Raw genomic sequence first — 71,375 nt, 5'->3', positions numbered from 1 at the left:
GGTGGTGGCGTGTGCCGTACTCCTGGACGTGAATGCTTGTTCTGGCCCATGCCACCCTACTACTCCTACTAACTACTCCTACTATATAGTACCAGTATCGAGGATTCGAGGTGCTGGTTACGTACATCAAACACATTAATATATGGCTACAGTAAAAACACCCGCCCGACGCGCGAAGCATGTGAAGTAGTACAAATAGTGTACTACTATTGTTGATTGGCCTCATCCGATAACCTGTTGCAATGCACGTACAATTATGTATTCAGAAAATATTTTTTTGCCTCATCGCACCACTCACTCAGAGAAGTGACTCGAAAGCCATTCATAAATTTAGTAAGTTTTTCACACGCATATCATTTATTACATACAACAGGTCATCAACCCACATCGACAACGAGGATACATTATAAATACTAAAGTTTTCACCACACAACAAATAACAAGCCATGAAATGAACTTCAACTCAACCATTCCGCGGCGTTGGAAACGCTTGCTTTGAACCATAAGTGATTCTCTGGGACGGGCCATTCGTTGTCGATCTGGAGACCACCGCAGGGCCGATCATCCAGGCTGAAGCGGCCTACTATATCAGTACCAGGGTAGGGAACCACCCAAATGTCCGAGGTATAGACACAATTGCTTCTCATAAATGTGTCAACACCAGTTGGATCGCCTTTCACCATCATCGGATAGTTTTGTCCAAGGAAGAGCGAGTTTTCTCCAAGACTATCAATTCTGTGCTAGGGAGAAGGAGTTGGCTCTAGCACACTAGTATCCATCCCAAATACCATGCAACGGGTGTTGGAATAGGTCCGAAGAGTGCGACCATGGGAGACACCTGCTTCCTTAGCAGTAACATCATCAGTGGGTTGTATACACACGAGAAGAGGTGATCCATCGGAATTAGTTGCCAGGCGCCATAGAGCATATGGGGGCTGCTCGTCCTCATGCTCGTGATCATCACCATCGGCATCTCCCCCTTGGTTATAAAAATTTTCAAGTATAGGTGGTGGGATGTTCACATGACCTTGGAAACACAAGAAGAAGGTCAATTAGTAAAGGGAAACTTGCTAACCCGCATGCATGTGGACGAAACAATTATAATTACGGTGGAAGACAAACGTACCGAAAGTACTAGGATGCCATGTAAAAACAGTGCCACGAGTGGTGGCAGCAAACACAAAGCCCTCGTATTGAATTGCATCACAGTACTCATCCGTGTACAGAAACTGATTTTTGAGCAATATCCATCGAGTCGAACCACGAAGGACGGCAACAAGCTTGTCGAAGATAGCAACAACTTGATAGTTGTTGTAATTCCAAGAGCGTTTGGGAACTCGACAACTTGCTATCTTCCATAGAAGACAGTCACCATGATCGTATTTGAACGTGTGTACATTATCGGTGTGCTCAACCTCTGGGCAGTGTGCTGAGATTTTTGGAGGTGGAACCCGGTGACGAGTGTACACATTCACAAGTTCCCACTCGCAGTTGGACCCAATGTAAACAACCCAATCTCCATTTGCGCCCGCCCAAGCCTTGCCCTCAAGCGATGGCATCTTAACATCATATGTATCATTATCAAGCAGCATCAACTGGCACAGGGCGAGGCCTCTGTCGTGCCAGCTCCAGTCATCAGGGTCACGGCGAAGAAGATAGGGAAGATCAAACCGCTCCTTGACTCTTGGATTCTTTGTAATGATGTTATTAGTTGAGTCGAGAATGGGCTTGAGCGAACCTGCCATGCTAGCTGAGGTGATGACGTCGCACCGATCAATGAGTTCCTCCACCACATCATCTTTCAGATCGGGGCAAGAATAACGGGCTCATTTCCGGCCTGTTCCCTTCATGGAGAAGACGATCGAACAATGGCAGAAGAAAGGGTGATGGGCTGAAGGAAAATGGAGGAGGGAGAGGAAGAGCGTGCGACAGCAGTTCCAAATCGAGAGGGAAAGGCGAAGAGTCGGTGGATGGTTGCGAGTTTGCCATGGTTCACGAAGAGGCGCCCCGGCCTACACGTCCGTTCGGAAATACTCCTACTACTCACCGTCGTCTCACTGATATGTTGGAACGGGACCACATGTCAACGAAACATGGTGTGTAATTTCTCGTGCAAAATGCGATCTGGCCGCGTTGGCCCGAGGTGCCGCATTAGTTATCGACCTTTATTTTTTTAATGGCCTGCCGATCAGTTTTGAAGCACGACTAACTGGTACTGTACATGGAGAGGATGACAGCAGGGACCCACCAAGGTCATGGCAGTACGCAAGCAAGTGCCTCCTTATTTCAAGCCAATAAAAAAATGGCTCCTCCTAGTGGATTTCTGACATCTGGGTCCCATGCCATTGTCAACGTAGTAAATAAACGAGAGAATTGCACAACGAGCGGCTGACACCAGGGACCAGCAGCTCGCCCAGTTATTTTTGTTTTGGGTTAATTTGATAAATGTCACTCCAAATCTGGTGTATCCGAGAAAGGCCACTGCAATTTCCAAACTTTGAAAAATGCCATTTCATGCCATTTCTAGTGGCATGTTTCGAAGTCTGGAGTGGCGTTTTTCAAAGTTTGCAAACTGCAGTGGCATTTTTCAATGTTTGCAAAAATTGCAGTGTCATTTTTCAAAGTTTGGAAATGGCAGTGGCATTTTTATGAATCGCCATAACTGGAGTGGCATTTATCTAATTTGTTTTTGAGACAGAAGCAGGGTGTCAACTGGGCTGTGCGGGACAATCTGGCCTGTCTAGACAGCCTTTTCTTTTATGTTTACCACAGACCAGCCCAGTAGTTTTTTTTCTTTCTGAAAATGGCTAGCCCAGTTCTTTTGTGATTTCTCAAGTAAGTCGCTTTATCAAGCCTGCTGGGCTGCAAATATTTCAAGACGAGGAGAGCTTCATTCGGCTGGCCGAGAAAATGGCCTATCAGTAATGACAAATGGGTTGTAAATTTTTAAAACACATAAAATGGACAATTATTTTTAAATATATATTTTTTCATTTCAAGATTTTAAATTGCATTAATTTTTATGCGTGGACAATTTATTGGATTTTATATTGATATACATTTATTTTTAAGATCAGTCTGAATGTGACTTGAAATTTCAGGATTAAAAATAGTTCAGACCGCACCGACATATGCAAAATTTCATATTATTTTTTAACCGTGGCCACAATATGGGCTGTAATGCTAACATAAAGATTATGGGCTCCAAAAAACCCGTAAGAATTAGCAAATGGGCTGTAAATTATTTGAAATAATGGCAGATGGGTTGTATGCTGTTTTCCATAGATTTGAGGCTTTCCACAGATGGCATGTATACTGTTGGATGTCCATCCAACGGCGGTCGTGCTTCTTCAATCTCTGCTCTTCCTGCTCCAGCCGCTCAAACAAGCGCCGACGTGACTGCCTGCTCCCTCCTCCCCGCGGCCGGCTGTGCTGCCGCGCAGGCCTCACCGCCCCACCATACTCCCATCGCTGGCCTAGCCATCCCTCTACTCATCCACACCTGCTGTTATTCTCCGACGACGGCAGACGAACCAGTAAACCCTCGTACAGTCGTACTCCCCTCCGCGTGGGAAAAAAACAACGGCCGAGTCTTCCCTGCCTCCGTGTTGTTCCCTTCCTAGGCGTCGCCGTCGTCCACCGCCCTGGTGCTCTCGGCGTTGCGTGGTCAGCGTGGTCAACGACCGACATGCATCTGAAGTGGACTGTACGAGAGGCTGACAGCTGGGTCGACGGCTGCACGCAAGGAAATACCTCTTTATTACACGCAAAATAAGGATTTCCTCCACTTGACATCTGGGACCCAGCGAAACGGCCTCTGTATTTCGCGAAAAAACATTACCGCCGCTGACAGCTCGGACCCACCAGCTATATCTTCGCACGCAAGGAAGTGCCTCCTTATTACGCACAAAAAAATGAATACTCCCCCTGCTAGCTGGGACCTAGTATAGTGGGCCTACTAAGTTGACGGGGACGAAGGGCTTTGTCAACTTAGTCAATATGCACGATTCTAGCTCGACTGACCGTACGATGTCCATCCAACGGCCGTAGTGCTTCTTCAACCTCTGGTCTTCTTGCTCCAGTCGCCCAAAGCAGCGCCGGTCGTGCCGCCTGCTCCTGCCTCCCGTGGCCGGCTGTGCTGCCGCGGAGGCCTCACCGCCCCCATACTACTCCCACCGCTGGCCAGGCCATCTCTCCACTCCACTCACCCACACCCCCTGTTATTCTGCGGCGACGGCAGCGCAGCTGAACCAGTGAACCCTCGTACTCCTCTCCGCGTGGGCATCCACTGCCGCGTCTTCCCGGCTCCGTGTCGTCCCCTTCCTAGGACTCACCGTTGTCCACCGCCGTGGTGCTGTCGGCGCGGCGTGGTCAACAACCGAATTCCATTGGAAGAATACTGTACGTGGAGAGGCTGACAGCTGGGTCCACGGCAGCCGCAAGGAAGTGCCTCCTTATTACGCGGAAAATAATTATTCCTCCACCTCACAGCAGGGACCCATCGGACGCCCACCAGTATATCACAAAATAAACGTTTGCCCCTGACTGCTGGGACCCACCTGACGGGCCACCGTATTTCGCAAAAAAAACTTTCCCCCTGCTGTCAGCTCGAACCCACCGGAAGTGCCTCCTTATTACGCACAAAAAAATGAATACCCCCTGCTAGCTGGGACCCACCTTAGTGGCAGGCTGACTTGTGGACCTACTAAGTTGATGGGGACGGAGGGCTTTGTCAACTTAGTCAATATGCACGATTCTAGCTCCAGTGATCGTACGATGTCCATCCAACGGCCGTAGTGCTTCTTCAACCTCTGGTCTTCTTGCTCCAGCCACCCAAACCAGCGCCGGTCGTGCCTCTTGCTCCTGCCTCCCATGGCCGGCTGCGATGTGGCGGAGGCCTCACCGCCCCCTACTACTCCCACCGCTGGCCAGGCCATCCCTCTACTCACCCACACCCCCTGTTATTCTGCGGCGACGGCAGCCTCACACCGCAGCGAACCAGTGAACCCTCGTACTTCTCTATGCGTGGGCATCCACTGCCGCGTCTTCCCCGGCTCCGCGTCGTCCCCTTCCTAGGCCTCGCCGTTGTCCATCGCCCTAGTGCTCTCGGCGCGGCGTGGTCAACATGGTCAAGGAACAGCTTCCATCGGACATGGACTGTACATGGAGAGGCTGACGGCTGGGTCCACGGCCGCAGCAAGGAAGTGCCTCCTTATTACGTGCAAAATAATTATTCCTCCACCTGACAGCGGGGACCCACCAAACGTGCCACTAGTATTTTGCGAAAAAAATCGTTTCCCCTTGACTGCTGGGACCCACCGGACGGGCCACCATATTTCGTGAAAAAAACGTCCCTCCCGCTGTCAGCTCGGACCCACCGGAAGTGCCTCCTTATTACGCAGAAAAAAATGAATACTCCCCCGGCTAGCTGGGACCCACCTTGCTGGGAGGCTGACTTGTGGGCCTACTAAGTTGACCGGGACGAAGGGCTTTGTCAACTTAGTCAATATGAATGATTCTAGATCCAGTGACCGTACGATGTCCATCCAACGGCCGTAGTGCTTCTTCAACCTCTGGTCTTCTTACTCCAGCTGCCCAAAGCAGCCCTTGTCGTGCCGCATGCTCCTGCCTCCCGTGGCCGGCTGTGCTACAACAGAGGCCTCACCGCCCCCTACTATTCCCACCGCTAGCCAGGCCCTGCGGCGACGGCAGCCTCACACCGCAGCCGAACCAGTGAACCCCCATAGTCCTCTCCGCGCGGGCTTCCACTGCCGCGTCATCCCCTTCCTAGGCCTCGCCGTCGTCCACCGCCGTGGTGCTCTCCGCGCGGCGTGGTCAACGTGGTCAAGGAACGACTTCCATCAGAAGAGTACTGTACGTGGAGAGGCTGACAGCTGGGTCCATGGCCACAGTACAGCTTTTTATGATTTGCCAAGTAAGTCGCTTTGTCAGGCCTATTGGGCTGCAAATCTTTCAAGACGAGGAGAGCTTTCATTAGGCTGGCCGAGAAAATGGCCCATCAGTAATGAGAAATGGGTTGTACACTTTTTAAACCACATCAAACCGGCAATTAGTTTCAAATATCTTTTTTTCATTTCAAGATTTTAAATTACATTAATTTTTATGCGTGGAGAATTTGTTGGATTTTATATTGATATACATTTATTTTTAAAATCAGTTTGAATGTGAGTCGAAATTTCGGGATTAAAAACAGTTCGGACCGCACCGAAATATGCAAAATTTCGTATAATTTTTTAACCGTTGCCACAATATGGACTGTAATGCTAACAAAAAGAATATGGGCTCCAAAAAACCTTAAGAATTAGCAAATGGGATGTAAATTATTAGAAATAATGGTAGATGGGTTGTATGCTATTTTCCACAGATTTGAGGCTTTCCTAAAAAAAGATTGACGCACAAGCACTGACTGTTGTATGTCCATCCAACGGCCGTCGTGCTTCTTCAATCTCTGCTCTTCCTGCTCTAGCCGCTCAAACAAGCACCGGCGGGACTGTCTGCTCCCTCCTCCTCGCGGCCGGTTGTGCTGCCGCGCAGGCCTCACCGCCCAACCGTACTCCCATCACTGGCCTAGCCATCCCTCTACTCACCCACACGTGTTGTTATTCTCCAGCGATGGCAGATGAACCAGTAAACCCTCGTACAGTCGTACTCTCCTCTGCGTGGGAAACAACTGCCGAGTCTTCCCTGCCTCCGTGTCATCCCCTTCCTAGGCCTCGCCGTCGTCCACCGCCCTGGTGCTCTCGGCGCGACGTGGTCAACATGGTCAAGGAACGACTTCCATTGGACGTGGACTGTATGTGGAGAGGCTGACAGCTGGGTCCACGGCCGCAGCAAGGAAGTGCCTCCTTATTACGCGGAAAATAATGATTCCTTGACCTGACAACTGGGACCCACCAGACGGGCCACTGTATTTCGTGAAAAAAACGTTTCCCCCTGTCAGCTGGGACCCACCGGCTACATCTTCACACGCAAGGAAGTGCGTCCGGGCAAAAAACACGATTAGCCCCCTGACTGCTGGGACCCACCTGCTACATCTTTGCAGGCAAGGATGTGCCTGACAGTCGGACCCACCTGGTCGAAGCGTACGTAGCATTGTCATTCTGGTTGCGAACGTGTACGTACATACTAGTCGATGTAGAGGCGCGCACGTGTCGTAGTAGAGGCGCGCACGTGTCGTAGTAGAGGCGCGCACGTAGCATGTACACGTACGTACAACAGCCAGGGTGCAAGAAAGAAAATACGGCCACGTATGTGTACATACGGGCGGGGTCTCGAACGCCTACTCGCGCATACGTACGGCCAGGGCTCGTGTACATGGCTGGGTCGGAATGGAGAAACAACGTCGTCGCCGTGTTCATGGGGAGGCAACAGAATGCGTCGTGTTCATGGGGAGGCAACGGAATGCGTCATGTTCATGGGGAGGCAACAGAATGCGTCGTGTTCATGGGGAGGCAACGGAATGTATCGTGTTCATCGAGAGGCAATGGAACGCGTGGGAGCCAACCGGCTAGGTCGGAACGGAATGTGTGGTCATGTTCATCGGGAGGGCTTGGACGGAACAGGCGATGGAACGAGGCCTGGCGTACCGCACAATGGAGGAAACGGACCTCCTACGTTTGGAATGGGGTCCTGTTGATCGGGAGGGGTCTGGCGTACCGCAAAACGGAGGAAACGGACCTCCTACGGTTGAAATGGGGGTCCTGTTCATGGGGAGGGGTCTGGCGTACCGCAAAATGGAGGAAAACGGACTTGTATTGGAGCGCTACGGTCGAAGCGGGGGTCCTTTTCATCGGGAGGGGTGTGGTGTACCGCAAAACGGGACTCCACGGGATACTGTTCATCTCCATCGTCGACCCCCTCCAGCCTCCACGAGCTACTGTTCATCCACCGTCGACCTCCTCCAGCCTCCACATGTGACTGTTCATCCACGGGAACCTGTTCATCCAGCCTCCACCGCGTGCTACTCCACCGGCCCTCTCCACTGGCTCCTGTTCAACCACCCCTCCACGGGCTACTGTTCATCCTGCCCTCCACCGTCTACTGTTTATCCAGCCCTCCACGGGGTGGTACTGTTCATCCAGCCCTCCACGGGGTCCTATTCATCCAGCCCCAACCAGCTCGATCGATCGGGGTCCTGTTCATCCAGAGGCAACACCACAGGGTCCTGTTCATCCACCCCCACAGGGAACTGTTCATCCAACCCCCCCCCCCCCCCGCGCGCAACGCTCACTGTTCGTCCAGAGGCAGCATCGATCGGCTTCAGTTAGCAGCAGTAGAGAAGGAATCGCTCGATCGGGTTCAGTTAACAGCCATTGATCGGTCGCTCAGGTTCAGTAACGCGTAGCCTGCAATGCAATCGCTCGGGTTCACTTAGAGCCCAACGCCTCACTCGGGTTCAGTTAGAGCCAACGCCTCGCACACACGCGCGTACATGTACGAGAGAAGCGTGCATAGTTCGGCCCCCGACCTCCCACCATAACCGGGAACTCCCCGAAATTTTCCTCGCCCTTGCTTCTACCACGGTTTTTTCCGTCATGGACGGCCCAAAGAATGTCATGCAGCTGCATCTCCGGCCCGCCCAGGACGAAAAGCCCATTTTCTGTCATGATTTTTTGTCATAGAAGTAGGAGCCCACCACATCTATGATGATATCGGGTTTTGTCATAATTATCGTCATAGAAGTGTCATATGTATGACAGAAAAAAATTCCATTCGGCCCACAATGTCAAGGATGTGTCTTTTTTTGTAGTGTGGGCAGCGAATTTCTTCGTCGTCCGCATCCCATTCTAGCCGGACATAGTTCGGCCAAGGTTCTCCTGATAGGGAGAGAGACCTTAATGAATTTAGCACATCTTCGAAAGGTGAGTGCTGAAAGATATCCACGGAGGTGAACTCCATGATCGGCGCCCAGTTGGACTCGACGGGCACGGATGTGAGCGGCTCAGAGTTCGTGGCCGGAGATGAATCCAGTGGTTCGGCGACACGGCTCTCGTCAGGGGTGAATTCAGTATCTGGCTCTATCGCCACTGACAGTGCGGCCTCCATGGCGGGGTCCATCCCTCCGCTCTTGGATGGCGCGAATTGCTCCGGATTGATGGCCGGGGTAGTTGCGGATGCGATCTCCCGAACATTTTCCGTCTGCAGAGTTACGTCATGCTCGTTGTGACTGTGTGGCGTGTCCGACATGGGCTCGAATCCGTCAAAGATCAAGTCTCCGCGGATGTCGGCCGTGTAGTTCAAGTTTCCAAATCTGACCTGATGACCAGGGGCGTAGCTCTCGATCTGCTCCAGATGGCCAAGCGAATTGGCCCGCAGTGCGAAGCCGCCGAATACGAAGATCTGTCCGGGGAGGAAAGCCTCACCTTGGACCGCATCGCTAGCGATGATGGAAGGAGCCATCAAGCCTTATGGTGATGACATAGTGGAACTCTCAATGAAAGCACCAATGTCGGTGTCAAACCGGCGGATCTCTGATAGGGTGTCCCGAACTGTGCGTCTAAGGCGGATGGTAACAGGAGGCAGGGGACACGATGTTTACCCAGGTTCGGGCCCTCTTGATGGAGGTAATACCGTACGTCCTGCTTGATTGTTCTTGATGATATGAGTATTACAAGAGTTGATCTACCACGAGATCAAAGAGGCTAAACCCTAGAAGCTAGCCTATGGTATGGTTGTATGTTGTCCTACGGACTAAAACCCTCCGGTTTATATAGACACCGGAGGGGCTAGGGTTACACAAGGTCGGTTACAAAGGAGGAGATATACATATCTGTATTGCCTAGCTTACCTTCCACGCCAAGTAGAGTCCCATCCGGAAATGGGACGAAGTCTTCCTTCTTGTATCTTCATAGTCCAACAGTACGGCCAAAGGATATAGTCCGGCTATCCGGAGACCCCCTAATACAGGACTCCCTCAGGGGTTATGTGGAGAAGAGAAAAAGGAGAGTCTCACATCAACGAGGCTAATCAATGGGCTATGGAGATGCCCACCGATTGATGTTAATGCAAGGAGTAGGAATTGCCATGCAACAGATGCACTAGAGCTATAAATGTATGAAAGCTCAATGAAAGAAACTAAGTGGGTATGCATCCAACTTGCTTGCTCGCGAAGACCTAGGGCACTTGAGGAGGCCCATTATTGGAATATACAAGCCAAGTTCTATAATGAAAATTCCCACTAGTATATGAAAGTGACAAAACAAGAGACTCTCTATCATGAAGATTACGGTGCTACTTTGAAGCACAAGTGTGGTAAAGGATAGTAACATTGTCCCTTCTCTCTTTTTCTCTCATTTTTTTGGGCCTTCTCTTTTTTTATGGCCTTTCTCTTTTTTTTGGCCTTCTCTTTTTTTATGGCCTTTCTTCCCTTTTTTATAATTCCTCACTTGGGACAATGCTCTAGAAAATGATGATCATCACACTTCTATTTATTTACAACTCAAAGATTACAACTCGATACTAGAACAAAGTATGACTCTATATGAATGCCTCCGGTGGTGTACTGGGATATGCAATGAACCAAGAGTGACATGTATGAAAGAATTATGAACGGTGGCTTTGCCACAAATACTATGTCAACTACATGATCATGCTAAGCAATATGACAATGATGAATGTGTCATGATAAATGGAATGGTGGAAAGTTGCATGGCAATATATGTCGGAATGGCTATGGAAATGCCATAATAGGTAGGTATGGTGGCTGTTTTGAGGAAGATATAAGGAGGTTTATGTGTGAAAGAGCGTATCATATCACGGGGTTTGGATGCACCGACGAAGTTTGCACCAACTCTCAATGTGAGAAAGGGCAATGCACGGTACTGAAGAGGCTAGCAATGATGGAAGGGTGAGAGTGTGTATAATCCACGAACTCAACATTAGTCATAAAGAACTCACATACTTATTGCAAAAATCTACAAGTCATCAAAAACTTGGGCACTACGCGCATGCTCCTAGGGGGATAGATTGGTAGGAAAAGACCATCGCTCGTCCCCGACTGCCACTCATAAGGAAGACAATAAAATAACACCTCATGTTTCAAATTTGTTACACAACGTTTACCATACGTGCATGCTACGGGACTTGCAAACTTCAACACAAGCACTTCTCAAATTCACAACTACTCAACTAGTACGACTTTGAATATTATTACCTCCATATCTCAAAACAATCATCAAGCATCAAATTTCTCTTAGTATTCAACACACTCATAAGAAAGTTTTTACTATTCTTGAATGCCTAGCATATTAAGATTATTTAAGAAAATTACCATGCTATTTAAGACTCTCAAAATAATATAAGTGAAGCACGAGAGTTAATCTATTTCTATAAAATAAAACCACCACCGTGCTCTAAAAAGATATAAGTGAATCACTAGAGCAAATGACAAACTACTCCGAAAGATATAAGTGAAGATCAATGAGTAGTCGAATAATTATGCAACTATGTGAAGATTCTCTAACATTTAAGAATTTCAAATCTTGGTATTTTATTCAAAGAGCAAGCAAAACTAAATAAAATAAAATGACGCTCCAAGCAAAACACATATCATGTGGTAAATAAAAATATAGCTCCAAGTAAAGTTACCGATGAATGAAGACGGAAGAGGGGATGCCTTCCGGTGCATCCCCAAGCTTAGGCTCTTGGTTTTCCTTGAATATTACCATGGGGTGACTTGGGAATCCCCAATATTAGGCTCTTGCCACTCCTTATTCCATAATCCATTGAATCTTTACCCCAAACTTGAAAACTTCACAACACAAAACTTAAAGTAGAAAACTCGTGAGCTCCGTTAGTATAAGAAAATAAATCACCACTTCAAGGTACTGTAATGAACTCATTCTTAATTTATATTGGTGTTAAACCTACTGTATTCCAACTTATCTATGGTTCATACCCTCTGATACTACTCATAGATTCATCAAAATAAGCAAACAACACATAGAAAACAGAATCTGTCAAAAACAGAACAGTCTGTAGAAATCTGAATCAAACGTATACTTCTGGAACCCATAAAATTATAAAATAAATTTCTGGACCTGAGGAATTTATCTATTAATCATACGCAAAAATAATTAACTAAATAGCACTCTCCAATAAAAAATGGCAGCAATTCTCGTGGGCGCTAAAGTTTCTGTTTTTTACAGCAAGATCAACAAGACTTTCCCCAAGTCTTCCCAATGGTTCTACTTGACACAAACACTAATTAAAAGCATAAAACCACATCTAATCAGAGGCCAGATGAATTATTTATTACTAAACAGGAGAAAAAATTAAGGAACAAAAATAAAATTGGGTTGCCTCCCAACAAGCGCTAACGTTTAACGCCCCTAGCTAGGCATGATGATTTCAATGATGCTCACATAAAAGATAAGAATTGAAACATAAAGAGAGCATCGTGAAGAATATGACTAGCACATTTAAGCCTAACCCACTTCCTATGCATAGGTATTTTGTGAGCAAACAACTTATGGGAACAAGAATCAACTTGTATAGGAAGGTAAAACAAGCATAACTTCGAAACTTTAAGCACATAGAGAGGAAACTTGATATTATTGCAATTCCTACAAGCATATATTCCTCCCTCCTAATAATTTTCAGTAGCATAATGAATGAATTCAACAATATAACCAGCACCTAAAGCATTCTTTTCATGATCTACAAGCATATAATTTTTATTACTCTCGACATAAGCAAAATTCTTCTCATTTGGAATAGTGGGAGTATCATAAGAAACTCGAATACTATAAATTGTTTCCACATTAAAAAAGTAATGTTCAGAAAAGGGGTAACCATAATCATGACAAGTTTTATAAATATAATCACTACTTTTTATGGCATAAGTATCATCACAATAATCATCATAGGTAGGAGGCATGCTATCATCATTATAAATTTGCATATCAAAACTTGGGGGACTAAAAATATCGTCATTAAACATAGCTTCCCCAAGCTTGGGACAAACATTAATTGCAGCAAATATATTCTCAAAAACATCATCTTCATCAAACATAGCATCACCAAGCTTGGGCCTTTTCACATCATAAGCATAATCACTCTCATCATTAATAGTATGGATAGCACCAATAGTATAGCAATTATCATATTCTTCCAAGCAAGTGCCAAAAAGATTTTCAAGATCATAAGAAGTATCATTATCTTCCACAACTATATTTTCATGAGGCACAATAGTAATAGGAGCAACATTATTTGGGAGGGATACCTTTTTACCTCTCTTCCTTTTTCTTTTCTTCCTCTTCACCACCTCATGTGTGGGTTCAATCCTCTTTTTGGAGCTCCTTATTAATGAGATTGGTTGAATAGGAGGCTCCTCCTCATTACCTAATTCATCATAAGAAATAATAGGAGGGTATTGGGAAGTCTCTTCCCTTTCATTAGTATTCTCTTCATCCTCTATTTGTATTCTTTTCTTTATGTAGTTGGCAATATAAGGATTTTCAATACAATTCACCACACAATACATATAAATTTCCTCTAGATCAAATCCAAGAAGTTTATAACGGGCAAATTCTAGAAGATAATTAGTTATACGTTTCATTTCTTTGTAACCCATAAGCAAACTAAGTTCATTATGATGTGCAAGGGAAATCAAGTCATCACAATTTTTGGACACGATACGATCATGAAACAATTTTCATTGGGTACTTAAATGATCATGTTCATTGCAAAGCTTACAAGTATGGCCAAGATAATTTAAATTTTCAGCACATTCATCCAGCCTTTCTTGCAACAATTTACTTTCTAAGTACATATGCCTCTTGCAATATCTATCTTCCCTATTTGGTGTGTACTTACAAACCCAATGTACTCCACAAAAATTGACATGTTTATAGGAGACATTTTCATCATAACTAGTGCAATCATCATTAGTACCATGGTTATTCAAGGAGTTCATACTAACAACATTGCAATCACGCTCATCATTCAAAGATTTAATGACAAACATTTTAATGCATTCTTCTTCTAACATTTTGGCACAATTTTCCTTTCCATCATACTCACGAAGGATATTAAAAAGGTGAAGCGTATGAGACAAACTCAATTCCATTTTTTATATAGTTTTCTTTTATAAACTAAACTAGTGCTAAAACAAGAAACAAAAAGACTCGATTGCAAGATCTAAAGATATACCTTCAAGCACTCACCTCCCCGGCAACGGCGCCAGAAAAGAGCTTGATGTCTACTACACAACCTTCTTCTTGTAGACGTTGTTGGGCCTCCAAGTGCAGAGGTTTGTAGGACAGTAGCAAATTTCCCTCAAGTGGATGACCTAAAGTTTATCAATCTGTGGGAGGCATAGGATGAAGATGGTCTCTCTCAAGCAACCCTACAACCAAATAACAAAGAGTCTCTTGTGTCCCCAACACACCCAATACAATGGTAAATTGTATAGGTGCACTAGTTTGGCGAAGAGATGGTGATACAAGTGGTATATGGATGGTAGATAAAGGTATTTGTAATCTGAAAGTATAAAAACAGCAAGGTAACTAATGATAAAAGTGAGCGTAAACGGTATTGCAATGCGTCGAAACAAGGCCTAGGGTTCATACTTTCACTAGTGCAAGTTCCCTCAACAATAATAGCATAATTGGATCACATAACTATCCCTCAACATGCAAAAAACAGTCACTCCAAAGTCACTAATAGCAGAGAACAAACGAAGAGATTATGGTAGGGTACGAAACCACCTCAAAGTTATTCTTTCCAATCAATCTGTTGGGCTATTCCTATAAGTGTCACAAACAACCCTAGAGTTCGTACTAGAATAACACCTTAAGACACAAATCAACCAAAACCCTAATGTCACCTAGATACTCCAATGTCACCTCAAATATCCGTGGGTATGATTATACGATATGCATCACACAATCTCAGATTCATCTATTCAACCAACACATAGAACCTCAAAGAGTGCCCCAAAGTTTCTACCGAAGAATCACGACGAAAACTTGTGCCAACCCCTATGCATAGGTTCATGGGCGGAACCCGCAAGTTGGTCACCAAAACATACATCAAGTGAATCATGTGATATCCCATTGTCACCACAGATACGCACGGCAAGACATACATCAAGTGTTCTCAAATCTTTAAAGACTCAATCCGATAAGATAACTTCAAAGGGGGAACTCAATCCATTACAAGAGAGTAGGGGGGGAAGAAACATCATAGTGATCCAAATATGATAGCAAAGCTCGCGATACATCAAGATCGTACCACCTCAAGAACACGAGAGAGAGATCAAACACATAGCTACTGGTACATACTCTTAGCCTCGAGGGAGAACTACTCCCTCCTCGTCATGGAGAGCACCGGGATGATGAAGATGGCCACCGGAGAGGGATTCCCCCCTCCGGCAGGGTGCCGGAACGGGTCTAGATTGGTTTTTGGTGGCTACGGAGGCTTCTGGCGGCGGAACTCCCGATCTATTGTGTTCCCCGATCATTTTAGGGTATAGGGAGATATATAGGTGGAAGAAGTACGTCAGGGGAGCCACGAGGGGCCCACGAGGGTGGAGGGCGTGCCCAAGGGGGTGGGCGTGCCCCCTGCCTCGTGGCTTCCTCGTTGCTTCCCTTACGTGGACTCCAAGTCTCCCGGGTTGCTTTCCTTCCAAAAATAAGTTCCGTGAAGTTTCAGGTCAATTGGACTCCGTTTGATTTTCCTTTTCTGCGATACTCTAAAACAAGGAAAAAAACAGAAACTGGCACTAGGCTCTAGGTTAATAGGTTAGTCCCAAAAATCATATAAAATAGCATATAAAGGCATATAAAACATCCAAGGTTGATAATATAATAGCATGGAACAATCAAAAATTATAGATACGTTGGAGACGTATCACCTGCTAACCCTTCTGGTTTAGGCTTTATCCCTTTTTCTCTTGGTTCTTTCTTTTTTGCTAGGTTTGTAGTTAGTGTCGGTTGGCTTTTCTACCTTTGTGACTTCTTGGGGTTCTTCTGATACAAAATAAGATCTGTGTTTGACAAAAAAACACGGGTGTAGTCACCAGATTCTCGTATTACTATTACTACAATTCTGAACTATTGTGCATTTGTGCTTATTTTCTGTGAGCTAATGATACTTAACTATGGCAAGTAGTGTTCTTATTGAAGCTGGAATGTAGGAGGCTGTTGAATATGGACAAAGACTTGATTTTCCACAAAGAAATCTAACTTTATTCTCTAATATTTTCCCTTCCAACCTATAATTTTTTTTAGAACGAAGACGCTAGAAGCGTCCGGCTTTAAATTAATAAAGCCCACAACGGAATAGGCAGAGTTACGACAGAGAAGTCCTTACACGGGCATAACCAAAAGCCCACGGCATACGCGAAATGTAGTACCTGGCAAGGTTCAAAGCCGGATTGCGAGCATATTACAAGGCCATGGCCTAAAGATGAGCACGCAGGCTCGCAAGACAAAATGAAACACACCCACCCTCAGGTGGGCTGGATCGGCTCCCTAGCCGCCACGTAGACCTGACGGAGTCGTTCTTGAGCATGCTTGAAGATGTCAGAGTCCTTCTGCTTCGCCAACGGACTCCACTGCTACAGGAGAATAGATCATTTGCATATAATGTTAGCCGGGTGCAACGAGAAAGATCCTTCAATGGTAAACTTATTACGAGTGAGCCATAAGGACCATAGCATCACCCCGGTACTAGCCAAAATCACCCGTTTGGGCTAACCCTGAACCGCGTCGAGCAAGTCCAGAAGGTTAGAGGAGGAACGCGGGTCCCAAGTGACCCCGTCAGCCTCGCGCATTGCGCTCCAAGCAAACCGTGCGAGGGGGCAACGAAAGAAAACGTGGGTCACGTTCTCTGGTTCCCCACATAACGCATAGGGACCTGTGGCAGGGCCATTCTGTTTTGCTATGTTTATGGACGTGGGGAGCCGGTCTCGGAGCAACTGCCAGAGAAAGACTTTAACCTTTAGCGAAATGTGGGCTTGCCAGAGTCCCTTCACCTCTCGCTGAGCCTCCCCTTGGCACAGTTTGTGGTATAAGGACTTGATGGTAAATTTCCCAAAAGCGTTGAGGTGCCACGACACCCTGTCAGGCTCCTCCGAGAGCGTCACCGGGGAAATCAGGTCGAGCAAGGTATCCCACCTTGCTAATTCTTGGGTTGTCAAGTTGCGGCAAAACGCAATGGCCTGTGGGGAGGCCAGAGCCTCGGCCACGCTTTGATTAGGATGGACTGCGAGTGTGTACAACTCGGCAAACCCATCCCAAAGGGGGCCTGGGCCTACCCAGAAATCTAACCAAAAGCGCGTGGATCGGCCGTTGCCGACGCAAAATTTGGCCCCTAGGTCAAAAGCGGGTCTGATCACCCGTAGGTCTTGCCAGAAAGGAGAGCCCCCAGCTGCCCCTTCAAAATATTCCCATTAGGGAAATATTTGGCCCTTAGGATATCAGCCCACAAGCCGGTCGCCCCTTGTGATAGCTTCCAGAGCCACTTGCACATTAACGCAATGTTCTGGAGCCTGGTATTGGTGATCCCTAGACCACCCAAAGACTTGGGCCGGCACACCGCACCCCACTTGACCATATGATATTTGCGCTTGAGTCTAGTCCCTTCCCAAAAGAAACGAGCCCGCGGCGTGTCCAGGCTGGCGTGAACCCCCTCTGCCAGTAGAAACAGCCCCATCGCGAACATTGGCAGCGAGGAAAGGCTTGAGTTGGTCAGAACCAGACGTGTCGCGGAGGACATGAATTTGCCCCGCCAAGGGCTTACTTTCCAGCCTACCTTCCCTGTGAGGGGGCCCATTCATCGATAGTCACTCTATGAGGGGCCAGAGGCAAACCTAGGTACGAAAAAGGGAATTTCCCCACTTTACAGTTGAGAAGATTAGCGATACGTCACCCCTCCTCGCTGTCCATCCCCATAGACAACATTTCGCACTTATGAAAGTTGATTTTAAGGCCAGACATCAGTTCAAAGCTCAGGAGAAGTGCTTTCATCGTTGCAATACTGTGAGTGTCCGGCTGGAACAGTAGCAGAGTGTCGTCCGCATACTATAGGTGCGAAATACCCCTGGGATGAGGTGGCCAACCACTCCCTTAATGTGGCCGGACGCGGTCGCCCTCTGTAGCATTGCCGCGAGGGCATCTACCACAAAGTTAAACAGGAGCGGAGACATTGGGTCACCCTGACGCAATACCCGCTTGTTCCGGAAGAAGTTGCCCACTTCCCCGTTTACCGAGATTGCAGTCTGACCGCCCGTGACCAGCTGCATGACTCGGTGGATCCAAATGGCCGAGAAACCCCGAGACAAAAGAACCTGACGCAAGAAATTCCAGTTGACGCGGTCCTACGCTTTTTCGAAGTCTAGTTTGAGGAGGATAGCTGGTTCCCTAGTATGTTTAAGTTCATGAATGATTTCCTAAAGCACGAGCGAGCCCTTCATGATGTTGCGGCCTTTGATAAACGCCGTTTGGGTGCGGCTAATGATGCGGTGAGCTATCGGAACAAGACGGGTGGTGGTGGCTTTGGAGCAGATCTTGAAAGGGACGTTGATCAACGTGATCGGCCTAAATTGACGGATGTTGTCAGCGCCTGCTACCTTAGGGATAAGCGAAAGGATCCCAAAATTGAGCCTCGCGGTATCAACCGTCCCTCGCATGAAACCGTTACAGATCTCAAACATGGGCCCCTTAAGGATGGGCCATAAACGCTTGAACATGGCCACGGGCCACCCATCCGGGCCTGGCGCCGTGTCGGTTTTCATGCTACCAAGAGTCGCGTCAATTTCCTCAGGTAAGAATGCGAGCCCCAGCTCCTCATTCTTTCGGTCGGTGATGAGTTGTGAGGGGTCCCACAGGTCAGCGCGTATCCCTGTGCGCAGCTCCTCACTCGTCCCCATGAGCTGCAAGTAAAACTCATAAACGTGGCGCACAATATCCTCCTGAGACAGCAACAGCCCCTGCTCTGACTGTAAGCGGAGAATCACGCACCTGCGCCGTCGCCCATTGGCGTAGGTATGAAAGTATTTCGTGTTAGCGTCCCCTTTTAGTGTCCATTTTAGGCCACCTCGACGCCTCCGGTATTCTTCTTCCGCGCGCAACAGAGACTGCACCTGGTTCTCCAAGGCGTAGTGACGAGCCCATTCCTGTTCAGAGAAAGGCTGCACGTCCGCCTGTAGATCGAGGCTTGCTATCTCACCAAGGATGCCCTCCCTGAGCACCTTGTCCTCGCGGCCCACATTGGCCCCCCATCCCTTAAGGCTGGCCCGGAGACGGCTCCCTGCCGCGATCCAAAAGTCCATTGGACCCCGCTGGTTACCCACCTGGCTAACACTAGCGTGCCACTTTTCCCTCAAGATGGAATCAAACTTCGAGTTTTCAAACCAGGCAGTTTCGAAAATGAAGCGAGGGCTTCTACGAATCCTATCCTCCCCTGAAGATAGAATTAGGGGAATGTGGTCGGACCCAATTCTGGTCTCAGCCACCAGCGAGCACAGAGGGTGTACCATCTCCCAATCAGGCGAGATGAAAACCCTATCTAGCACAGATCGAATCGGGGCCAACTGCTTGTTCGTCCAAGTAGCGTGCCCCCGACCTGGCCAACTCCCTGAGAGCCATGGAAGCAATGGCATTATTAAACATGGCCACCCTTGGCCAGTTGATGTTGTCATTGTTTTTATCCGCTCCCGAGCGAATCAGATTAAAATCCCCCCCCCCCCCCGCCGACCACGAGAGGGATCGGCGCAGAGCTAACAGAGAGATCCTTCTGCTGTAGCTCACCCAGGAAAACAGCCGAGTGTGAGTGGTCGGCCGGGCCGTAGACCTGTATCACCACCAGCTCCCGCTGAGACTGGCGGTGTCGAATATGGCCAGCCATGAAAAACACGCCCGCATCCCATGCCAGCACCTCATACACGGCGTTATCGAATCCAAGCAACATACCCCCAGAGTGCCTAGACGCCGCGGCATGGTTCCACGAAAACCTCTCGAGGGGATCGATGGCCAGCAGTTCGTGATGTCTAAAGTCCACCTTGATTGTTTCCTGCAAGGCCACGACGTCGATCCCCTCTTTTCGCATAAAATCCTTGAGCTGAGTCCGGCGACCCGCGTGGCCGAACCCACCGATATTCCAAAAAATAGCCCGCATCTAAATAATCCTATTCCGCAGGCGGATGCCTCTTGAAGACACCGCTTTGGCCACACGCCTCACCTTGGCCTGGCAAGGTGAGGGAGGGGGGCAACCCCTGTTGCCAAAGCTCCCTCGTCGGGCCAGACCGCTAGTGCAAGAGGAGCCCCTGCCTCCTGTACCAACAGGTCTGCGTGCGCCGCAGCCGCAGCAGCGAGTGCGGCTTGCGCCTGCTCAGTTGCAAGCAACAGAGGCAGCAGCTCACGCATGCCTCCTAGACACGACGCATCCACCCCACTCTCCACTAAAACCTCACTAAGGTGGTCATCAGAAAGAGTATGCATAATAGAGAAGCGCGGTGAAGGATTACCTGAGAGATCGAAATTCTTCTGGGCCTGGATGAGTTGCGCTCGTTGCAGCGCCGGAAGGCCCGCCTTGGTGCCCCTGGGCCGCGAGCTGGAGCGGACCGGGACCGATGGCACCGCCTTGGACCACCGCGCCTGCACGATCGGCGCCACCTTGGAAGCCTCCTGGGACAGGACGTTGCCGATAGGAAGCGCGAGGGAGAGGCGAGCGCTGTCACCGTCTGACGGGGAGTGGGAGGCGCGCCCAGCGGGTCCATGGAGCGGACGCCCTCGGTGTTGATCTTGCGCCCTGCCAGCTTCTTAGCCTGCTGCACCGAGCCGCCTTTGCTGCCCCCCAACCCACCCGAGGCCGGCGACTTGGTCAGGGGCGGGACGGTGGAGCTTGAAGACAGCACCAGCGGTGTGCGCTCCCCCGCTGGCACGCCCGTGGCACAGGACGCCGTCGTCCCCTTGTCGAGCAGAGCCGCAGAAGGTGGGGAGGCCGGCCCCAGATCAGAGCCGTATTGGTTACCCACCTCCACGTCTGTGGCTACTGCCAAGGACGAAGCGTCCACCGGGCGGAAACGAGGTGTCGAAGAGCCGACACCCCGGATCCCAAGCTGCTCCCAGGCCGCCGTGTCGATGGTGTCATCCTCCATGCTCGCGTCTTGGTCCTTGTCGCGTCCCCGGTCCAACTGCTTGTCCTTGTCAGTGTCATCATGGTCCGGACCCTTGTCCTTGCTGGGAGAGGGAGGGGGCGGCAGCGCCGGCGCCCCGCGACGGGGGGATCGAGTTCGGGCTCGAGCTTGATGAGGAACCCATCCCCATTGAACCAGAGTTGGACAGAGCCCCGCAACAGCTCAGGCTTGCGGCACACGAAGCGCATCCGCACCGGACCGGAACAGATCAGAGAGAGCTCATCAACCACAAGCGGCCGGCCCAACATCGTCAGCCCCGCCATGAGACGGTCCACCCTGCGGTGCTTGGGGCGTGGATGCCCCACAACTTCACCCAGATCTCAGGCATGGATTCACCCTTGTGTGCATCGGCTGCGGCATCCCGAATCAGCATGGTGATATTGTTGATGGAGAGGAAGAGCTTTCCACTGCGCGTGGCCATGCGCAACATGGCTGGGTCAGGAAACACCATGGAGAAGTTGTCGGTATCAACTTGCGCGACCTGCCAGTCCCACTCTTCCTCGAACAAGTGTGGCAGCTCGACCTCCAGGATCTCCTTTGAAAGCACACCAGGGGCCACAGAGAGGATGGCCGCGTTGATCCCAAAGCCCCGTTGCGCATCTTCGGCCTCCTCAGGAAATTGTAGACAGAAAAAGCCGCCCCCTGGATGGCGTGGCCCATCGTCTGGAGCAGGAGAGACTTGCCACAGGTGGGGCAGCAAGCCGAGACGTGGCCCTCCTGGGAGCACAGGATGCAGAGCGGCTGGAACTTGCAGGAGCTCTGGAAGTGGCCCGCCCTGCCGCATTTGAAGCACTCACGATCGTCGGCCTCCTCCATCGGAATGGGCTCGGAGGCCGTGCCCTTGGAGGACCCCGCGAGCTGGGCGACCGGCGACTTGGAGCTCGCTTTCCCCACGAACTTGAACTTCTTCTTCTTCTTTGTAGTGTAGGGATCGCCGACTTGGTCGCCCTGGAACTGGGGCATCTCTTCGATTCGCTTGAGCTCGAGCCCCTTCCTCTTGTATTCTTCTTTCTTGCGCTTCTTCCGCTCTTGCTCCTTCAGCCACCACACCGGCGGCGGCCCCCAGCCACCAGCTTCGCCTTCGCGAGACGCACCCTGCGCCTTGGCCTGCGCCCGTCGATCAGCCTTGGAACCCATGGCCACCACCTCGACGAAGGACCGTGCGAGGGGCGGCGGGGGGCGAGAGGGGATGAGGACACGGGCGGAAGAACCGAGACGCCGCGCCTCCGATCTGGTGGCTGGAAACGCTAGCGCTGGATCTAGGGCACCCTTCGGTAGCCAGATCGATTTATACATCCTCTCCACTGGACCGGGGCCGAGCGGGCCGGGCTGCCTGCCCAGAGGAACTGGGCTCCCATGTTGCAGCCCCACCAGGTCATCGACCACGACTTGGGTCGGGCCAGAGGCCGGAACTGACTGCGCTGCCACGCCGGCCCCCTGGCCCAACTGGCCCCCCGGCCCATCGGATCGATCCCCCGGCTCTGGATCTCCAACCCTAGAGCCAGGCGATCCCCCCGACGCCGGCGCCGCAAGCACTGTCGCCGCCGGCGCAGCAGCCGCCCCTGGGCCCTGTGCAGCCTCCCGAAGCAGGAGGCCCTCCTCCACGGCCGGAACCGCGAGGACACCGAGCCCCTCCCGCGGGGTCCGCATCGGGGTGGCCCGCCGCGCCACCACCGCCAGAGATCCATGCCGACGAGGGCCACGCCTCACCAGAGTCCGTGATGTCCAACCTATAATTGTGCATTCTTTTTTACCATGCTTACCTTTTGTGTCGGAAATAATAGTATAATACTATGTTTTTTCTATCTCAGGACGCTTAATATATATCTATACATCATAACAGTGTACTATGAATTCGTCGGCATAAAGCACCTCAGAATCTATTGGCTTGGGATTTACAGAACTCTGCGAACCAAAGGTGGCCTGATGAAGGTAGTGAATCTTACCATCCGTGATATGTTTGGATGGATCAAAGAGCGCTACCAGGATGATGCAAATGATGGGTGAAAACGGATGACCCAAATGGAGTGGTCGCTTGTTTAGTCATTTTGTTGGTAGCTTTGTTTGCTACAATGATTTATACTGTATTTATGCCTAAATAGATATGTTTGGCAATAATGAAATGTGCATGTAGGTATGGACCTCTGGTGAAATGGTCTACTAAGGAAAAAGTCCATTTTCTACCTTGAATAAAGTGGATGGATGGTTCACATAAACACCTGATCATTCTTAGATGGGTTCGCTTAGGTGGTTTGCTGATGTGGATCAAGTCAAAGCGGTATTTGACCATGGGGCCATATTATCAGGTGGATTGAGATTTGTACGCTGCTGCCGCTGAGAAGAAATTGGAAAATAGGGTCTTGACCCCATAGGCCGCCACTTCCGTGACCCACCACCGCTTTCTCGCCATGTTGCTTGGGATGCGCTGTTGCTGCCTGTGCCGTTATATAAAGCTATACGGGCTTTAATTTTTAGAGAAAAAACGCCGGCCGAGACCAAAAGGAGTTTGAACCTAGCTCAACTTTGAATTAACAAAGCCATCATCTGACCAAAATTACATGGAAGCAACAAACACAAAGGAAGAAATCGGGAAAAAAAAGGGATACAAGATGCAAAGTAGAACAACTCTAAGGCAACAACCAGCGGGCAAGAACACACCACGCGCCGTTCTCTTCCACTGATCCCCTAGCGCAGCTACCCATCATTGAATCACTTGGAGACCATTAGAATCGTCGCTCCAGGCGACGAAAGTATCCGGCGATCCTCGGTCGATTCCAAGCTATCTTGTATGGATTTCTCCAATTGATTTGGCCAGTAGAGCGAATAACATGAGAGGAATGCGAGGGTGTCCTCGAAGCAAAGCTTTGCGAGCTGTGGCGTCGGCATCGACCTCGCGCGCCTACAGCCGTGTCCTCAGTCCATGAAAGGCGCGGCGCTGCTGCTGTCCCTTGCCGAACACGCGCTTGTGCGCGTGGTGCGGCAGGGATGCGGGTGCAGCCAGGAGTGTTCTCTGCCGTAGGAGGAGCCTCCCAGTGCCGGTGAGGTGCGTTGCTCTGCTTCCCCTCCTCTGTCCTGTTCGCACGCAAGGTTTGGCCGTCGTAGCCGTGCCCCTGCCGACCGTGCCCTGCGGCGTATGGCGTTGTGGAACTTCGGATGAGCCCCGCGTGGTCATGGCCAAAAGAATTGGGCCGGGGCGTCAACCTTCTCCATCGACGGCCATGTTGCATGTTCCTCGCTCGGCACGGCTCGCCATATTCCCCTAGCGACTGCGTGCATGCGTTTTGTTGAGAGCTAGTGTGTGCGTGCGTTGTGCTTGGTAAAGGCAGGGTGAGCATTTGGAGCAAACGTCGAGGAGCGCGTCCGCACCGTGGAGTACGTCACCAGTGAGTGCGCTCGACGCGGTTTCCTGCGCTTCCAGCTACTCCAGGAAGCTTCGGCCCTGTCACAACAGGCTGCTGCCTCCACGCATGCAGGTCCTCCCATGCTTGCCCACACTCGCTCCCAGCCAGCGCCGCCGTGGTCGTGGCCGGCAGGCCTCAACATGCTCGGATACAAACTGGGCGCTCCGAGTGCGGGTCATGGAGTCATGGAGGCCCTGACGACGAGGAGCACGTATGGTGGCCTGCAGCCGCGCGTGTTCGTCGCCTCGCCTTGCTTGGGAGCTCTATGCCTCTCAGCCCAGTACGAGGGAGACCCACTCGCAGGTCAAAACCACCGTTGACCATTTTGCCACGTCAGCACCGAGACGTGGCAAACCACTCAGGGACTGATTTTGGGTGAATGGAACAGAAATAAAGATCAAAGGATTATGTGAACCATCAACTTTATTTAGGATAGTAAAATGAACCTTTTTCTAGTCTAAATACCCATCATCTCTCCATTGGCTGGTCCTTGCATACTAGTCATAGAGTACTTTCTCCCGCATAAAAAGTGTAGAATACTTTCTCCATTCTAAATTAATAACGTTCTAGTTTCATCTAAGTCAGACACAAAAACTTTTGACGGGTCTATAGATCGGAAGTTTTTCTTGCAAAAAACATGTCCATGTCAAAATGAACCTTTTCTACGGCGCATGTTAGATGAACCTGTGTGTTGATCATAAAACTCTAACAGTCTAACGAAGTCAATAGTTTCAGAGCAAAAATAATCTTTCCCTGTTGTACATTCAAGCTAGCAGTTGAAAGTTGGTAGTTGGAAGATTTGTGACTCATCAAGTCAGTACGTGCATGCGTTTGTTTCACACTGATATCGTGCCGTCTTTCGGCTTATTTTCCCTTGTGGCATACGGTTCCCATTATCGCGTACAGTACATTACTACAACTACAGCGACAGATGCGCCCACACCCATCAGTCGTGATTGTGCTAGCTGAACACAGAACGCATCTTCAGCAAAGTCTCGATCGGCCTACACATATACTAGCGCATAGCAGTGGTGCCGAACGTGTACGATTTCGCCATCCACGCGATCGTAATCATTTTCTTGAATGTTGACAGAAGAGCTGCCAAATTCATTGATTACCAGCGATGCTCGTGATCTGCATACTGCGCCCGCTTGAAAGTTATCGTGCTGGTGTTGGGGCACCTTTTCGAGATCAGCACAAGATATACAAGACTCTGAATCGCTGGTACCATGCAGCAGAAGTACACAGCACGTCCACGAGCATATAAGTGTATACTTTGTCTTTCTCTATGGACATTGGTTGGCACATTAAACTTTGCACTTAGGGATCAGCACATTAAACTTTGCACTTAGGGATCAGCCTCACAAATATATGCTCTTCGAGCTTTGTACGGATGCAAAGGAAACGAATAAAGCAAGACCTTTCGCTACAAGATTGAGATTTTGGATGGAAGTATGGAACTACCAACCGACTTTTTAATCAGATCGGATGCGCGCGTTAGCGTGGGCTGATGCAGTTAGCTAGCGGCATGCATTGCAGCAAATCAATCAGATCCCATAAAAAAGTCAAATCAATCAGATGATCAATCCACAGTAGAGTAACAAGTCACAAACCTTATGGGCTCTTCGAGTGTTGTGCCATTTCGCCACTGGTTTTGTACTTGTTTGTACAAGTCACAAAACTTGTTGACGGCCTCTTGAATAATGTATCATCGATGGCCTAACAACTTTGGATTGTGATTATGGATCACTTTCATGCGGTAGAGATCGTAACACTTTTACTCATGGAACCAATCATGCATACTTTGCTAAAATGTCATGCCCTTTTGCTCCATGCCATGAAATGTATCCACACTAGCTAGGGTCAACCATGCCTCACAGATGAGCTCATCCTTGTTCGAGTATGCGGTTCCCCTACTCTTCTTCTTTGGGTCGGCACCCAACGGCCAGTGGTCATCCGGCTTAAACTCCGACACCTTGGTGTACGCCTGTTGGGTGTCTGGCTGTGGCTCTTGTTCCGGTTGGAAGTCATAGACTTGCTTGTCTTCATAGCCATCTTCGTCGAGGATGATGTCCATCATCGCCTTGTCGTTTGCCGCCGCTGCGCATGGTTGAGTCTTCTGAAAAATACTGACCAGACAACGGCGGACAAGAGCTCCGTGATTGACCGAGCTGCATTGGCTTCTCTACTGCCGCCTTCGCCTTTTGATGAGGACCTGCCGCCACTGCCTTCTCCTTCGCCTTGACGCGTCGACCTTGGCGTAGCGCGGGCGCGACCTTGTGAGCAACCTCCTCTGGGTCCTTCGGGAGGACAAACATCGTCTTTCGCTCCTCTGGTGGCTCCATCTGGCAATGTACAGCAGGGAACTAGATCGGGCTTTCACGCGGAAGGATTAGAAGGATTGGGAGAATCCGCGAGCTTTGGCTCAGTTTTGGATGGGTCCACGTTGTCGAAGCCGATGCGGGGACTTCCATACTCTCTCAAACCTCCCCTTAATTTGGTGCCGGTTCGTTGAATTTCGGGCGTCAAGACCATTGTTGAATGGCTAAAAGTGTCAGGACAATACGGTAAAGATTTATTTTTTTTTTTGCGGGGGAATACGGTAAAGATATTTGTAGGCGGTTACTAATGATTCGCCTTGGGAGTTGCCCTTAGCTAGCCACGTGTATATCTAAAAAAAGTTTGATATCCGCGTGCTACAGCTAGTCAGTCAGCACGGGCATTTTCCTTCGGGCAGGACGGCTGTGCCGTCCCTGTTACTGCGATCCAATCAACACATAATTTCAGAAGAATATATTAGAAGTCCAGATTGTTTTTCCACTACATATACATACAGACGGTTGGTCCTTGACTCAGTGGTTGGGCATGCGGTTATGCAGCCTAACGATCCGAGTTCAATTTCTAGAATTGACAGGTGATGCACAGGGGTTTTCTCCCATTTATTGAGGATCAAGTTTGGTGTGTAGTGGAAACCATTCATCAAAAAATATCTTGATACTCATTTAAAAAATTCTGAGGACCGTGTTTATCTTGGTACTCATACTATCCCCCATTTTTATAGGTGTCGCCCCTAGGGCGACTCGGGGGAGTCTAGAGTTTTCCCCCGCCGCCTCCCCCTACCTCCCCCACCCCCTCGCCGCCACCGGAGACGAATGCCGGGAAAGCCCGCGCGGGCGCCGGGGAAGGTGGCGGCGGGGTCTTCGGCGCTTTTTCACGGAGGCCATCGGATCCAGGGGCGGCGGCCCCTGCTGGCGTGGCGTGCGGCGTGTCTGAGGGTTCGGCCGTGAGGACGGCGAGCCACAGGCGTGCCAGATCTGGAGGTATTGCCCCTTCTCTTCCATGCATCCCTTCCCAGTCCCCAGTTCGGTTTGGATCTTGCCGGATCCAACTCCGGTGTGTTCTGGTGGGGCAGATCGGTGTCCGGGAGAAACCTTGGCCGCCTTGGCTGGCTGGCAGCGGCGACGCCGTTTTTTGGCGCCGCTTTCCTCCTTGGGGGCGCTGCTGAGGGCACCATCTCTCCACTCCCCCATGTCCGGGTGAAAGCCCAAGATCCGATGCGGATTGGGCGTCGGCGGCGCCCCGTGCACCGAAAACCTTCCTGGAGGCGACTCCAAGAACATTGGGATCGGATGGAAGGGTCTGCAGGTGAGGGGTGGGGGTGTGCTGCCTCCCTTTCGGTGGAGCGGTGTTTCGTTCTATATATTCTTGGCGGCGGCTCTTGGCGGCATGGAGCAGCGGAGGCTTGGCGTCAGATGTGTGGTGACGGACACGCGCAGGAGGTCGACGCTGTCTGGCGTCGTGGTGGCGTCGGCGGCGCGAGACCGGGCAAGGCCGATGCAACAGTACAACTCTGAAGATGGATATGTGGCGGGTGGCTGTGGCAGCCTCATACCCGCCAGGCGTCCTGGTTGAGGAGCACGCCAGACTGGTGGGTGCCCGTACCCGGCAGGCGTCCTGGATGGGACCTCAGGTCTTAGATGTTAGGTTTAGCTGCGAGGTCTGTTTGATATTAGGTCCAGAGCATCAGCGCCCCTTCATCAGTTAGATAGGAGTAGCGACAGAGGTTGCGAAGATGGTGGTTTTGATCTTACTGTTGTACGACTTTATAAGGTCTTGTATTAATAATTAATAAATTGACCGTATGCATCATCCAGATGCAGAAGCCGGGGGTATTCCTCCTTTTCTAAAAAAACATATACATACAGACACATGCCTATATAGGTGGTGCCGAGGTAAGCCTTTGACGCTGAAACATAGCCGGTATTATCACACACCATATGGCTGCAAGAGCTTTGCTGGTGGTTTTCCTCCCACTTCTCCTTCTGGTTGTCGCTTCCAGTGCCGACGACGGCGCCTATGGCCTGCAGCCCATAAGCCGGAGGAGCTTCCCCAAGGGCTTCATCTTTGGGACGGCCTCCTCGTCCTACCAGGTTTCCACTCGTTTTTCCTTCATTGATCTATGGTTTCCTTTCTTAGTTCAGCAAAATCTGTTGACAAGTATGAATGCTGTAGCATAAGCTGATGCTGCGTGATAGTCATTCACCGACCGGACTCAAATTGATTGCATGTTTTAGGCCAACAACTCATGAAAAGAAATGTTGTAATATACTAAACTGTACGCTGCATTTCATATACAAACAACTTCATCTTCTAATGGTGGGCAAGCCTGCATGGCATTTAAAAAAATCCATCAATTCAGATTTTCATCAGAATCAAAGCAATTTGGTAATCGGATCAGACTTTGCTGTTTTACAAAAAGCCTCTTGTAAATACTAGTCCGCTCTTGAGCGATTAAAGGAAATGCTGATGTGGTAGCCATATGGCCGTCTTTTCCGCCTCGAATCGGTGTTGGTGTTATTTGATCAAATAAACGAGTTTATGACCTAAATCTGATCACTTTTCAAGTAGTTGGCTTAAAGCGTGAAATCAGTTTGAATTCATGGACTAACGACATTTTTCACTCTAAATTAGTTATATCTACATTATGAATTCTTTTTGGTCTAGCATCTTATTACAAATATGGTCGATATTCACATGCTGCAGTATGAGGGTGGTGCAATGGAGGGGGGTAGGGGATCAAGCATCTGGGACAACTTCACTCACCAGCACCCAGGCATGTGCAGTATATACATCTTTTAAACGCAGTGTATCTATCTCTTTTTTTGTTAGCAAAATGTTTGTACAATCTTGTTAATAAGAACATTATCAAAGATTTTTTGAGAGGTCAAGAAATCACCTTTTTATTTAGGCAAATTTTAGTGCATGAAGCATTCATAGTGTTTAACCACACACACGCACACCTCAAAGCTAATCCAACGCTTGGGAAATCAATTCTTGTTTAACAAAGTATTAGGCAACTTAGAATAAGAAACATGGTAGTAATGATATACTATATACTTACCCGCAAAAAAAATGATATACTATATACTACTCACGTACAAAGCTTAAAATCAAACTTATACAACTTTGACTATTAGTTGTTTAGTACAGTGAGGTTAAAAACAGAAACATGAGATTTATTTGCGAAAATATTTGCATAGTACCAGATTTTTTTACAAACACAATTGTAAGAAAAATAGAGTCAAAGTTTTGTGTTGGAGAATGTAAATATTAACAAAAGGACTAACATTATGGTAATATTATCTCAAGGGATGTATGTCCGAGTATCTTACGAACTTTCAATGCCAATATTTCTATTTGTTTTTTTTATTATCCAATATTTGTAGTTATATGGACAACTAGGCCATTCTATCCACCAATGGTGTGATCGCCAACAAAGTAATTTAAATTTAGAATTGAGGTTTTTACTTTCAACAAAATGAATATAAATGAGCAGAATAGCCCTTTTTAATAAAGCTCTACTGAGAAAGTAATGTTTTGCAGAAAAAATCACCGACAGGAGCAATGGGGATGTGGCAGTGGACTCCTACCATCTTTACAAGGTAGGGATAATTTATATGTCTTGCTTTTCAACTAGATCTTTAGGATTTTTTTACAAATTATATGGTCAAAGTTGCTGATCAAGATCACACGGTGACAAGATCTTTGAATTTTAGTTCCAATCCTACAAAAAGAAACTAGGTACACCCTCCCTTAAAAAATAAAAGATTGTCCTAAGTAAAACTTTTTAAAGTTTGATAAAATCTACAGGAAAATCAGCATGGATCTACAATATGAAATATATATTATATGAAAATCTATTTCATAATGCATCTAATGAAGCAAATTTAGCGTTGTAGATGTTGGTGTATCCTTGTATAGATTTGGTCAATCTTAGTGAAGTTTGACTTAGGACAAACATAGAAATTCAATTATCTTCGAACAAAGGGAATACCGATCCTAATTTTCCAAAAAGACAGGAAGATGTGCGCCTCATGAAGGATATGGGAATGGACGCATACAGATTCTCCATCTCATGGACGAGAATTCTTCCAGGTATGATATTTTCAAACTGGATACCTCAACTCTCTTTTTTGTTCCAAGTAGAATACTCTATTTTGCATCATCTTCCCATTTCCTAGTCGATATAGAATGTTCAATTGATCTTAATTAATGTTTAATGCATGACAGATGGAACTCTGAGAGGTGGAGTCAACCGAGAAGGCATTAAGTTCTACAACAACTTGATAGATGAGCTGTTGTCCAAAGGTATGATGCTGAACCGTCAATATTTAATTAGATTTATTATGTAATCTATTAAACTGCATGGAACATCAGGTCTTTTCTTTATTTCATTAGACTATTCTTAAGATTTGACAACTTTTCTATATCTACAGGGGTGCAACCATTTGTGACCCTTTTTCACTGGGACTCTCCACAGGGATTGGAAGATAAATATGGAGGATTTCTTAGCCCTAATATCATGTAAGTCAACCACTATTTGTTTTCTAAGAACATAACTCCCTCAGTTGACGTTTTAGACATGAGAATGCAACTCTATCAGGGTAACTTATGAATAAGCAAGGAAAATGATTACAAAATATATTGTATATTTTTTATGAGAAGTCAAACGGAAGCATTTCTCCTAGTGTACCTTAATACTCTATAGGTTTTACACATTAGTGGTTGAAGATTGAAAAAGTGTGGCTACACGCTTTGTAAAACTATTTCATTTCAGGTGAAGGTAGTATCATGTGTAAACATGTATACATTAACTTTCAAAACTAGATGATGGCCCGCACATTGTTGCAGTATATTTTGCAACATTTTTTCATGAGATCCATCGAATATTTTGAGTAATAATATAAGAGCTAAAAGTGATAATACATATTATTTTTTGTCTTTGATTATTGTGTAGTTGTAAAGTATTTATTAAATATAAATAACATAATGAAATGAAAATTCTCATGTATTTTTGCATGTTCAGGTGAGTCTTTTCCCATACATGTTGCATGATGTTGTGGCATGCATGTTTGCATGTTGAAAGAAATAGGTTAGTGGGAGTGGGCATTTTTCATGCATGTTGTGTGATGAGGTGGCATGCTTACATGTTGAGAGAAATATATTAGTGGGGTCTAAGCTATTTAGATATAAAAGATAACCAACTGACACTGGTGCAGAAATGACTATAAAGACTTTGCTGAAGTATGCTTCAGAGAATTTGGAGATCGGGTGAAGCATTGGATCACATTGAACGAGCCCTGGTCCTTCAGCGTTTCAGGTTATGCAGGGGGCGTAGCTGCACCTGGCCGGTGTTCTCCCTGGGAGGAGGCAAACTGTAGCACTGGGGATTCAGGGAGGGAGCCATACATTGTCAGCCACCATCAGATACTCGCTCATGCAGAAGCCGTGAGATTGTATAAACAGAAATATAAGGTGACCGACCCAGCCCTTTATCATATCATGCAGCCGCAGTTCGTCCATGAACGTGATTGATATGGTGTACATCAACAAAATGCAGGGCGTGCAAAAGGGCAAGATTGGAATAGCTTTGGTCTCATATTGGGCTACTCCCTTGTCCGGTACAAAATCTAGTATTGTTGCGATGAAACGAGCTATAGAATTCATGCTTGGATGGTAAAGTCTTTACGCTTTCACGCTGGCATAATTTCGTCCTATGTGTTTAGAAGAGAATGCAAATTGATCTTATTCTAGGAATAAAAAAAACTGTAGGTTTTTGGACCCGCTCAGCAGAGGAGACTATCCCGAGAGCATGAAAGTACTGGTCGGAAACCGCCTGCCACAGTTCACCAGACAACAGTCTAAATTGGTGAAGGGTGCATTTGACTTCATTGGAATCAACTACTATAGTACAAACTACGTTTATAGCATTCCTCCGTCTAATTGCTTGAGGAACAGCTACTCTACTGATGCTCAAGCTAATCTTACGGGTGAGTCGATCATGCTAAATCAACGATCAATCTGTCTCTGTTCTTCATTTGCCAGCCTAATAATATCAAGGAAATTATTCCCTTTTATAAATAAATATTAATTGAATGATAGAGACATTGCCACTGATTACATATGTTAATATTGCATGCTAACATTGCCCAATTATCTCAGGTGTTCGAAATGGTGTCCCCATAGGTCCTCAGGTAACTTGCAACTTATCCACATAAACAGATAAATCTTCCTTCAGTTTTCTCCCAACTTCTTTGGGTCGATTAAATGACCTGCATGTAGGCTGCTTCGCCTTGGCTCTACGTCTACCCTCAAGGCCTCCATGATCTGCTACTTTTTCTCAAGGAAAAGTACCACAATCCAACCATCTACATCACTGAAAATGGCAAGTGCATTTTCCTCCGCTAGATAGGAACAATGAGATCAAAACTTATCTGAATTATTATTTTTCTCTTTGTGTATTTTAGGATTCGATGAAGCCAACAACAAGAGCCTACCACTAAATGAAGCCCTCAAGGATGACGCCAGGATAGACTACCACCGTAGGCACCTTGATGCCCTGCTGAGTGCGATCAGGTCGGTGGTAGCAGCTTAATTTTACAATCCGACTCTATCAACAAGTCTCGAAATCTTACATCAACTGATTTTCTGTAGGGACGGGGCAAACGTGAAGGGGTATTTCGTGTGGTCGCTGCTCGACAACTTCGAGTGGGAGAGCGGGTACACAGTGCGGTTTGGGTTACACTTTGTGGACTACAACCATGGTCTGAAACGGTACCCCAAGCGCTCTGCTGGCTGGTTCAAGAATTTTCTCAATGATGATCCCACAGATAACCTGGAAACCAGCGACAAATAATGGAGGCGTTGTACATATTGCAGATTGCAATAGATGCTTGCCTGATTGTGCAGTTTGATGGAACAAGAAAATACTCTGCAGTGTAAAGATCAATGTAACAGGAGGCTTGTGCAAGAACGTATCTAGTGATACCAAAGTTTATCAATACTTGAACCTTAAAAATTAAATTATAATACTATAAAATATTAACAACTAATATGATACAAAATGTAGTACAATAAAATGTTTAATTCAACATACTGCTCTTCAGCTTCATGTTTATATCAGAAAACTTACGATTATAGATTGAAGTAACAACAGTAAACAAAATAAAAAATTTATTTTCGTTAAGTCATCCAACTAACTTGCCAAAGACATTCATATACTACTATGTGGCACCCTAATTAACTTAACTGGATAAGTTTCATAACTAGTGCCTACATTTGAATTCACAATCTCATATTAATCATTTCCGCTAGTTCGAATAGCCGGTTTCCTCCCCTTACACTCAAGCTAAAGGTTCTGGGCAAGTCTCTGAAAGCTTATACACCATATCTATAAAAAATGGTGTATCCATTAAGTCACAGAAGTCAAGTCTATAATGTAATAGTACCAGCTTAAGTTTCGTTCCCTATAAGTTAAGTTAACACTAATTTGTGATTAAGTGTATGTGTCTATAACTAACATCCTCATTAAAATTGTCCAAGTTTCCGTTTCCTAACTTATAACACATTTTACATACGTAAACTTACCATCGATTATTATTTGCGTTATAACGTTATAACATTTGACATCCAAAGTTTCTCAGTGCAAGTATTTAACAATTCCAAGATGCGACTTCTTGGAAGAGAACAAGCCAGTACAAGCACTGTAACTTAACTCAGCACTAATGTACTAATTAATTATCTATTTCTGTAACTAACATGGTCGTTGAAATTGTGTAAGTTTGTTTTTCGGACAAACACATTTTACATTCCTAAACTAAGTACTTCCATTATTATTTGCAACTTAAGATTTGACTTTTTTTTTCTTTACTACAAAGACTCAATATGTCAAATATGCAAGTACCTGGAAGAAAACAAGCCAGTAGAAGTACAAACGACAAAAATAAGATTGAACACATAGCAAGCATAAGCAACCGTTGTACAAACATGAATCTTCAATCCAGATCAAACATACAAGAACAACTAACCTCAGCCACAAAAGGTTCGGATATACCTCTGCTATTGTTGTTACTACCATTGACGTCTCTAAAAGTCACTGAGAATGGAATCACTTTGGTCCCTTTCCAATACACCATTGCTACTCGAACACAAGAATTCTAGGGAGAGAAGATGCACTAGAAGAACAGACAACCAGGAAGAAGAAGACAGAGTGAATGATTTTTCCACAATGGTACGGTTTCACTACAAAAGTTGTTGTACAGACAATTTATCGAAATATGTGTACCCTCGAAACTGGTCCCATAGAAACATGTATGTTGCTTTCCATTTACACTCAGATTAACATATTTTGGTAGTGCTATATGCGGGAAAATAGATGATATGCATAAACGAGTTTCCAAATCTTAGCGTAGACTAGCGGTTGACAATTTGTGTGCCCCCACTCCAGTGTGTCACAAATCTTTTTTCCCTATCTTATCAATGCTAAAGTTAGGACTCGCAAGTACTTTACCAGCAGAGGGAGGGAGGGTTGTATCATTAAGCTATTAGATGAACATGTCAGAGTGGTAGATGATAAGGATGGATCATGTTTTATTATTATAGAGTACATGTTAAATTTTTTTAAAACATCGGTACAGACGCAAGCACTCATACATACGCGCATACACTCACCCCTATGAACGCACACATGCACACCCTACCCCTATGAGCACCTCCAAGAGACTGAGCCGGCATGTCATCTTGAAATTTATGAAGTCACCATAGGCGCCTCGTCGTCGACGGGAACGTCTCCTCTCACTGAAAGTGCATCGCCGGAAATCCTGAAATAAATCCAGAAATAATGCGAACACCGGGACTTGAACCCTGGTGGGCTTGGGATACAACTGTCCCTCTAACCATCCAACCACATGTTGGTTCGCCATAGAGTACATGTTAATGATTTGTAGTGATAGAGTGACTGAATTTTTTTTTTCAAATATTCTTTACACCTACATGCATCTTTTTTAAATAACTCTAGATCAATCAAAGTAAGTTCTACTACAGAGGAAGCTCAATGCTATGTTCAAGATATTCTTTACAACAACAATCATGTTCTTCCAAACAAAATGTTTAGGACAACAAATCCAATTGATTATGTACTGCATTTATATTTGAAAATCAATTTTTCCAGTGTACACTTGTATTTTCCTTCAAAATATTCTTAACACTAACTGTATATTTTTTTCTCGAAAAAGTGTACTTTAGAAAAAAAGAAAAAAAATTCCAAGAAAAATATCACAATCGAATGTTTTCTACAAAATATTCTGTACACCAAATTTTTTATAATGATCTCTAGATCAATCAAAGCAATTATCACAATAAGAAAAGCTCCATGTTAACTTGCATCAATATTTTGGAAATAAGTTGTTCAGAAAATAATCCAATTTAATATGCACTGCATTTACATTCCCAAGTCAAATTTCCAAATGTTCTCTTGTATGTTTTCTTCAAGATATACTTGACACCAAAATATTTTTAAGGCTATACAAATGTCCATACAGTTCTAAAATATTGTACTCCCATTCGGGAAAATATATACTGCATTTTGACAAGGCACAAACATTTTTTGGAATGTATGCACATTTTTTTTAACATGGGATGAACATATTTCCAGAATGTATGAACTTTTTTTACAAGCAACAAACTTCTTTTGGAGCATACAAATTTTTGTAATACATATGCATCTCGTATTAAAAGAAGTTCCTACGGTAAGAATATGTTGACGTATTTAGAAACATGTTATTGTTAAAATGAACTTTTTTTTTACAGGATACTTTAAAATGAACCTGCGTCCTGATCATAAAACTCTTAACAGAGTACAGTCTAACTAAGTCAAGAGTTTCAAATGAAAAGAGAAGCTATCCCTGTTGTACCTTCAAGCTAACAGTTTCAAATAAAAGAAGCTCATGCAGGGTATGGCCTTGGCCATCCAACACTCGGTTCTTCCGGTCGTCGTTCAGTCGGACTCCTATGAAGCCTTGGCGAGTCTCTCAAGCGATGCTTTATCTCGCTCCGCCTACGGTCATTTGGTTCTAGAAATTAAGGAGTTGATGAGTAATAGGGAGTTTGTACCTCTGAAAATTTGTCGGTCTCAGAATAGAGTTGCCGATCGTTTGGCCAAGTATAGTCGTTCCGAACGGACTACAGCAGTGTGGCTGCGTTCGGTTCCACCTTGTATTGAGGATTTGTGGCCTCTCGACTGTAACACTATGACATTTGAATAAAACTCCCTTTACTTCACAAAAAAAAAAGCTAACAGTTGAAAGTAGTTGGGAGCTTTGGATTAAATGACTCTTTGGGCATGCCAGGATAGGACATGTGCGACCTAAAGATCAGATCAGTATGTGCACGATTTTATTTCACCATGATCTCGTGACGTCCTTCGCGCTCTTTTTTCCCTTCTGGCATACAGTCCCCATTATCACGTACTACAGTTCTCATTAGTACAACTAAAACGACAGCTGCACCCACACGCATCAGTCACGATTGTGCTAGCTCAACACAGAATGCGCAACTTCAGCAATGTCTCCATCGGCCTACACATATACTGTACGATAGTCAACAGTGAAAGTGAGTTAATAGACCATGCGGTACACAAATTTCGCCATCCGCAAGATGCTCGTAATCATTTTTTTGAATGTTGACAGATGAGCTGCCAAATTCATTGATCAACAGCGATGCTCGTAATCTGCTACGGCGCCCGCTTGAAAGCTGTCCTGCTGGTATGCAGCACAAGTACGCTGCACGTCCACGTCCACATTGGAAGTAACGAAGCATAAGTGTACAATCTGTCTTTCTCTATGGACTTCGGTTGACACATTAAACTCTGCATTTAGGGATCTGCCTCACAAATATGCTCTTCGAGCTTTGTACGACTCAGTATATAGCAAGGAAAAGCATACATCAAGTTGTGGATTATTCACCTGACCTTGCACTAGAAGACTGAGATTTTGGGTGGAACTACCGGCCCAGTTTTTAATCAAATCGGATACACGCGTGAGCGTGGGCTGATGCAGTAGCTAGCCGCATGCAATCTAGCGAATCAATGAAATGACCAACAAATAGAGCAACAAGTCACAAAACATACGAGCTATTTGAGTGTCGCGTCATTTGGCCACCGGTTCTGCACTTATTCGTACGTGTCATAAACTTGTTGATGTCCTTTTGAATGATGTATTATTGATGATTATGGATCATTTTCGTGTGGTAGGGATCATAACACTTTTGCTCATAAAACCAGGCATGCATACTTTGCGAAAATGTCATGCCATTTTGTTCCGATCCATGAAACGGATCCACACTAGTGGCCAAACACGCCTCACAGTCACAAATCAACTCATCCTCCTTGTTCGAGTATGTGGATCCCCTGCTCTTCTGCTATGTGACGACGAACATCGTCATCAGCTCCTACGACGGCTCCATCGTGGCAACGGACGACGGAATTGGGGGGGGGGGGGGGGGTTAGGGTTGATCGGGTTCGGCTTTCGTGTGGGAAGACGGCAAGGATTGTGCGAATGCGCGCGTTCCGGCTTTGTTTTGGGTGGGTGCGCGTTGTCGAAGTCCGACGTGGCCGACGTGGAGACCCCCCAAACCTCCCCTTAGATTGACACCGGTTTGCGGAATTTCAAATGTCGAGATCGGTCCGGACAATTTTGGTAACGATAGTTGAATGGCCAAAAGTGCCTGAACTGTCCAATCCAAACATTTCCAGACGGTTTGATGATCGGCGTTTTAGTTGTCCTTAGCTAGCCCTGTGTATCTAAAAAAAGTTAGCTCGCCGCATGCTACAGATAGAGTCAGTCAGCGCGCACATCTTCCTTCAGGCAAGACGCCTGTGTCGTCCAATCAAGACATGCAAGCATATGTCACGTAAAAAACACATGGCATGTGTCTTCGGTCCCGGCCATTTCAGAAGAAGAAATTTGAAGTCCAGATTGATTTTTGTACAACATATGCATACAGAAACATGTTGCCTATATATAGGTGGTGCCAAGGGAAGCCTTTGACACTGAAACATAGCTGGTTGTCATCACACCATATGGCTGCAAGAGCATTGCTGGCGGTTATCTTCCCATATCTCCTTATGGTTGTCGCTTCCAGTGCCGACGACGGCGCCTATGGCCTGCAGCCCATAAGCCGGAGGAGCTTCCCCAAGGGCTTCATCTTTGGGACGGCCTCCTCGTCCTACCAGGTTTTCACTCGTTTTTCCTTCATTGATCCATGGTCTCCTGTCTTAGTTCAGTAACAATCTGTTGAACAAACCCCGCAAAAAATTAAAATCTGTTAAACAAGTATGAAAGCTGTAGCATAAGCTAATGTTGTGTGATAGTCATTCACCTGCCGAACTCAAACTGATTGCATGTTTTAGGCAAACTGATTGCATGTTTTCAGCTGATGTTGTGTGATACCATATACGATGCATTTCATTCACTAACAACTTGATGTTCTAGTGGTCACACCAAACTGCTTTCTAGATTAGGTTCCAGGCCCACACAATGTATGTCATTTTTTTTCCTCGATACGATTTTCCAACTGAATTAGAGCGATTTGCTAATTGGATCAAGCTGGCGCTGTTTTGCAAAAAAGAGCCCAATAAATATTAGTATGTTATTGAGCAATTAAAGAAAATGCTGATGTGGTAGCCATGTAGCCTTTTTTCCGCCCTAAGAGCATCTACAGCCGGACTTGGCAAATCCAACCCCTCAAACGTCTGAGGACGAGCCCGGGCGCATCGCGGACAGTGACCGGTCACGCCTCAAAAAATGCATTTCACATCCGGATACCTCAAATTAGAAACCTCAAATCCATATTATTACATGCAACTATCTACTTGATGCTTCATTCTGAATCAATAAAATCCACCCTTTATCGAAAAATATTATTACATGCAACGTGAAACCTAATCTAAGCGGAGCTTGTCCGGTTGCACTCCCCGCTCATCCGGCTTCGCCCTCGCCATGTCCGGTGGCCGGATGCGCTCCTCAGAGTGTTGGTCTAGTCGCTAGCAAGCAGGTAGAGTAGGGCATGGGACACGAGCCGGCTCATGGGACTCAAGGCGCCGCCTTCTCCCATGCAATAGAGTAGGTGGACGTCAGATCGATGACGGATCCGTCCGGGGAGGAGCCGCCGACATCCACCATGATGCGGTTGTGTCGCCCAGACTGATGCCTCATACGGGGTGCCGGAGAATGTGCCTCCGCCTCACCGGCGTACGCCACCGTGAGGGCTACCGCCGCCTCCCGCGCCTGGTGCCTTGCATGGGGCGATGGTGCGTCCCGAATATCGGCACGCCAACGGAGGGGTTGCGCGTCCGCCAGCGCATTCGGACGCCAAACGGACCGCACGGCCTACGGCAAGGCAGCTACGGCTGGCCTAGCGCCAGATCCATGCGCCATTTGGGCGGACACAATGGATTCCTGACGGATGGAGTTCGAGTGCAGTCGTGCACGGGCCTCCTCCCGGGCGCGGCGGAGCACAAGCCGGACGGCCATCTCCTCCTCGGGGCTGTGTGGTATGAGCTCGGGGTCGACGGATCTCAAGGTGAAGGACTCGGATCTGCTAGCCGCCATGCCGGAGACGACCGGAAGGAGCCGGAGACGAACTTGGGTGGCGGAGGGGAGTGAAGTGGCTAGGGTTTGGTCCGGCGAGCGGATGAGGAGAAATTTATGTGGGGTCAGGTGGGCCAACATGGGCTAGGTCCGACGTGGCGGGCATGCCCAAGCACGCACGGGCGCCCCCATATCCACCCCATATTTGGGATGGATATGGGGGGTGTCGGTCAGCCCAGGTGTTCGAGGGCCGTTTGAGGGGCCTGTCTGGATAAAAAAAATCATTACCGGGCGGCCCGCCCGGCTGTAGATGCTCTAAATAGGTTTTTGTCTTATTTGATAGACTAAACGAGTTTATGACCTAAATTTTACCTCTTTGCAAGTTGTTGGCCTAAAACGTGCAATCGGTTGAGTTCATGTACTAACGCCATATTTCACTCTTAATTAATGATATCTATCATTATGTAAGCTTTGGTTCTAGCATCGTCTAATTACAAATCTGCTGGATATTCACATGCTGCAGTATGAGGGTGCTGCAATGGAGGGGGGCAGGGGATCAAGCATCTGGGACAACTTCACTCACCAACACCCAGGCATGTATATACATCTTCTATGCACAGTGTATATCATTTTTATTAGCAAATTGTTTGTACATATCTTGTTAATATTAGAACATTATCAATTTGAGAGGTCAAGAGCTATAGAAAATCACCTTTTTTTTACTGCATGAAGCCTTCATAGTGTTTAACCACTGGATGGAAGAATTACACGCGCACACCTCAAAGCTAATCCAACGCTTGGGAAACCAATTATGATTTAACAGCGTATATATTAGGCAACTTAGAATAAGAAACATGGTAGTAATGACATACACTATATATACCACTCACACCTACAAAGCGTAAATTTAAACTTCTCCAACTTCGACTGGTAAAAAAGTTGTTTAAAATAGTGAGTTGAAAATAGAAAATGATATTTATTGCAAAAATATTTGGATAGTATCATAACTTTTACAAACACAATTGTATGAAACATAGAGTCAAAGTTAAGTGTTGATTATTGCACATATTAACAAAGGGAGTAGGATTATGGTAATACTATCTTAAGGACCGTACGTCTGAGTATCTTACCAAGTTTCAATGCCTATATTTGTATTTTTTTTGTTTTACGATTAGCCAATATGTGTAGTTATATGGAAAACTAGGCATTCATATCCACCTATGTTGTGATTACCAATAAAGTAATTTGAATTTAGAACTAAGGTTAAAGCATGATTTTCCTTTCAACAAAATTAATATACATGAGCATAATAGCCTTTTTCTCATAACAGTCTACTTAGTAAATAACTTTGGCAGATAAAATCGCCGACAAAAGCAATGGGGATGTGGCACTGGACTCCTACCATCTTTACAAGGTAGTGATAGTGTATCTATCTTGCTTTTTAACCAGATCTTTAAGTTTCTTCACAAATTATATGGTCAAAGTTGTTGATCAAGATCACATTGTAACAAGATCTTTGAATTTTAGTGCCAGTCCAACAAAAAGAAACTGGGTGCTCCCTCCGTTTAAAAAAATATATATTGCCCTAAGTAAAAATATAAAGTTTGACTAAATATATAGAAAAATCTGCAAGGATATACAATATGGAATTTATATTATATGAAAATATATTTCATAATGCATCTAACAAAGCAAATTTGGTGTTGTAGATGTTGATGTAACCTTGTATAGATTTGGTCAATCTTAATGATGTTTGACTTAGGACAAACATATAAGTTCAATTATCTTGGAAAGAAGGGAGTAGTACTGATCCTAATTTGCTAATAACACAGGAAGATGTGCGCCTTATGAAGGATATGGGAATGGATGCATACAGGTTCTCCATCTCATGGACAAGAATTCTTCCAGGTATGATATTTCAGACTGGCTACCTCCACTCCCATTTTTTGTCCCAAGTAGAATAATCTATTTTGCATCATCTTCACATTTACTAGTCGATATAGAATGTTCATATCCATCTTAATGTCTTAATGCATAATAGATGGAACTCTGAGAGGTGGAGTCAACCAAGAAGGCATCAAGTATTACAACAACTTGATCGATGAGTTGTTGTCCAAAGGTATGCTGTCAAACCGTCAGTATGTAATTTGATTTATTACCTAATCAATTAAAGTGCACGGAACATTAGGTCGTTTCTTTATTTCATCAGACTATTCTGAAGATTTGAGATCTTCTGTATATCTGCAGGGGTGCAGCCATTTGTGACACTTTTTCACTGGGACTCTCCACAGGGATTGGAAGATAAATACGGAGGATTTCTTAGCCCTAATATCATGTAAGCTAACCACTTTTATTTTCTAAGAACATAACCCCCTTGAGTGGTGTTTTAGACATGAGCCCAATGCAACTCTGTCTTTTTCGACAAAGGGAATATATTAATATCGCGGTGATACCAATTACACCCAGCCTCTGCAACAATGCAATGTCGTAAAGGCATTATGGATGCACACAACTAAAGACAATAAGAAGAAGAAAAAAAGAAAGAAAGATCCCGCAACATCGATCAATTTCTTGTAGATGCAACACGAACCACCACCTAAACAACACCCGAAGTCCCAATTCTCTAAAAGCGATGCCTCCAAGAAGAAAACATTGCAGAAACACCATCATCTCCTGATCCTAAATCTTAGGTTTTCACCCTGGAGAAGATTCACGCTCTCAAAACAATGCCTTCAACAAGGTCACTGCCAGGCACAACCAATTAAGGCCAGAGCTTGGACTTTCACCCTGAAAGCTAAGACTCTGTACTCCGCCTGTGTTGCTGCCCTGACTTGCCGATGTCATTGCCATGAGTCACGAATCACCAAGAAAAGTCATCATTTCCACGAAGACTCGATCCGCCATGACAAGGCCTCGGACCTCAGCCACCATGACATTCTCGGTCACTATCTTCACCATGGAAATCGAAATACCGATGTGTCCTATACTGTAAACAGACAACGAAGCTTCGCATCACACCCTCCTAAAGCCAGTCGGGCTGAAATTGGAGCGCACACGACCGAATCCCATCCGATCCAGAAATCTGCAGGCGTCCAGCACCCAATGAAGATCTCTAGCGGAGCATTCCGGAACTCGTCAATGGCTAGATCCATGAGGGCTGGCAACTGGCAGACGAACATCTTAGAGCAAAAAGAACCAAAGGACCGCACCACCCGCCGACTCCCAACATCAGGCCGAAGATCTCAGCGGGCACCACCACCCGCACCACGCGGAGATGAGAAGCTAAGCCGCACCGAGCCCCTTGAACCAGACGTCGTGCCGCCCTCGTGGCCACAACGGCAGTCGTGGTCGCCGGAGAAATCTGGGGCCGCCGCCCCGACGCACATCTCCGCCATAAGAACCATGCCATCCAGGGCCGCCATGGAGCTCCAGCCAGAGATCCCGCAACGCGAGAGAGGATGGGACCCCCGCCGCCATTAGTCGTGCGAGAAGGATGAGGACCCGCCACCTACATCAGCCTCACGGCCTTAGACTGGAGGTGGGCTTCAGCGGCGGGGAGGGGAGTGGGATGGAGGAGGAAGGGGCGGCGGCTACGCTCTTGGGATCTGCCCGAGTCACCCCTCCTCGGAGCGATGCGGGGGTGATCCTATTTTTTCGAGGCCCTCAAACCGATCCGGGATTTCAACTCCGTAGTAACTTTTGAATAAGTTACAAAACAATTACAAAATATATTGTATATTTTTTTATGATAAGTCAAACGGAAGCATTTGTTCCTAATGTACCTTAATACTATGTAGGTTTTACACATTAGCTGTTGAAGATTGAAAAGGTGTGGCTACGCGCTTCATAAAACGATTTCATTTACGATGACACGCTTTGTAAACTATTTCATTTATGATGAAGGTAGTATCATGTGCAAACATGTATACCTTAACTTTCAAAATAACCAACTCACAATGGTGCAGAAATGACTATAAAGACTTTGCTGAAGTCTGCTTCAAAGAATTTGGAGATCGCGTGAAGCATTGGATCACATTGAATGAGCCATGGTCCTTTTGCGTTTGGGGTTATGCAGAGGGCGTATCTGCACCAGGTCGGTGTTCTCCGTGGGAGAAGGCAAACTGCAGCGCCGGGGATTCAGGGAGGGAGCCGTACACTGTCGGCCACCATCAGATACTCGCTCATGCAGCAGCTGCGAGATTGTATAAACAGAAATATAAGGTGACTGGTACAGCTATTCATCGTATCATGCAGCTGCAATTCATCCACGAACGTGATTGATATGGTGTACATAAGAAAATGCAGGGCATGCAGAAGGGCAAGATCGGAATAACTTTGGTCGCAAACTGGGTTATTCCCTTATCCCGTTCAAAATCAAGCATTGCCGCGACGAAACGCTCTATGGAATTCATGCTTGGATGGTAAATTCTTTACGTTTCATGCTGACACAGTTTGTTGTATGAGTCTAGAATAGAATGCAGATTGATCTTATGCTAGGAATAAAACGACTGTAGGTTTTTGGACCCGCTCTGCAGAGGAGACTACCCCCGGAGCATGAAAGTATTGGTTGGAAACCGCCTGCCGCAGTTCACCAAAAAACAATCTAAATCGGTGAAGGGTGCATTTGACTTCGTTGGACTCAACTACTATACTACAAACTACGTTGGTAGCCTTCCTCCATCAAAAGGCACGAGGAACAGCTACTCTACTGACGCTCAAGCTATTCGTACCGGTGAGTCGATCATGCTAAATCAATAATCAATTTGTCTTCGTTCTTCGTCTGCCAGACTAATAATATCAAGGAAATTATCCCTTTTTAGAAATAAATATTAAGTGAATAATGGAGACTTTGCCGTAGATTATATATGTTAATACTGCATGCTAAAAATTACCCAATTATGTCAGGTGTTCGAAATGGTGTTTCCATAGGTCCTCAGGTAACTAGCAGCTTATCCCCATACAGAGACTAATCTTCCTCAAGTTTTCTCCCAACTTTCTTTTTTGGATAGAGTAAATGACCTGCATGTAGGCCGCTTCGCCTTGGCTCTACGTCTATCCTCAAGGCTTTCGTGATCTGCTACTTTATATCAAGGATAATTACCACAATCCAACCATCTACATCACTGAAAATGGTAAGTGTATTTCCTCCCCCAGATAGGAACAATGAGATAATAACTTACGGTGCTTGGATCGTTTCTTGCGTCAGGATTCGCGCATGGGGTTTGTTTTGTCTCGATTGGCCTGTGTAGGGCGTGCGGCCGGCCTGTTTTCATTTGTTTGTCTGTTTTGGGCCTTTTTTTAGAACGGAGACGCTAGAAGCGTCCGGCTTCAACTTAATAAAGCCCACAAACTTAGGCAGCGTTTACAGACGAGGACTAGGACAAACGTCACGAGCGCGGAGGCTCAGGTTCCGCTGGCGCGAAAGCACAGCAAGGTCACGAGCGCGGAGGCTCAGGTTACGCTGGCGCGAAAGCACAGCAAGGTCGCAGACAGGCCAGAGGCCAAAAGTAATCAAAGCGAGTCTATTACAGGCCAAAGACCAAAAGCATAGAGCACGCAGGCTCGCTCGCGAGACAAAAGAAACCACTTCACGTCGTAGAAGCGGCGGTCGGCTCCCTAGCCAAAACGTAGACTTGTCGAAGACGATCTTGAGCTTGCTTCACCTTCTCAACATCCTTGTGCTTCGCCAACGGACTCCACTACTGCATAAGAATGTTGCATTTGTAAAGAATATTAGCAGGGTGTGATGGGAAGATTCCCTCGATGGCAAGTTTGTTCCTTGTAAGCCACATTGCCCAGGCTAGGGCACCGAGGCAGCTCCAAAGTACACGTTTACTGCCACCCGTCATCGACGCAACTATGGCCGCTAGGTCAGCGGCCGATCGCAGGTCCCAAGTGGTGTTGGTGGCCGCTCGGACTGCGCTCCAGGCAAAACGCGCTAGGGGGCAGCGGAAAAACACATGGTTCGCATCTTCCATGGTATTACAAATGGCGCATAAACCAGAAGACGGGCCGTTGCGTTTGGCAACATTGGCCGATGTGGGAAGTCTATTGCGAAAGAGTTGCCAAAAGAACACCTTGACTTTAAGCGGAATACGGGCGTTCCACAAACCGGTCGGCATTGGGAATGCTGGTCCCTGAGCTTGGCATAGCCTGCGGTAGAGGGATTTGACCGTGAACTTTCCGGACGGGGTGAGAGCCCAAGTGACCGTGTCCGCGGAAGTGGACAGCGTCACCGAATGTGTCAAGCCAAGCAGCTCCTCTAAGCGTGCTTGTTCAAGGCCCGTAAGCTCTCCACGGAAGTGGATCGCGGGAGGGCTCGAGGCTAGGGCCGCCGCAACCGTCATCTCCGGGTTGACCGCCAGGACATACAAGTCCTAGAATTGGGCCCAAAGGGGGTGCGCTCCCAGCCATAGGTCAAGCCAGAAGCGGGCCGAGCGCCCGTTCCCTACGACGAACTTGGCGCCAAGGGCGAAGGCCGGGCGCACCGCTTGGAGGTCGTTCCAGAAGGGAGAGCCCCGCGCCCTGCCTTCGAAAAAGTTCCCGTTGGGGAAATACTTATTGCGCAGCATGTCCACCCACAGACCGGTCGCCCCCTGCGACAACTTCCAGATCCATTTGCACATGAGTGCAATGTTGAGGATCCGTGTGTTTGTGATCCCTAGCCCCCCTAGGTCCTTGGGTCTGCACACCGCGTCCCATCTGACCATATGGTACTTGCGTTTGGGTCCCGCACCTTCCCAAAAGAAACGGGACCTTGGTGTGTCCATCTTGGCGTGCACCCCTTCGGCCAAGAGGAACAGCCCCATTGCGAACTGCGGCAGCGAGGACAGGCTCGCGTTTGTGAGCACTAGCCGGGCTGCAGAAGAGAGGAACTTCCCCCTCCACGGACAGACCCGCCCACCCACCTTGATCCAGAGTGGCGCCCAGCCATCTATCGAGATGCGTTTGGCATCCAACGGGAGCCCAAGGTAAGTAAACGGGAGTTTGCCTAGTTTGCAATTGAGCTGGTCCCGGGCTCGAGTCCCATGGGCATCACTTCGCATTTGTGGAAGTTGATCTTGAGCCCCGACATAAGTTCAAAGCTAATCAACAGTGCTTTGATCGTGGCCACGCTGTCCAGGTCTGGTTGGAACAGCAGGAGCGTGTCGTCAGTGTATTGCAGGTGCGATATCCCCCCTGGGATGAGGTGCCCCAACACCCCTTTGATATGGCCTTCTTCCTTTGCTTTCCGTAGCAAGGTCGCAAGTGCATCTGCCACAAAATTGAACAAGAGCGGTGACATGGGATCACCCTGGCGGAGGCCGCGCTTGTTCCGGAAGAAGTGCCCTACCTCTCTGTTCATCGAGACCGTAGTTTGGCCCCCCGAGACCAACTGCATGATTCTGTGCACCCACACCGGCGAGAAGCCTCGGCTCAATAGGATTTGTCTGAGGAAATCCCAGTTGACGCGGTCGTAAGCCTTTTCGAAATCTAATTTAAGTAAAATCGCCGGTTCGCGCGTGCGCCTAAGTTCGTGGAGGGTCTCTTGCAACGCTAATGGTCCCTCCAAAATGTTCCTACCACGAATAAAGGCAGATTGGGAACGGCTGATTGTGCGGTGTGCGATCGGAGTAAGCCGCGTGGCACAACCCTTAGCGCATATTTTGAAAGGCACATTAATGAGCGCTATTGGTCTGTACTGGCGGATATTATCCGCACCCGACACTTTCGGTATTAGGGAGAGCACGCCGTAGTTTAACCTAGCAATGTCGACAAAACCGCGCATGAAGCCATTGCACACCGCAAAGATGGGGTCGCGCGACAGTGGCCAGAAGTGTTTAAACATCGCCACCGGCCACCCATCGGGCCCCGGTGCCGTGTCAGTTTTCATGCTTTGGAGAGCCTCGTCAATCTCCTTGGGGAGAAACGCGAGCCCCAGCTCTTCGTTCTCCGACTCCAAGACCTTTTGAGCTGGCAGCCAGGCGTCCTCGCTCAGCCTGGCGCGCTGAGGCTCGTCGGTCCCCATCAGGCTTATGTAAAAGTCGTAGATGTGTTTGCTAATCGCTGATTGCTGGAGAAGGAGCCCCTGCTCCGTCTGCAGTCTCAGGATTAGGCATTTCCTGCGACGACCATTCGCGTACGCGTGGAAGTAGCCAGTATTCGCATCGCCCTTGAGCGTCCACTTAAGTCCTCCTCGGCGCCTCCAGTACTCCTCGGATCGGAGCAACGCCTCGACTTGCCCTTCCAAGGCGTATCGATGCGCCCATTCTTGCTCCGAGAAAGGACGCGAGTCTGCTTGAGTGTCGAGGGTTGCAATCTCATCGAGAAGTCTCGCCCTCAAAACTTTCTCGTCTCGTCCCTGATTCGCGCCCCATCCCTTGAGGCTTGCACGCAGGCGTCCCCCGACCGCTGTCCAAAACTCCATAGGACCGCGCTGCTGGCCCGTGGCTTGGACACTTCTCAACCATCTTTCCCGAAAGATGTTGTCGAAATCAGGGACCTCGAACCACGCTGTTTCGAAAAAGAAGCGCGGGCTGCGACGTACCCTATCTTCCCCTGAAGATAAGATGAGTGGAACATGGTCCGAGCCGATCCTTGTTTCGACAAGGAGCGAGCATAATGGGAACACCACTTCCCATTCCGGAGACATGAAAGCGCGATCCAAGACGGATCGCACCGAGGCTAGTTGCTTGTTGGTCCAAGTGTATCGTGCCCCCGTCCTTGCCACTTCCCTAAGTGACATTGACGCAATTGCGCTATTGAACATGGTCACTCTTGACCAGTTGATGTTGTCGTTATTTTTGTCCGCGCTCGATCGGATGAGGTTAAAATCTCCACCCACTAAGAGCGGGACCTGGGATGCGGCGACTGCCAGCACCTTGGCTTCGAGTTCTCCCAGAAACTCTGCCGAATGTGAGTGATCTGCTGGTCCATACACTTGCAGGATCACGAGCTCGCGTAGCGAAGCTCTCACGCGAATATTGGCTGCAATAAAGAAGGTGCCTACCTCCCAGGACAACACCTCATATATGGCACTGCAGAAGCCAAGCAGCATGCCACCCGAATGCCCAATAGCCGGGCTATGTTGCCAAATGAAACGCTCCAAAGGGTCTATGGCTACGTGGTCTTGGTGACGAAAATTAGTTTTAATGGTTTCCTGGAGCCCTACTGTATCTATCCCTTCTTTCCTGATGTACTCTCGAAGTTGGGTGCGCCGCCCCGAGTGGCCGAAGCCACGGATGTTCCAAATGAGCATCCGCATCTAGATGACGCGGTTTTGCAGACGGACACCCCTAGAGGTGATCGCCTTGGCCACGCACCTCACCTTGCCGCAGCGAGGCGAGGGAGGAGCCGCAACCCCTGTTGTTGTCTCCCCTTCGGGCCGGAGTCTTAGCGACGTCAAGGGTTCCTCCTCGACAGCCAGACGCTCCGCGTGTTGAGCAGCCGCCGCTGTGAGTGCCGCCTGAGCCAGTTCTTTAGCGCGCACCAGCAAGATTAGCTCGCTAACCCCGCCCTACCCAATTGGTTCAACTCCACTCTCCACCAACACCTCGCCTAGGTGCTCGTCCGAGAAAGAATCCAAAATCGAAAAGCGGGGCAATGGATTACCTGAGGTTTCCAGATTCTTCTGTGCTTGGAGGAGTTGGGCGCGCTGAAGCGAAGGCATGTTTCCTTTGGCGCCCTTGGCCCGCGCGCTGACCCGCACAGGGGCCACCTGCCCGTCCACGATAGCCTTGGAACGCTTGGCCTTCGGGACAGACACCGTCTTGGCCGCTTCCAGCGTGATCGGAGCGGAGGTGGGCACGGCCAGCGCCATCACCGCCTGCCGGGGAGTCACCGGCGCGCCCTGGAGCTCCGCCACATGAACGGCCTCCGCGCTAACCTTGCGCACGGCCACCTTCTTGAGCTGTTTCACCGCCCCGAGCTTGTTGGAGCTATGCCCCCCTTGGGATGGAGAGCGCAAGGCAAGCGGCAGCGACTCCATGGACACCGCTATAGGAGTGCGCGCCTCCCCCAGCGGTTCCTCCATCTGGCCCGCACCTGGCTCCGCCACCGCCCGCACCGGGGGGGACGTGACCGAGCCCAGGTTGGAGCCATACTGGTTGGGGATGGAGAGTTCCAGCTCCATGGACCCCCCCTGTCAGCGGCGGCTCCATCGGAGGCAGCGGCGCCCGGCCCTGTTCGTCGCCCCGCCCTTGTCAGAGATGCCCAGCTTCTTCCATGCCGTCGTATCGATGGAATCATCCTCCATGCTTGCATCCGCCTCCTTGTCGCCGTCCAGGTTGTCGTCGCGCCCCTCCTCACCCCTGTCTTTGTCAGTTGGAGAAGGAGGGTTTGGAGAAGGCAGGGCAGGCGCCGCGAGATGCTCCGGGGGAAGTTCGGGCTCGATGGTGATGTTGAAGCCCTCGTCGTTGAACCAGATCTGGACCAGACCACGCAGCTTGTGGGGGTTGCGGCATGCGAAACGCATACGGACTGGCCCCGGGCGAGTGAGGGACTCCTCATCCACCAGCAGGGGACGGCCGAGCATGGTGGTGTCCGCCATGAGCAGGTCGGAGCGCCGTTGCTTGGGAGGGATTCCTCCCAGTTTGACCCACACCTCTGGCATCGTCATTCCCTTGGGGGCGTTGAGGACCGCGTCGCGGATGTCCACCATGAGGTTGTTGAGGGAGAGGAACAACTTGCCGCTCCTAGTTGCCATCCGGAGCATCACCGGATCAGGGAAGACCACCGAGAACGCCCCTCCCTCCATAGCTGAGATTTGCTAGTCCCATTCGCCCTCGAAGAGGTGTGGTAGCTCCACTTGTAGAATCTCTTGGGTGAGCACGCCGGAAGGCATGGAGAGCACAGCCGCGTTGGCCCCCAGCTGGATCTGTGGCTCCTCCCTCGAATCATCCGGGTACTGGAGGTAGAAGAAGCCCTCGCCGGAGATGGCATGTCCCATGGTTTGGAGGAGCAGAGGCTTGCCCCGGGTCGGGCACTGTGCTGACGTGTGCCCCTCCTTGGTGCACACCACGCATAGAGGCTTGAAGGTGCAGAGGTTCTGAAAATGGCCCGTGCGCCCGCATCGGAAGCATTCAGGTCCGTCGGCTTCCTCGATCGGGATTGGCTCCGCCTTCGTGCCCTTGGATGAGCCCGGCACCTCAGATCTGGGCGGGAGAGGCAGCTTGGAGGCCGCCGCCCCCGCAGGCTTGGATTTCTTCTTCGCGTGGGAGTCACCGCCCCTATCGCCGCCCGTCGCTGGTTGCATCCCCTTGCGCTTGAGCTCAAGGCCGCGCTGCTTGTACTCCGCCTTCTTCTTTTTCTTCCTTTCCTGTTCCTTGAGCCACCACGCAGGCGGTGGCCCCCAACCCCCCTCGTCGTCGGCGCGGCCTCGGTTGTGGTCCCGCGGCGGCTCCATGGGAGGCTTTTCCCCCGGCGATCTTGCTTGGAACCCATCGCCACTACTTCAGCAAAGGTGCGCCTCAGTGGGGAAGGGAGTGGAGTGGGTGAGAGGAATCGGGCGAGACGACTGAAGCGCCGCACCTCCGCAGCGGTGGCTGGGAAACCTAGCGAGGGATTTAGGGTTCCGCGGGGGATCCAGAGCCATTTATGTGCCCTCTCTGGGCTGGGCTGTTGGGCTGGGTCGCCCCCTGTGGGTCGGGCTGGGTCCTGGGGACAGGAACGCTTCCCTGCACCACGCGCGCGTCAGGGGACTGGGCCCCAGCCCGCGCCACCACCGCATTTGGGCCGTCCACCACCCGCGTGGGCTGGCCCGACTGGACCGCTGGCTGGTCCGCCCCAACCCTAGGGTTGACCACGCCCAGCGTCGTCCGCGCCGCCGCCGCCGCCACGGGGGACGCCGGCGCCGGACACGGCTGGTCTGCCGCGAGCTGCAGGAGCAGCCCCGCGTCAGGCGCAGCCAGGTTGCCGCGACCCTCGCGGCGCCACACCGAGCGAGCCGCTCTGAGCGCCGCCGCATCGACCCGCCGCGAGCCACGGCCCCCAGGCGCAAACGCACGACGGCGCCCGGCCTTGAGAGAGCCCCCGAGCTCCTCTGCCCGCGACACGAAGTCGCCAAGGGAGCAGGCCGCACGGCCCCCTGCCCCCGGCGCCACCGCGTCGCCTAACTCCGCCTCCTTGTCGCAGTCCGACTCGTCCTCCGCCAGCGCCCAAAAGCGGCTTCCCGACCACCCAGCGACGCCTAGGGGGGGCGCAGCCGCCCGCCTGGGGACTGGGGCGCGAGCCGCCGCCCAGCCAGCCTCCGGGTCCTCCGCCGGGGCCTAAGCACCGCCGCCCTGCGCCAAGACACCGCCACCATCGCCACCATCGCCAGAGACGCTCGCAACGCCTGTCCGTACAGGAGCCGTTGGGAGCGCCATCACCCACAGTCGGCCACTCAGTACCAGATCAGACGGCTACTCAGGCGGATGATTTCTCCAGAAATCATCTGCTAACTTTCTTTCTTTTGGGCCTTTTTCTGGTGTCCGGTGCTTAGCTTGGGCGGTGGGCTGTGGCAGATGTTTAGCTGCCATTTTTTGTCGTTATTTTTTTTTTGTTGGGCTGCGACATTGTTTACACGGAAGATGGAGAGGGGCCGGCAGATGCCTGTGCTCCTTTTCCACGAGCGATGAATTAAGTTATCTCCTTCACCCCTTTTGTTTGGTCTTTTTTTTTCTCTTTTGTATATTTTCATTCATTCACTGATACCCATAGATATGGGAGTATTTTTCAATTCCAGTAGTATGGATCAAATAGAGTTTTCCAGTAGCAGATATAACTAGCGGAAATTCTTCGTAGTTTAGATCTAGGTGTTTTTTTTGTTCTTTTGTGTTCTTATTCAACTAGCTCTTTAATTTTGCTCGCAAAAAAGTAGGGGGTTACATTTTTGTGTTTTTTTAGCATTCTTTTGGACATATCTTTGCACGTTGCATGGTTGCAATTGTCTTCCAACACGAATTGCAACCATATCCTGCTCGCAAAATTGCATGCCTCCCAACAAGAATGCAACTGAACTTTGTTTTTGTTAGAGGGGCTGGGAGAGGTGGGGGCAATTGCATGTGTACACTACACATGCAATTGCATGTCTTCTAACACGGATGCAACTTGACTTTGTTTTGTCGGAGGGGTGGCGGGAGGGGGAATTGTTGCATGTGTATATTAGGCATGCATTTGCAACCATCAACCCAGACTGCAATTGCATGTCTTCCAATGCGGATGCAACTAGACTTTGTTTTGTAGGAGGGCGACAGGAGAGGGGGGGGCGTTGCGTGTGTATACTAGGCATGCAACGACAAGTGTCGCCCTGGCTACAATTGCATATCTCCCAAAACGAATGCAACTGAACTTTGTTTTGTTGGAGGGGTGGGAGAGGCGGGGGAGGGCATTTGCATGTGTACACTACACATGCAATTGCAAGCATCAACACAGACTGCAATTGCATGTATTCCAACACGGGTGTAATTGGGCTTTGTTTTGCCGAAGGGAGACGGGAGAGGGGAGAGTTGCATGTGTACACTAGGCATGCAACTGCAAGTGTAACCCTCGACTGCAGTTGCATGTCTCCCAACACGAATGCAACTGGACTTGCTTTGTTAGAGGGGGTGCGAGAGGTGGGGGCCGTTGCATGCGTACACTACACATGCAATTGCAAGCATCGGCCCGGACTGCAATTGCATGTCTTCCAACACGCATGCAACTAGACTTTATTTGTCGAAGGACGACGAGAGAGGGAGACAGTTGCATGTGTATACTAGGCATGCAATTGCATGTGTCACTCCTGACCGCAACTGCATGTCTTCCAACATGCCTGTAACTGGACTTTGTTTTTTCGGAGGGCGGTGGGAGAAGTGGGTCGGGGGTTGTATATGTACACTAGGCATTCAACTGCAAGTGTCGTCCTCCGACTAGAACTAAACGTCTTGCAACATGCTTGCAATTGGACTTTGTTTTTGTCAGAGGGCGGTGGGAGACGGGGGATAGTTGCATGTGTACAATAACTTCATTTCTTATGGAGACAGGGGTGGCAACAAAATAAGATTTACGAGTTTTTTTCCTCATGGAGACCTTCATTTATTTTTTCGGAAAAACGGAAATTTTTATTATTTTATTATTTATTTTGGCTATTCAAATCAAATGAAGATCAAGTTTCCTCTCATGCATATCAACTTAATAATTTCATTTGTTTGTTTCTATTTGTTTGTTATTTTAAAGATTGATTTTTGTCTTTTAAAGTATAAAATTTTATTTGAATGAAGTGATAAAAGGAAAAATAAAAAGAGAAGAAAGATGACACGAAGAGGAGGAATTGACGATGAGCGACATTGTACCCCCAAGCCAGTGCAATTGAGTGAGCAGCTTTTTTTAGGGGTAACTGATTTTTTTATTGCGGTATTTAGAGTTAATTGATTGAGCAGCTGATCGATCTATATTATACAGCAGTCTTTGTGTGTATCGATCATATTATACAGGCCTTGGTTGAACGACATTCGTTTGTACGCTGTAGTTGAGGAGGAAGATGTTGACCGTGACCACGTGGGTGAAGCCCACCATGCCTTTTATGACCCAGAACATAAGCCCGAAAAATACAAGCCAGCGGCCCACAAGATAAAACAGGCCTAATTTAACATAGATGACGTCACCTGATTGAGACTTCGCGAAGTCTCAGTCGACTGATTTCTAGACAGACCCAATAACTTATCTGAACAATTATTTGTCTCTCTGTGTATTTTAGGAATTGACGAAGCCAACAATAAGAGCCTACCACTCAAGGAAGCCCTCAAGGACGACGCTAGGATAGACTTCCACCACAGGCACCTTGATGCCCTGTTGAGTGCGATCAGGTCAGAACTAGCAGCTTAATTTTACAGTCAAAATCTGTCGACAAGCCTCTAAATCAGACATCAACTGCTGCAGGGATGGGGCAAACGTGAAGGGGTACTTCGTGTGGTCACTGCTCGATGACTTCGAGTGGACGAGCGGGTACACGGTGCGGTTTGGGTTACACTTTGTGGACTACGACCATGGTCTGAAGCGATACCCCAAGCGCTCTGCTGGCTGGTTCAAGAAGTTCCTCAAGGATGATCTCACTGATCAACTGGAAACCAGCGACAAAGATGGAGGCATTGTACGTGTTGCAGATTGCGATAGATGCTTGACTGATTATGCAGTTTGTTGGAACAATAAAATACTTCACGATTTAAAGATCAATGTAACAAGAGGCTCGTGCGCCAACATATCTAGTGATACCAAAGTATAGATGGTATGGTGGTATGAATGTCAAATGACCTTAAATTTGAATTCAACAAAGGGAATAAATAAATATTTGTTGCATTATATTATATTTTACAAATCTTTCAATATACTGGAAAAAGGTACCACTCATTTTGTAGTAAAATTGAGTAGGATCGATTTTTCTCATGGTCTAAGAGAATTATCACAAATTTTGTAAATATGGTGTCCGAGTCAACCACCACATGTGCCTGACATTCACGAGGAGAATTATCAAAAATTGTCCTGCTTGTGTTGTTTGTGATAGTAAGGGGTGTGGAGTTTTTGTCCCCACTGTCCCCAAGTTTATCGTAACTGATGGTCTCCAAGTTGCTCCTGCTTCCACAAGGATTCTGTTTCCGTTGATTGTAAAATATGGGATACCGACCAATCACTTCTGCTTATATCCAGGAGAAGGTGCTCCAGCTTAGTTTTGCCAAGGTGCTCCAGCAAGTCTTAACTGGACTTTATTTTGATGTTGCTATCCTGCCCAACGCTACAGACATGTGTGTGCTCGCTGAAAATATGTTGGTAAACCTGGCACTTGGGGACGACCCCTAGTTCAAAGCCAAAGGTAAGGCTTGTTCATGCAAAGGCTGATTCAGTGCTATATGCTGAAGCTGGACAAGGTTTCATTGATCTTGTCTTCGGACTCCTTAGCATTCCACTTGGAACCATATATACTGAAGAATTTCAGTCGGCTACCCCAATCTGGATGCATTGACAATATCTACAAGATTGTGGCTGGAAGTGTAAAACAGCAGTGTCAAAGCTTACTTCTATCCCCATTACAAGCACCTTTCTTTGGCGCTGCAGCAGTAATGTGCTGCAAGTAGAAGAATTAGTTCGTCAGATCTTGTGATTGGATCCACTAGTTGTTATTAGTTGAATCCCAAATCCTCTATTGATAGAGCCAATATCTTAAAACAAGCTTTCGCCCCGTTTTATATATAAAGCAACACAACCAAGTTACACGGCCGAACGATACAGAACGATACAGAGTAGTGAGGAATTCTGTCAGGGGTCAGAAAGGACACTTTTGAGGTCAGAAAGAACGATACAGAACTGCTAGAATTAGACCAGGTCGGTGCCAGCTACACATGGATGAATAAACAAACGGACCCGACCCAATGTGTCTTAGATCGGGTCTTTGTGTCTCCAGAGTGGGAGCACACATTCCCATCTTGCTCACTTGCGGCAATGACTCGCCTGGGGTCGGATCATTGTCCGCTGGTTTTAGATTCCGAGGAGGCTCGCGCCAAGAGGCGGGCGAGGTTCTATTTCGAGCTTCAGTGGCTCGAACACCCTGGTTTTGGTGACGTGGTGCGGGATTGCTGGCAGCGGGGCGTGCTGCCAACCTCCTCACCGGCACGGCACGGCACGGTCCTTTAGCTGACTCAATGGATAGATGGCAGCACTGTATCCGGAAGATGTGCCAACATTTGAGCGGCTGGGGTGCAAATGTTGGGGGTGCGTCGCTTTGTTTGCTGCAATCACTTATATTGTGTTTGTGCCTAAGTACATACCAATAGTAGTTCGGTAAATATGAATGTGCATGCAGGTATGGACCTTTTGTTAGTGGTGCAATGTTCTGTTAGGGAAGATTTGTACTTATTTCTGAAAATTCTAAATTAGTTGAAGTTCTAGGTTTATTCCCGGGTTTTTTTTCAAAATTTCAAAACATCTTTTCTGCATGGTTTCCACCAAACGTTGGTTTTCATGCGATATTCTTCCAACTTCAATAACTTTGACGACCGTAGAAAAATAGATCAACATCTACAAAACCAAACTAGTTTCATCACACTAGTCATAAATATATTTACATATTATACACCCTTTGTTACCTTTTACTCCGCATATAAAATTTGTTTGAAGTCAAATTATGCAAAGTTTGACCAAAGTTTATATTAAAAAATATCAACATCTATCATACTAAAGTTATATAGTATGAAAATTAATTTCATCATGCATCTAATGATATTAATTATGTACTATGAATATTGATGTTTTTTTCATATGAAGTTAGTCAAACTTTACGAAATTTGAATTCAGACAAATTTTATGTGCGGACTAAAAAGAAACAGAGGGAGCATATATTTGGTATCGTCGATGTTTAACTTATATTTCTGTAGACCTTGTCAAGCATTAAAATATTGAATTTACGAAAAGTATAGAACTTCAATTAATTTAGAATGGAGAAAGTATATAATGATATATTTTTATCTACATATTTTTCCGGGAATTTTTAGCAGATATTGTGATGTAGCTTTTTGTTAGAAGATATGTTGTACTAGCTATTAAGCAAGCAATATTGGGTCTCATAGGCCAGTTTTGGCTCTTGGGTGCATTTGTTCTAGTGAACAGTAAATTTAAAATAAATAGTAAATAAATTTAAAAAATTATGATTCTTTTTGTAGATGTTCATGTTAGTGTCGCAAGCATGTTTGACAATTTTCATGTGAAACGAAGTAGCGGTGTTTTGTCAATGAGAAAAACAAAGTTGGGTGTAACATTTGGAGGTAACGTTTGGCGTTCAACTTGTTTTTTTTTTGTGAAGGCTAAAATGTTTTAAGCTTTTCACCTAAAATTTTGCAGTTAGCATTTGGATGTGACTATGAACATGTCTATTTATTTGATTTTTTTTACATTTAGAAAAGCATTTTTCACACGCAGGACCATGTGTTCCTAAGAGTCGAATTGGATTTCTGTTTGTTAATAGAACTAGACGATGCCCCGTGCGTTGTTGCGGAACCTTGCTAAAAAATACGTAAATAATTGCTATAAAACAACTAAAACTAATGAAAAGCAAATGCAAGTTTAAAAAACATATGAAGCGTAGAAAAATAGGAAAAAATGAGTTGCAATTAATAGAATATCGTTCCTAACCAAATGTAAGGATGAACACTAATGTGGCAATACTAAATGCATAGAGTAATGGAAAAAAAAATATGACTTGCATGCATGACTCGCTTATGTGGTCTGGTTGCATGTCTAGGAAATAATATGTAGTGTGTTATAGGTATTTAGGAATTGAAGATATTTAGATCTCTGTTTTTAAGGCATTCGGATCTTTTTTTAGGTGAAAAAAAAGATCTGAATGCCTTAAAAACAGAGATCTAAATATCTGTTTTTGAGGCATTCGGATCTCTGTTACTTGCAGACGAAACCCTAATATAAGTGGGCTATGGAGGCCCATCTCACCTATGAATGCATATTAAATTTGCCTGAATTCAAATATATACTCCCTGCATTTCTTTCTGGTCCTTGTCAAATTTAAAATATTTAACTTAGGAAAAAAATAGAACTTCAATTAATTTAGAATGGAGGAAATATATAATAATATATTTTTATCTACATATATTTCCAGGAATTTTTAGCAGATATATGATTAATCCTTTTGTTAGAAGATATGTTGTACTAGCTATTAAGCAAGCAATATTGGGTCTCTTAATGGGAGGGTTGTTTTGGCTCCCTGGTGCACTTGCCCTCTAAAGAACAGTAAATTCAAAACAAATAGTAAATACATTTTAAAAGATCTAATTTTTTTGTAGATGTTCATGTTAGTGTCGCAAGTATGCTTGACAATTTTCATGTGAAACGAAGTAGCAGTGTTTTGTCGATGAAAAAAACAAAGTTTGGTGTAACATTTGGAGGTAACGTTTGGCGTTCAACTTGTTTTCCTTTTGTGAAGGCCAAAATGTTCTAAGCTTTTCACCTAATTTTTTCCAGGTAGCATTTGGATGTGACTATGAACACATCTATTTTTTGAATTTATTTTACACTTAAAAAAACATTTTTGCACGCAGGAGCACATGCTCCTAAGAGACAAATTGGATTTCTGCTCGTTAATAGAACTAGCCGATGCCCCGCGCGTTGCTGTGGAACCTTGCTAAAAATGCATAAATAATTGCTATAAAAACAACTAAAACTAATCAAAAGCAAATGTAAGTTTAAAAAACATATGAAGCATATAAAAATAGAAAACAAGGAGTTGCAACTAAAAGAGTATCATGTCTAACAAAACGTGAAGGATGAACTCGAATGCAAAAAATAAATTATGACTAACATGCATGGATTTATGATGTGGCAATACTTAATAAATAGAGTAACGAAAAAAATATTTTATGGCTTGCATGCTTGACTTGCTTATGTGGCCTAGTTGTATGTCTAGGAAAGATAGGTAGTGGGTTATACTCCCTCCATTTCTAAATATAAGTCCATTTTAGAGATTTCAATATGGACTATATACAGATGTATGTAGACATGCTTTAGAGTGTAGATTCAATCATTTTGCTCCGTGTGTAGTTCATATTGGAATCTCTAGAAAAGATTTATATTATTTAGGAACGGAGGGAGTAGCTATTTAGGAGCTGAAGATATTTAGATCTCTGTTTTTTAGGAAAATGCTATCTCTCAACCGACGGATGTTTGTGTGTGCGTCCACCTTCTCCGTAGCCGTCGGATTTGATTTGGATCAAACGACTCAGAAGCAGTCTTTATTCTAGTATAGTTCTTGCAACCCACCCCTTGTTTCAGTTGGCCTCGCCGAAACAAATGGTCTCTGTTGCAGGCCGAGCACTCGCGACCAGTAGTCAAGCCAAGCGCCCTTGCCTGTAGATCGTTGTTGTGAGTGCATCCATGCCGGATCTCCGAGGCCAAACGCCTCCCGACGACCGGATCCGGCGAGATCCGCCACGCATGCATGCGTGGAGCACCAACAACCTCACCACCGTTCCGGCATCACTAGCGCTCATTTGAGCTCGGGATGAACAACGTCCTGCTTAGGATGGCACGGCGGGACCGGGCTGACGAGGCCTGTCCGGCGAGAAAGAGAGGTATGGTGAGATGATCGACGACGTGTTCCACGATGAGGAGTCCTTCGGCGCCGCTCTGGGCTCCTGCTTCACATGATTTTTCAGAGAGTTTAGACAGTAGCCACGCCTGACCTTAGGATCCATCACAACATAGAAGGTGTTTGCTATCCTTATTAGATGAGTTTTAGAGATCACATTTCTTTGTACTTGCAGCTTTGAGAATAAGCCGATTCAAATTAGTGGGGAGAATCTTTTATTTTGTCAATCATGAACAGAAAAAAAAGTGTGATTTTTTGCCATGACTTCCACAAATGTGATTTCAAGATGAAAATTTGCAGCTCCGAAAACATTTGTCAAAGTTTGCACCCAAAAATAATTCAGTACTTTTCGAAAAAAAATACATTCTTTCGGAATTTACTGCTCATCCCGAGCTCAAATGAGCTCGGGAGTAGAAGGGGACTTTCAGAAGAAAAAAAAATCACCCTTCTAACATTCATGGCCAATGGCTTGACCTCTGCACATGCGCCCTATTCGTAAGGTATTTTCATGTTGACAGGTAGAAACTACTACAATCTAAAACATACAAACATTTAATTCCAAAGGCATGAGCACAACATAGAATAAAATAGTACTACAGGAAAATTTGCTCAAACTTGGCTGCCAGTCACTTCAGTTGGACCCTTCGTCTTTCAGACTCTTATTCAGGTACTCCCTCCGGTCCTTTTTAGTTCGTATATAAGATTTGACTGAAGTCAAGCCTCGTAAAGTTTGACCAACTTTATAGAAAAAAGTGCCAACATTCACAATCTAAAATCAATACTACTAGATGTGTCATGACTTAAAGTTTCATATTATATAATTTTAGCATGGCAGATGTTGATATTTTTTCATATAAATACGGTCAAACTTTGTGAAGTTTGACTTTAAAGAATTCTAATATGCAGAGTAAAAAGAACCGGAGGGAGTACATGCACGTTCTTTTGAATTTTACTCGGTGGCTTGCTCGGGGCTCTTCTTCTGCTCCTTGATGTGCTTGGTGATGGCCTCAGCAACAGAAGCCAATGCTTGTGTACTGACAAGTGAGACATTCTTCGCATGCTCGGCATCAACTTCATACTCGACGGTGGATCTTATAACGGATTTGCCATCTTCTTTTCCTACGATCTCGATTCGCATCAAATGTTTCCGAAAGCCGAGATCTAGAAAGCCTCCTTCGATCGTTTCTGCCTCCTTGATGTACTTTTCATTGTCGATTACGTTGAACTTCTCCTTGTAGCTTCTTGGTTCGGAATCTCCTAGCAAAATGGATGAGATAAAGGTTGGTAAAAATTACCTGTTGGGCTTAATAATAATTTACCTGAAAGCTGGGATTACAATATGTACTGTACCGTACTGAAGCTCAGCTGTTGAGAACTTGAGATTCGAACCTTCAGGAGGGAAGGTGACGAGCAGGATTGTGCCGACGCCACCTTTGAGAGGACATGTGGAAGCAGTTGGGGGATTAGTCGCCCGACGGCGAGGCCGCCATAGACCTCCCATACGTCGGCAGCCGGGAGGTCGGTCTCGAACTCGTGCCAGAGGCTCCCCCCTTCCATTGCCGCGCTGGTAAGAGCAACTCCAAAGAGCAGATCATTTCGTCCGCCTACGTCCGTTTGAGTCAGCACGGACAAATGTAACGGTCCAACGCGTCGACCCAAACCCAAACAACATCCGCGTCGCGTCTACGCTGACGCATTTGCGGTTCAAATTTGCGCCCCAAATGCGTCGGCGCGGACGCCGAACGGACCTTCGCGCGCATTCTCGCTATTCGCCGCGTCCTCACATGGCAGCCGTCCAACTACCCGTTGCCCACGCGGTCAGCTTAATTTATGACGACGGGCCCACGCGTCAGCGACGACACTCGTCCTTTTTTAAGCCGACCGTGCGGCGGGGCCGTACTCATCCAAACTCGTCGTCCCCATCTGCCCACCTTGCTCCCTCGTCGCTGGCAAACCCTAGTCACCACAACCACATCGAGGATGGCTCGTGCTCACGCGGAGGAGGTGCGGCGCCGGCGGGCGCTGCTGACGCCGGAACAGCGCCTCGACAAGGCCTACGCAACCGACTCGCCCAACTGGGCGAGCTGGTTCGCCTTCGAGCACGAGGAGGCGAGGCGACGGGGCGTGCGCGAGGTCAAACGGAGGCTAACGCCGCTGGTTGTCCGCGAGGAGGACCAGGGGGCGGAGGACCCCTACCAGGTGCCCCTTGCGGCCGTCTACCGGGAGAGCGAGGAGGACGAGCGGCGCAGAGCGGAGGCGGCGGAGGTGGAAGAGGAGGCCCACTACGAGGCGGCAATGGCGCAGGCCCTTGTCCTCTCCGCGGCGGGCGACAGCATGGTGCCGCCGGTGGCCCCGCCGTCCCCCATCAAGCCGGAGCCCGAGCCGGAGCTCATCGCGCGCTTCTCCTGAAATGGAGTGGTGCTTGAGTGGGTGTCCGCGCCACCGGTTTGGCTGGGAGCGACGCCGGCGCAGGAGCAGGCCTACCTCGAGATGTGGCGCCAGTGCCGGCTGGCAGAGGAGCGCCGTCAAGGCGAGTACGAGGAGATGCTCGAGCGCGACCTCGAGGAGGAGGCGCGCCAGGCCGCGACTGCATAGGCAGCCGCACAGCCCCCCGCCCCGGCACTGCCTGCACCGGCACAGCCCGACATGGCGGCGCTCTGGAACACGACGTCCGCCTGGGCCGGGCCGGCGCCGACGCTCATCGACCTCACGGACCCTGAGGACGACGACGACGCCTAGGGCAGCGCGCCGCCTCGTAGTTTAGACTGTTTTTATTTTTTAATACAAATATGGACGCGTGGACTCTCACCGGCCTTCGTGACCGGCTTTAATGTTTAATTAATGTTGTCTCTCTTTTGTTAAATATGCATGTGTTCTTTTTTTGCGCCGTTAAAATAGGTCTCAGGTCAGTGTTGGGCGCAGGCGTCGACCTAAATGCGGAAGCGGGCATCCGTGTCCATCTGATCAATCCAAACGGACAAAAAGCGGACGAAATCGTCGTCTGTTTAGGTCAGCCCGTTGAAGTTGCTCTAAGGAATGTAAGATGTTAGGAATTCTGTTTCTGCAAATCTCCTCTCGTGTATGTTGAGACATTCAGGTCAGTTGGGATAATGGCATACTGTAGACCACATGTTCGGATCACAACCACGTGTGGCAGTAGGCGAACACCGGCGTGATTAAATCCATCCATTTAGGGCAATTCCAACGCATTGACGCATTTCCTTCGTTTTCGTCCATTTTAATCCGTGTGGACAGAATGAAGATCCAACGAGCGGACGCAAACTCATTTTCATCCGTTTGCTGTCTATGTGGATGCAAATTCTTCCCAAATCAGCATACGGACGTGCCACGTGTCAGCTCGGTGTTCACCCGACCCCATTTGTAAGCCACTCAACTATCACACCCGCCAGATCAACCCAACCCTAGCCATTGTCGGCGCACACGATGTCATTGAAGTGCACGGCCACGTGGCTGGCTCCTCCTTAGGGCACCGCCGCACGACGGCCTTCACCGTGACGTCGTCATGGGTTGTGTTGCCGGAACACAACCACATCTACATGACAGTCCACCAGTGTCAGCACTATTGAGAGAACACCATTTCCGTGCCCTCGCCAGATGTGAGCCTGCCGCATGGCTGGTATTTGAACCCGGATAGGATTCCAGTGCCACCCGTGCTGGCCATAGATTGCGCGCGGGAGGCAGAGATCTGTCGCTGTCGCTCCCAGCTTCCGGCCGACCTTCGCGATGACCCGTCATTCGCAGTGGACTCCACGTATTGGGACACGTGGTTCACTCACGAGCACGACCAACGTCCCATGCATGCACACTCCATCACCACTGGTGGTTGTGAAGGATGGAGAGGAGGAGGCACTGAAGAAAGACATCAAAAACTCCCAGCTCGAGAAGCTCGCCATGTGGTCTGGCCTGCCACTGGCGCTGGCCGGATCGGCCGTAGTATAGGTCGCCACACCCTCGCCCCCCACCATCGAGCACGAGTCGTGGCCACTGGTGTTGCACTCAAGTAATTTAGTATTTTTCTTAAAATGTGAACACATTTTAAATCATAGTTTTTTTAAATTCATAAGTTAATTATATGGGCTTTTGTTAAATTTAGTACGGGGATATGTTTCGATGTTATATGAACATTTTTAATGTAAGTTATTTTATTTATATGTATATTATTTATAACACATCATTATAATTTACAAAACTCAAAATGCTTAAAACTAAAATGTTGAAATTGTCGGGACTGACTATAATTCAGTTTAGCCACACAATCATTTTGTGTTATTGTAAAAAAATCGAAAACACTAACGCTCACACATGTGGGTGTTTGACAACTCGCCCACACGCATGGATACTCGTCCAACCAATTCTGCACGAATCTTGACGCATTCTATTAGTTTTTATGTGCCACATAGGACTAAGCTGGTGTGCGGGCATTCATCCGGTCGTCCACACGTTCTTTTTTATGGGGGGCTGCTGTGTGGGCGTTTAACAATTCGCCCACACACCAGTTTTCACGCACGCAGAGGGGGCTGGTGTGTGGGCGTTTATCACTTCGCCCACACGCGCGTCTCCTCGCCCATACGTAAAGCTGGCAGTTGACATATATTTCTGCAGGGTACATGGCAACTGCTCTAGCTTTGTTTGTCAGCAGATGGCAACTCTTTTTTACCTGAGTTGCCATGTTTTTTTTGCATAGTATATGGCAACTGCATTAGTGTGCATGTAAGCAGATAGCAACTCTTTCTCTTTACATGACAACTGCCCTAGCGTGCTTGTGAGCACACGGCAACTCTCTCTTTTACCCGAACATATTTTTTTGCCATGCCTTTTTGTAGTGCTACACGGCAACTGCCTAGTGTTATTGGGTGGCAACTCCTAAAGTTTTGAAATCATAGCAACTACAGTAGACCAGACCATACATGGCAACTGCAGTTGAGCAATCATGGCAACTGTAGTTGTCCTACATGGCAACCGAAGTTCAGCGACATGGCAACTACAGTTAAACGAACATGGACGAGCGTCTGGACCATGGCAACTGGGGACGCGCGGTGACTATCACGCGGGGGCGTGTGGGACCACGAGGTACGAGGTCTGACATACGGGGCGTGTGGGCATTATCTATTTCGCCCACACGCACGCGTGTGAGAGGGATCGGAAGGGGAAAAAAGAGATGTGGGCATTACTTGTTTTGCCCACACGTAGGTGCGTGGGCTGTTTCTCTTATACACCACATAAAATGTGTGGGCATGCCCTCTAACACCCACACGTATGGCACTTATCGGCATCCAAAAAAATGATATGGATTTTTGTTAAATTAGTACATGGTTGTGTTTTGATGTTATATGAACATTTTCAATGTAGCTTATTTTATTTATATGTATATTATTTATAACACGTGATTATACTTTACATAATTTTTACAAAATTTAAAAAATGCAGAAAGTTAGAAGGTTAAAAATTGTTACGTTGGCTGTAATTCAGTTTAGTTACATGATCGCGTTGTGTTATATTCATAAAGTGTAATTTACATCAAAATAAATTGCCTTGTCAGTTGTGGTGGAATGCCCGGGCACTTATTTACCCTTATGAGGTTCCTGGTTCGAATGATCGATCACGCACTGATTTTTTGAATTAAAATTGTTCAGTCGAAATATATAAAGGATATGTATCCTTAAGTGACAAGAAGTCTGCCTAGGTGATCTACTTTTTCATGAGAAAAAAATATATCAAGGGCTTTTCACAAAATAAACAGGCCGCACGCCCAGCCCAACTCTTTCTTTTGGCCACTGAAAGTGGCCTCCTCGTCATGCTTTTTTTTTTGTTTTTTTTTGCGGAAACTTCGAGCTTTATTCAACTATTCTCTGTTCCCACACGATCAGCCAAAACGTTGGTCATGAGGAAGTCGGGGGGGGAGTCCATCCAGCAGTCGGTGATCCCCAAGGTGCAAGCATGTTTAGCACACAAGTGGGCCGACATATTGGAGTTTCTCGATACATGTTGAACATCAAAAGATAGAAAAGATAAGGCTAGCTCTTCTGTTTTAGTGCTTGAACACAGAAGTGGAGCTGGAGGAGTGGCACGGACTTCCTCGACCTTCATGGACAGCCTCCTCGTCATGATGGAACGCCAAGGTAGAGCTGCAGCCGTATACATTACCGTATTTGCACCCTCAAGCCAAGTTCTTGAACCACTTATATTTATATCATAAGTTCTAGCACTAAAGTGACTTTTTGTGTCAAATTCTAGCACTAGTGGTGAACTTATATAGTTCGTGCACTGCTGAGTGAGCATGTCCTCAACACATAGGCATCTACACCCATTTTTCAAAAAATGCATTTTAAGCATGTTTTAAAATGTCAAAAAATTCAAAAAGAAAAATTCACGCATACATGTTTGTAAATGTGCATGCGGAACATAAAGTTTTATGAAAAAAATGTATTTTGTTTTGTTTTCATAAAAAAGACAAATTTCAGTGCTTCTAAATAGCGTTTTATGACACATTTTTTTGTCTTTCTTGCACAGGCCAAAAAATTTATTTTTCCGTGAAACTTTATGCACGCACATAGAACATGGAGACGTACGCGTTTAATTTTTTAATATTTTTTTAGCATTTAGAAATATGTTTTCGCACATAGAACGTGAAGACGTACGCGTGCAAGTTTTTTCATACTTTTTTAGCATTTAGAAATATGTTTTCCGAAGTGAGTTCATATGTATCCAGGTTCATCCATGCATTTCACATCCGCTGCTCTTGATTTGTTCTTGAGCTATCGGTGTCGCGTGTTCGTGATCCCGTTGCGCCGCCATGTCCACCGGGGGCCAACAATGGAAGACCGCAGCTTTCCGGCAGAGGGAGGAGGTGGGCGCAACTATCCTCGGCGTCGTCGCCGGCACCTGCGAGGCGGTGACGGGCACCATCCGCGACATCTACGCCCAGGACACGGCGAACGTCTGACTCAAGGACCTCTATAGGTCAATCCTTCGACCGTCTCCTCCCTCCATCCGGTCCTTCTAACATTCATGGCCAATGGCTTGACCTCTGCACTTGTGTTAAACTACAATATTTGTACAGATTTTGTACATGTTGACAGGTAGAAACTAGTGTATAATCTAAAACATACAAACATCAATTCCAAAGGCATGAGCACTGCATATATAGAACAAAATGGTACAGGGGAATTTGCTCCAACTTGGCTGCCACAGTCACTTCAGTTGGACACTTCGTCTTCCCGACTCTTATCCAGGCACATGCAAGTTCTTCTGAATTTTACTCGGGGGTTTGCTCGGGGCTCTTCTTCTGCTCCTTGATGTGCTTGGTGATGGCCTCAGCAATAGAGGCCACTGCTTCTGTGCTGACAAGGGAGGCATTCTTGGCATGCTCGGCATCAACCTCATACTCGACGGTCGATCTTATAACCGACGTGCCATCTTCCTTCCCAACGACCTCGAATCGCACCACATATTTCCGGAAGCCGAGATCCAGAAAGCCTCCCTCCACCGTTTCTGCCTCCTTGATGTACTTCTCATCGTCGACTACGTTGAACTTCTCCTTGTAGCTTCTTGGTTCGGAAGCTCCTAGCAAAATGAACCAGCGCAAGTAAGTAAAAATAATCTGAAGCTGCGATTACATCTGCACCGTCCTGAAGCTGAGGTTTTGAGACACGGACCTGCAGGAGGGAAAGTGACGAGCAGGACTGTTCCGGCGCCGCCGTCTCCCTCTACAAGCTCGACCTTTGAGAGGACCTGTGGGAGCAACTGGGGGACTAGTTGCCCGAGAGCGAGGCTGCCATAGACCTCCCACACGTCGGCGGCCGGGAGGTCCGTCTCGAACTCGTGCCAGAGGCTCCCCCCTTCCATTGCTCTCTCGCGCTGCTGGAGTCCAAGAATGGTGTTCTGTAGACCACATGTACGGATTGCATCCATCCGGCAGTGACCGGTTCTATCCGTACACATGGCAAGATTGCATACAGACCACTCAAAGTTTTTCTTTTCCAAAATGGAATCCCTTCTTTTCAAAATGATCTGCGCTGTTCGTGTCTATAACATTAACCAACATCATATAAAAAGTGTAGAAGTGTTTTCAAATATAAATCTCTACGAGAAGCGCTAGAATAAAAGAGGGTTTCTCATAAAAATCAAAAATATCCAGCCATCGCCACGTCATGCCCGTCTGCGTAGTCACACCGATGTTCATCTACTATGTCGTGTACGGCTATGTTGGTGGCCAGCAAATAGCCCTTTTTGTCTTTAGAAGATGGTTGACAATTTTCATTTCTTGATGGTTTTGTAAGATGGTGGACCGGCAGGAGCGTTTACGCCGTGGTCCTTCGCGAGCGCGGGGAGGAGCTCTACTCCGCGGTGGAGGCCGCCATGGCCTCTGAGATGCAGGGCCTCGCGGGGTCCCTCACCGGCAACGGCGCTCGGTTGAGCTGGTTGCGGCGTGGTGCCGGTACACGGCTGCCATGTCTGTCATCCAGAACATGCTGATGTACATGGACCAGACGTTCGTCCCGGCCACCGGCAGGACGCCCGTCCACGCGCTGGGGCTTGGCCTGTGGCGCGACGGCGTGGTCCGCTCCGAGAAGGTCCGGCCGATGCTGGCCGAGGCGGTGAGGCATGAAAGCGGACGCGTGCAGGCGGCTGAGCCCGGCGCCGGCGTGACCGAGATGCTGACGGAGCTTGGCACCGAGGTGTGCCGCGAGTTCATGGAGGCGCCCCTCGTCTCTTCCTGACACGCCGAACTGTACTTGTACTTGTGCGGCTGTACCTTGTGGACTGCACTGCTCTCAGTGCTTGTAACCTCCTGTAAAAACTTTGCTCTTCTATCTTAATACAAAAAGCGCGCAATGCTCTTGCGTGTGCTTGAAAAAAGAAAAAATTTGTACGGCTGTACCTGTTTTCGAAGTATATCTGAACTTCATCCCAGTATTGCTTGCCTTTAAATGCTTTGGTGTTCTTATAATTAGAGGTAATCCGTCATTTTCTTTTTGTGGCTACTGTGGTAGTGCCAGAGGCACGTGACGGACATTGGTGTCAAATTCAGCGGTTTCTTCGATCTTTGATTGTACTAGATGACTCGTTGCGCCAATGGCGCAAAGGGCAAGAGCGGACTATGTTTTCAAACCTTGCAAATAAGAATATTTCAAGACCGATTATAAAATCCTTGAAGCACAAGGGAATAGATATTTGGGTATGATGTTCATACATGGGATTATATATTACATTGCATGTTAGGTCTATAGGCCAAAAGAAAGGCATGAGATCAGTTCATGATAAGCAAAGCTACATAGGCAGAGATGCACCATATAGATAGCTTTGGTCACTCAGCTTATAATAACTAAGATATGCAGTCGTTTACTTTAGGTAGAGTCACCGCCGCATATGTCATCAGCATCGAAAATGACCTCATTGTCTAAGCAGCTCTTCATGGTGGGTGGCAAAAACAACATTGAAAAAAACCTACAATGTTCAGAACATAAGAAATAACTTAATTTTGACGCAAGTGTACTGTGTACAATAATACAAAAGAAGGGCCAAAACTCAAACATGAATACAGAAGTGTACAGCAAAAGGAAGTATCAGACAGTACACTTAGTTTGCTACATTCTGCCTCCAACATATGACGGAGTAAACATAGGCTGTGCAAGTTTTCTGGGATTCTACAATATCTCATGGAAATACCAGCAGTTGATTAAAAAAACTGAGAAAAACATTGCTTTCGGCTGGCCAAAACTGTAGAGGATACAGTAACAGATTAACATGTACTACCTTCATTCCAAAATAGATGACCCAACTTTGTACTAACTTTATATTAAAGTTAGTATAAAGTTTGGTCATCTATTTTTGAATGGAGGGAGTATGACCATTTATCAATCGATTATTCGGGTGTTGGTTAGGAAGCATAGAAACAACAAGGACCGATAGCTTGACCAAAGAAGAAACTTCACTTCCTTATCAGAAGCAAAAATGTATAGCCTGATCTGGAAAATGCTATCAGCAGTATGATAGCATTTGACAGATCAGGCTATAGAAGAAAAAATGAAGTACCATCAGGCTGATGTCTAATGTCTAATTCTCACTGAACTAACAGCAAGTGCATTTTACACTGCCCGCCCACTACTATTGTTGTCCATGCGGGTAGGACTTGTAAATAAACGTTTATCTACTGTTGTACCCTAACTTGAATTAGCTAGGATGAATCAGACAATTTCCATTAAAAGATCAACATGGTAGGCATTTGCATGAGACGATGGATCTCTTCTTGTTAACAAATAAACAAAGATCAATTTCAATCACAGACAATAACTATACTGCGATGCTAAGTAACTTTAATACTTCATACTGCCAAAAAGTGAGAGGGATGGAATGGTTTGCCCATGAGAGTTGGCCAAGCTACTACCAGTGTACCCTTTTCATTCTGTAAATCATATATGATTCCTTTAGTGTCTCTTTTCCCCCATCTACGATGCATTGGTTCTTACTCTACTTCCACTGCTTTTTCTCAGCCAAAGGAAAAAAGAAATTCACCCCTGCTTTGCTTTTTCTAAAGATGCATCGGTTCCTGAGTAAAGTTAACTCAGGCTTCTTATGGTCATAAAACATGAGTAATCATTTTGAAAAAGGATGCAATGCGACCTCAAAACTTACACTAATAATGTTTTAAATATTTAGATTAATTGTGATGCAAAGTAGCTTTATTATACCAAGTTCATTAGGTTTTATAAATACTCCCTCCGTTCCTAAATACTCCAGCATTAAAGTGTGTGGAGAAGCTCTCTCTTCTCCTTTGTTTA

At 47.3% G+C, this 71,375-nt stretch overlaps 3 protein-coding genes and 1 pseudogene across 6 annotated transcripts; 2 read left to right on the top strand and 2 right to left on the bottom strand.

Moving 5' to 3' along the window:
- The first annotated feature begins 28,809 nt into the window (after positions 1–28,809).
- LOC123190823 (beta-glucosidase 12) lies at positions 28,810–33,896 on the top strand. 4 transcript variants are annotated; one of them, XM_044603555.1, is made up of 13 exons: positions 28,810–28,994; positions 29,608–29,677; positions 30,448–30,506; positions 30,920–30,999; positions 31,135–31,212; positions 31,341–31,428; positions 32,124–32,379; positions 32,465–32,580; positions 32,659–32,894; positions 33,067–33,098; positions 33,187–33,289; positions 33,372–33,480; positions 33,559–33,896. In XM_044603555.1, exons 2-13 carry the CDS (start codon positions 29,609–29,611, stop codon positions 33,758–33,760), a joined length of 1,428 nt encoding a protein of 475 aa, XP_044459490.1. In that variant the 5' UTR covers positions 28,810–28,994; position 29,608; the 3' UTR covers positions 33,761–33,896. The 4 variants fall into 4 exon arrangements, with proteins under 4 accessions (XP_044459490.1, XP_044459488.1, XP_044459487.1 ...); XM_044603553.1 differs by having other exon boundaries at positions 28,816–28,994; positions 30,924–30,999; positions 32,217–32,379; XM_044603552.1 differs by having other exon boundaries at positions 28,816–28,994; positions 30,924–30,999; positions 32,677–32,894.
- Positions 33,897–38,919: 5,023 nt separating this feature from the next.
- LOC123190822 (beta-glucosidase 12) lies at positions 38,920–55,771 on the top strand. Its single transcript, XM_044603550.1, has 13 exons — positions 38,920–39,133; positions 41,014–41,083; positions 41,846–41,904; positions 42,323–42,398; positions 42,532–42,609; positions 42,738–42,825; positions 44,456–44,711; positions 44,796–44,911; positions 45,005–45,222; positions 45,396–45,427; positions 45,520–45,622; positions 55,186–55,294; positions 55,368–55,771. The coding sequence occupies exons 1-13, from the start codon at positions 38,981–38,983 to the stop codon at positions 55,708–55,710; spliced, it is 1,701 nt and encodes a 566-aa protein (XP_044459485.1). The 5' UTR covers positions 38,920–38,980; the 3' UTR covers positions 55,711–55,771.
- A 5,751-nt stretch (positions 55,772–61,522) lies between these two features.
- Positions 61,523–62,130, bottom strand: LOC123186390 (norbelladine synthase-like; annotated as a pseudogene).
- Positions 62,131–67,712: 5,582 nt separating this feature from the next.
- LOC123186389 (norbelladine synthase) lies at positions 67,713–68,511 on the bottom strand. Its single transcript, XM_044598166.1, has 2 exons — positions 68,250–68,511; positions 67,713–68,157 (listed from the first exon to the last, which is right to left on the bottom strand). The coding sequence occupies exons 1-2, from the start codon at positions 68,503–68,505 to the stop codon at positions 67,850–67,852; spliced, it is 564 nt and encodes a 187-aa protein (XP_044454101.1). The 5' UTR covers positions 68,506–68,511; the 3' UTR covers positions 67,713–67,849.
- Positions 68,512–71,375: the final 2,864 nt, after the last annotated feature.

Source organism: Triticum aestivum, chromosome 2A (assembly GCF_018294505.1).
Source record: "Triticum aestivum cultivar Chinese Spring chromosome 2A, IWGSC CS RefSeq v2.1, whole genome shotgun sequence".
NCBI classification, from domain to species: domain Eukaryota; kingdom Viridiplantae; phylum Streptophyta; class Magnoliopsida; order Poales; family Poaceae; genus Triticum; species Triticum aestivum.
The sequence above is the reverse complement of the archived record's forward strand: the minus strand, read 5'-3'. Positions and strand labels throughout refer to the sequence as shown.

Bases quoted from the DNA above. Each gene is read 5' to 3' on its own strand.
- LOC123190823 (XM_044603551.1), top strand. From the start codon at position 28,842: ATGGCTGCAAGAGCTTTGCTGGTGGTTTTCCTCCCACTTCTCCTTCTG. The intron at 31,429-32,123 runs GTAAGTCAACCA...ACACTGGTGCAG, and splicing joins TTTCTTAGCCCTAATATCAT to AAATGACTATAAAGACTTTG. The intron at 32,895-33,066 runs GTGAGTCGATCA...CAATTATCTCAG, and splicing joins TGCTCAAGCTAATCTTACGG to GTGTTCGAAATGGTGTCCCC.
- LOC123186389 (XM_044598166.1), bottom strand. From the start codon at position 68,505: ATGGATGCAATCCGTACATGTGGTCTACAGAACACCATTCTTGGACTC. The intron at 68,158-68,249 runs GTCCGTGTCTCA...TCATTTTGCTAG, and splicing joins CGTCACTTTCCCTCCTGCAG to GAGCTTCCGAACCAAGAAGC.
- LOC123190822 (XM_044603550.1), top strand. From the start codon at position 38,981: ATGGCTGCAAGAGCATTGCTGGCGGTTATCTTCCCATATCTCCTTATG. The intron at 41,084-41,845 runs GCATGTATATAC...TAACTTTGGCAG, and splicing joins CTTCACTCACCAACACCCAG to ATAAAATCGCCGACAAAAGC. The intron at 42,610-42,737 runs GTATGCTGTCAA...GTATATCTGCAG, and splicing joins CGATGAGTTGTTGTCCAAAG to GGGTGCAGCCATTTGTGACA.